General features: G+C 46.2%; 7 protein-coding genes across 20 annotated transcripts in view; 5 read left to right on the forward strand and 2 right to left on the reverse strand.

Moving 5' to 3' along the window:
• Positions 1 to 2,035, reverse strand: part of LOC101469375 (actin-binding protein WASF3) — a 10,236-nt gene extending 8,201 nt beyond the window's left edge. Inside the window, exon 1 of the mRNA XM_014411521.4 lies at positions 1,764 to 2,035. The gene's annotated coding sequence lies outside the window, so the exon portion shown is untranslated. The remainder of the gene's footprint in view (positions 1 to 1,763) is intronic.
• A 511-nt stretch (positions 2,036 to 2,546) lies between these two features.
• Positions 2,547 to 5,514, reverse strand: LOC101469928 (opsin-5). The gene is made up of 6 exons (XM_004574035.5): positions 5,071 to 5,514; positions 4,168 to 4,373; positions 3,995 to 4,094; positions 3,806 to 3,910; positions 3,347 to 3,570; positions 2,547 to 3,269 (listed from the first exon to the last, which is right to left on the reverse strand). Exons 1-6 carry the CDS (start codon positions 5,369 to 5,371, stop codon positions 2,790 to 2,792), a joined length of 1,416 nt encoding a protein of 471 aa, XP_004574092.1. The 5' UTR covers positions 5,372 to 5,514; the 3' UTR covers positions 2,547 to 2,789.
• Positions 5,515 to 6,374: 860 nt separating this feature from the next.
• On the forward strand, positions 6,375 to 9,979 carry LOC101469646 (serum response factor). Its single transcript, XM_004574034.5, has 8 exons — positions 6,375 to 7,157; positions 7,693 to 7,962; positions 8,046 to 8,238; positions 8,429 to 8,593; positions 8,693 to 8,800; positions 8,875 to 9,057; positions 9,129 to 9,208; positions 9,508 to 9,979. Exons 1-8 carry the CDS (start codon positions 6,720 to 6,722, stop codon positions 9,589 to 9,591), a joined length of 1,521 nt encoding a protein of 506 aa, XP_004574091.1. The 5' UTR covers positions 6,375 to 6,719; the 3' UTR covers positions 9,592 to 9,979.
• A 6,552-nt stretch (positions 9,980 to 16,531) lies between these two features.
• On the forward strand, positions 16,532 to 25,660 carry eif4a3 (eukaryotic translation initiation factor 4A3). The gene is made up of 12 exons (XM_024802901.2): positions 16,532 to 16,821; positions 20,347 to 20,419; positions 20,532 to 20,598; positions 20,690 to 20,752; positions 20,837 to 20,969; positions 24,100 to 24,180; positions 24,298 to 24,439; positions 24,566 to 24,704; positions 24,782 to 24,897; positions 24,970 to 25,077; positions 25,249 to 25,376; positions 25,489 to 25,660. Exons 1-12 carry the CDS (start codon positions 16,668 to 16,670, stop codon positions 25,503 to 25,505), a joined length of 1,221 nt encoding a protein of 406 aa, XP_024658669.1. The 5' UTR covers positions 16,532 to 16,667; the 3' UTR covers positions 25,506 to 25,660.
• A 1,637-nt stretch (positions 25,661 to 27,297) lies between these two features.
• On the forward strand, positions 27,298 to 31,987 carry soul4 (heme-binding protein soul4). The gene is made up of 6 exons (XM_014411519.4): positions 27,298 to 27,450; positions 28,109 to 28,317; positions 29,068 to 29,153; positions 29,225 to 29,366; positions 29,472 to 29,655; positions 31,020 to 31,987. The coding sequence occupies exons 2-6, from the start codon at positions 28,158 to 28,160 to the stop codon at positions 31,192 to 31,194; spliced, it is 747 nt and encodes a 248-aa protein (XP_014267005.1). The 5' UTR covers positions 27,298 to 27,450; positions 28,109 to 28,157; the 3' UTR covers positions 31,195 to 31,987.
• Positions 31,988 to 42,891: 10,904 nt separating this feature from the next.
• Positions 42,892 to 55,552, forward strand: tmem178a (transmembrane protein 178a). Of its 11 annotated transcripts, none has more exons than XR_013099065.1 (6): positions 42,893 to 43,504; positions 46,405 to 46,518; positions 47,342 to 47,479; positions 53,607 to 54,475; positions 54,746 to 54,852; positions 54,952 to 55,552. XR_013099065.1 is itself a non-coding variant. In XM_076885342.1 (5 exons), exons 1-4 carry the CDS (start codon positions 43,006 to 43,008, stop codon positions 53,846 to 53,848), a joined length of 993 nt encoding a protein of 330 aa, XP_076741457.1. In that variant the 5' UTR covers positions 42,893 to 43,005; the 3' UTR covers positions 53,849 to 53,882; positions 54,746 to 55,552. The 11 variants fall into 11 exon arrangements, 3 of the variants coding, with proteins under 3 accessions (XP_004574095.1, XP_076741457.1, XP_004574094.1); XR_013099066.1 differs by having other exon boundaries at positions 53,607 to 53,882; XR_191860.3 differs by having other exon boundaries at positions 53,607 to 55,245; positions 55,343 to 55,552.
• A 10,253-nt stretch (positions 55,553 to 65,805) lies between these two features.
• The window catches only part of sos1 (son of sevenless homolog 1 (Drosophila)), a 42,985-nt gene continuing 39,435 nt past the window's right edge, over positions 65,806 to 69,355 (forward strand). For 3 of the 4 annotated variants that reach the window (XM_076885343.1, XM_076885344.1, XM_024802830.2), the window contains exon 1: positions 65,806 to 66,445. In XM_076885343.1, the coding sequence (XP_076741458.1) occupies positions 66,359 to 66,445 (87 nt within the window). In that variant the 5' untranslated portion in view covers positions 65,806 to 66,358. The remainder of the gene's footprint in view (positions 66,446 to 69,355) is intronic. The other variant, XM_076885345.1, reaches the window with a different exon arrangement.

Raw genomic sequence — 69,355 nt, forward strand, 5'->3', positions numbered from 1 at the left:
TATAACACACAGTTAAATGTAGCCTGACACGCTCCTCGACATGTGCAAAAAAATTGGGGGGGGGGGGGGTGTAGAGGAAAAACATTATATACACACATATATATATATACATACATATAGTATATACACTGGGTGAATGTGCAGTAGTAGCAGCAAGCAGGTGAATTCTGTACATTAATATGAATAGACATCTGACTATTTTACAGGATAGACAATATAAACATATTTAAAATTAAAGGAATTGAAATGTACATTGTGCCTTGGTTTAGGGTCTGGAAGAGTCCTGTCTCAGTCAATTATAGATGATGTGAGAGGGCGGGTGTGTGTGTTTAGGGCACGGATGGCTTGGGGATAGAAGCTCCTCTTGAGTCTCTCTGTCCTTGCCCGTCTTTTTCACCGACGTTTATGTGTTTGCGCGTGCGCAGTGTGAGAAGCTGCGGTGACACCCTCACGACGGTCGTGAGGTGATGATTGGGAGCTGGTCGTGAGGTGTTAATCGCATCTCGTTAACCCACGTATACTACATGACGCACGATGAAGGCCAAAATCGGGCCGATCACCAAAACGGTCGCACGACTCAAAAATCGGCTCAAAATGGGCCAAAAATCGCAGAGTGTGAGCCCAGCTAGTACAGCAGCTCCTCTCATGTACAACAACAGGTGATTACAGTCATGCACCATGACATCACTGCCTGACCTCTGACCCCCAGCTGTGCTGAGTTCTCACCGGGAAACTGCTCAGATTACACCTTCATCACCCTCATCATCATCCTCAGTAACCGACAGTGATTGATTGGCTGCCGGTCCTCAGTGGTGCAGAGGAATCTGTGTGTGTGTGTGTGTGTGTGTGTGTGTGTGTGTGTGTGTGTGTGTGTGAATGCTATCTCAGAGGCAGCGCCATGGAAACAGCACATTATGCTCTGCTGCCCACAGACAGCACCATGGTTACTGTTGCTAGGAGACAGTGGGAGGTCGTGCATCCCTTCACACAGCCATGAATAGAATGTAATCAGATTACTGTAACTACCATCTGCTGTTTCTAAAGCTGTACGATAGATACCTGTTAATCAGTGACAGCCAATCAGAGTCCTTCCTGGATTGTCTGTTACTACAGACTGATGTCATTTAACTGCTCCAACAGCACAAACACAGTCCAGAGGTCCAGTTCAGGTGAAGCTATCTGTCAGTCAGAGAGGCCACGCCCCTAATGATGCAAACTTGAAGCTTTAATTTTAACAGTTGAGTTATAAAAACATCCTCGTGTGTGTGTGTGTGTGTGTGTGTGTGTGTGTGTGTGTGTGTGTGTGTGTGTGTGTGTGTGTGCGCGCGCGGTTCCTCCAGCCTCGAGTCTGGACTACACTTCCCAGGAGTCCACTCAGGCGAGAGTGATGTCAATTTCATCATCAGCTGATCTACTCCAGAACTCCTGTCGGAGAACCACGTGACCCACAGAACCCCCTGCTGTCTGCAGATATCTCAAGACTCATGACGTCATGTCTCACAGGTGCACTTGCAGTTACGCGCACACTTGCAGAAATGAGTGCGTGACCAAATGCAGTGTGTGTGTGTGCTGATCAATAGCCGATGACGTCAGGGTCGGATATTATCACCATCATCTTCCTCAAAAACAGACGGTGTTTGATTGGCTCCTATCGTCAGTAGCGTGGATAGTGTGTTTGTGTGTGCGTGTCAGAGAGACCCTCACCCACGCGGATCGATCATGGTAACGCTTTCAAACCGATAGGACGGATCGATCAGACTCACCGGGCTCTGGCGGTTCCACTCCGGTTCGTTCCACTGAAGCTGCCTCGTCACAGAGCAGCGCGCGGCGGACTCCTCATCCTCCTCCGACCGGGATGAAGGCTGGAGAGGCGGGGGCGGGGCTGGACCCGGCTTCTGTCCGCAGTCACGGAGCTGCAGCGCCGCCTGCTGACTGCGCGCTGTGACACGTTTACCACAAATCCGCGTGAACGTGCACACCTGCGCACGGAGGTAACGAGCTTGTGTGTGTGTGTGTTTGATTTTTGCTGCAGACTCACACTGAAGCCTGGACTGTGATTAGCGGTCAGACTGAGGCTGATCATGTGACAGCCTCATCTCGGCCCCCTCCCACACAGCCTTAATTGGTCAGTTCATTCTGACCAGCAGTCGGGAGACGTGTGTCCGAACTCTGAGTGCTCTTTGACTCCACAGGAAGCACACCCACCCACACCCGCCTACCATCATCCAGCAGGTATGCAGCTGCTCTGTGTGAGCTCATGCTCCTGTGAGTCGCCATCAGAGGAGCCGTAGATGATCGCTTTGTCCTCCACCTGTGGAGGCTCTCTGAGCTGAACTCTCCCCTCCTTCAGCTCAGAGACCCTCAGCCTCTGTGAGAGCAGCTTTCTGCTCCCGTCATCACACTACTCCACCCCATTGAGACGACTCCAGCTGGAGACCCACGCTCCACAGGATTCAAGCCTCAAATCATTTCCTGCGTGTCCTCTACGACTTCCTGTCCAGTGCCTGGACAGAGAACGGCCAACATTCAAAAAACGACACTTTTGTTTGCTCCTAAAAAACTTTATTGAAACATGTGACTCAATCAAATTCACACTGAGTGGTTATCAAAACTGAGACTTTATATAAAACATCATCAGGGTTTTATGGGCTCTTCCTCTCCTCGTGGTCACACACAGGTGTCTAACGCTAACCTCCACTCCTCGCTCACCAAACAGAACGGTGCGAGCACTCGATGGGGCGGAGTCTCTATAGACCAGACTTAACGAGGATCGATATTTCAGTCGTCCATCAGAGTCTCTCGCATTCAAAGCCAGAACTGGTCTCAGAGGGGCGGGGCATGTCGATGTAGAACACCTCCTTGTTGACGGGTGGCGGCGTGGATGGCGGACTCACTGCCCCCGAGTCCTGGGTCAGGGCCTCGTGGGGATGGTTCACTAACGAGTACTTCTTTTCAGGCCGGCTCAGATGAACTTTGAATCTGGCCCCGCCTCCTGTGGCAAGACGACCATCAACCTTGGGTTTGAAACGCTTCAGCTTGACGGTGTCTTTGGCGTCACGCGTGCACGGCAGCAGGACCGCCACGTCTTTGCGGAATTTGGAGCTGAGACCAAAGTAGATGAGCGGGTTGTAGAAACTGGCAGATTTGGCAAAGAGGCGGGTGAAGATGCTGGTGAGGTTGGGCACGTGGAAACCCCAGGCGGACCACATGGACACCACGGCGTACGGCGACCAGGCCAGGATAAAGGCTGTGCAGATCACTATGGAAACCTGCAGAGACAGAGAAAGTGATCGAACTTCCCGAACGGCACTCTGGTGGGCAGGAGATGACAGCGACAAACACTCACGACGGTCACGTCTCTCTCGATCTTCCGCTGGCGGTCGGTCAGGTCTCCCTCGGCCGACAGCGCGTTGCCTCGCTTCACCGTGTTGATGATGGACACGTAGCAGAACAGCATGACGAGCACGGGGATGAAGAAGCAGCACACAAAGATGGAGACGATGTAGGACTTGTAGACGCTCGAGTAGTTTGCCTTGGCCCAGTCAATCTCACAGGTCCCATAGCCGCGATCTGCACAGACGACAGACACTGTCACTAAAGGAAGGCCTTCCACTGCTCACTTCCTGTTCTATAAGGGCGCAGCGGACCCCTGACAGACCAATCAGCACGCGGCAGCAGGACACTGGTGTTTTATGGTCCCTGCTTTATCTGAGCCTCATTCACTCTAACGCACCGCCCTGGAGAGACCTGCAGCCACTTCCTGTACTGTGAGGGGGTCAGGGGTCAGAGGTCAGGGTATTCTTGCCTGTGTAGCTGCCCCAGCCGAGCAGCGGCGCCCCGGACCAGAATCCAGCTGCGATCCAGATGAGCGACAGACACACGAACACACTGGTCCTGGTGATGTGATGCGCTGAAACACACACACTCACTCAGGTGACATGGTAATAACATGTTAACACTATGATGGTGAACACCTGATGGGCGGACCTCTGACCTCGGCTTGGGTGGCATCCTTTGATGTAGCGTGTGATGCTGATCACGGTCAGCGTGTAGATGCTGCTCAGACCGAACACCAGCGTGAAGAACCCGTCCACCTGCGTGAGAACACATCACAGGTGAGCCCGTCACGTCCCACCACAGGCTGAGTCTGAGCTGGGACGTCAGTACCTGGCAGGTCCAGATGGAGGAGATGAGGTAGCCGCTGTCCTGGAAGACGTTGAAGATCTCGATGATTCCTCTGGAGTATCCGAACACGGAGATGCTGGCGTCTGAGACGGCGAGGTTATAGGTCAGGTAGTCGGTGGGCAGCAGCGAGGCTCTCTGCCTGTAGAGGACGAAGAGGACGATGCTGTTCCCGAACCAGGACATCCATCCTGGAAACACACAGGTGCATACAGGTACTTCAGTGTGTACAGTAAGTACACAGTGTACACACAGTACTACACAGGAGCAGCTGAGGGTAATCCAGCAGGTCACTACTAAGAACACTTAAAGTGCAGCTGATGTCCAGCAGACAGGTGAGAGCGACACCTGCTCTGTTACCCACAGCCAGAGAAGCTCATCAAAGCTGCTGCAGCTGAGAGTGCTGCTGTGCCCACAGCATGATCAGAGTATTGATCGCTGATCACTGACAGACTGAAGCCAAATAACATCACACAGATGCAGGACACAACGATGACACAGCACATGTGTCTGTGTGTGTGTCTGTGTGTATCTGTGTGTGTGTTTGTCTGTGTGTCTGATTGTGTGTGTGTCTGTGTGTATCTGTGTGTGTGTGTGTCTGTGAGTCTGTGTGTGTGTGTGTGTCTGTTTGTTTTTGTCTGTATGTGTGTCTGATTGTGTGTGTGTGAGTCTGTGTGTGTGTGAGTCTGTGTCTGTGTGTCTGTGAGTCTGTGTGTGTGTGTGTCTGTGTGTGTGAGTCTGTGTCTGTGTGTCTGATTGTGTGTGTGTGTGTCTGTGAGTCTGTGTGTGTGTGTGTCTGTGTGTGTGTGTCTGTGTGTGTGTCTGTTTGTTTTTGTCTGTATGTGTGTCTGATTGTGTGTGTGTGTGAATGTGTGCGTGCGCGCTCACCCAGCAGCAGTAGGTAGACTCCTATGATGGTCTCCCCCTGGTCAGTCAGGGGGGGATCTCGCCCCCCTCCCAGGATGAAGCTGTGGTTCCTCCAGGGGGGGCCGCCGGCTGCAGCGCCGCTGAGCGACATGTTGCGTGTGGCGTGTAAATGGCGTGTGTTCTGCAAGTACCGCCGGACTCTGCAGCTAATCTGAGGTGAGATTACAGGCTGATCCTGGTTCAGCACTAGTGACTCCAAAGCAGCACCCAGCAGGCCCCAGCTCACTGATTGGCTGAAGGAGTGATGATGTAATAAACTCATTAAAGGATTCAGACTGATCTCTGCTGATGTATTGATCTGACTTCAGTCTGGAAAGTAACTCAGTACGTTTAGTGTACTGTGAAGTACTCCTTTGAGGTACTTTCACTTTAGTACTGAGAAATCTGGACGCTGCATGAAAACAGACATTTCATCACAGGTGACGGGGGCGGAGCCATGAACAGTCTGATGAAATCTGATGGTTTTTATTTCAATTTCTTTTTTCATGTTGTTCTTTTTCATCTTTTATTATTTCCCATGTTTGTGTTTTTTCTTTATAACTTTTCATTTTACTACTCTAGAACATCATTCAGATTTCATGTTACTGAGGTCACGGTTTGACCCCACAGTCAAAGGTCAAAGTTCAGATGGTTTAGCTCTCTCTCATTCTCTGGGCTGGAATTTTATGTATTTGAGTCTGAATAGAGAGCACCATCATGAGGACCTGAGCGCTCTCACGGGGCGTTGCATGTTATCGGGATGTTTGGTTTAGGTTGCTGAGCATGTTCTTTCAGTTTTTCCTGCCGTGGAGCAGGTCATTCCTCCATGTTCCTCGTGTCATATATAAAAGCAGGTGTAACGCTGCGACCCGACACTCGAATCTAATCTATGAAATCTTTTCACTTTTTTATTTGTGTTATTTATTATTGTCATATTGGCACAGCTGGGCTTCCACAGTCGTCCTCCTATCTCCACGTGCTGCAGCTGTTCAGGCTGGAGGTGTGCAGGAAGAAGGATGGCCATATAAGGAGAGGCGGGGCCATAAAAGGAAACGCGTTCTTTATATGGAGAAAGGTGTCCCGGTCGTACAGCCCAGAACTGCGTATCATTGCGCACAAGCTTCGGTAAGTTCGCACCTGTCCGCACCAGACCATAAAGACTCCCTACCCCGACACTTCCGGTGAGAGGTAAGGCGATTCCGAGCCGCGGGGTGGCTGCAGTGGCTGTGAAGTGCCGGACTACCTGTCAGAGCGGACGGATATCTGCGGAAGCTGCCCGTCATTTCCTTATGTGGAGCGGAGTGAGCCGTGGGGGGCCGGGCCTCGCTGCTCTGTGAAAACAACTTCACAACTTTTTCTAATTTCTGATCGATCCGGATCGATTTCCTGCGGAAAGTGTGCCCGGCGGCTTCCCCTCACGGCCCGCGGGCTCCCGGAGCTTTCTAACGGACTCACCGGGCGACCTGTCGCTGTAGAGCCGCTGAGCGCTTAGCCTAGCCCCGTTAGCCACGCAGCTAGCGGTGCGGCTAGTCGACCCCGACCCGGCGCGGAGCTCCGAGCCCCGCCGAGGGTCTCTCCGGCGCACCCGGAGGATCCATCTTCCGGGCCCGGTGGGAGGGACGCTGATAAGGATGCTGGCGGGCAGCGGGGCCGAGATGGGCTCCAGAACCTTACCTGGACGCATGAGCAGCACAGACACAGCCGGACCGGAACCGGACACGGCCCGGGAGACTGGCGAGGGGGCGCCGGAGGACCGGGACTACAGCGCCGAGGGGGCGTTCAGCGGCTCCGACCAGGACTCGGACTCCGCGGAGGACGATGACACGGGGGGCCTGGGTGGGGACCGGAGGGGCGTGAAGCGGGAGAGGAGCGAGCGGGAGGTCGGGCATCAGGCGGCGCAGAGCTCCGGAGGCCTCAGCGGGGCGTACAGTGGTCTGAGGCCCGGGGCGGCGGGGGTGAAGCCCGGCAAGAAGACCCGAGGCAGGGTGAAGATCAAGATGGAGTTCATAGACAACAAGCTGCGGAGGTACACCACCTTCAGCAAGAGGAAGACCGGCATCATGAAGAAGGTGAGAGGCAGCAGGGGTCAGAGGTCATCTGTGGGTTTACTCTGACATTGAAATTTTCACGTTTCGTCTCAATCTAAGCTTCTAAAATCCAAAAGTATATGAAAGCTTCACCTGCCACAGAGCACAGGTGTATCATCACCCTGTTCTCACCTGCAGAGCTTCACCTGGAGGCTCGGGAGCAGGTGGAGGCTAAAAAGGGTGACGTTGTACCAGCTCAGGTCTGCAGGTGTGTCTGAGCGTTCAGTAAGGTTCTTTAGGAGCGTCTCACCTGTAGACAGGTGAAGTTTGGCTGGAGCCAGCAGGGTGCAGCAGGTAGAATCAGTCAATAAAAATCAAAGTAGAATACAGTAGAGCTCAGTGAGTAAAACTCAATAAATACAGATGAGCCACTGTCTCTGCTTTCAGCTCAGTTTATCTGACAGGTGAGGTTAGTGGTACAGCATCAGTCAGCTGTTCACTCCAGGAACTGCACCATGTCTGCAGGTGTGTTTAGACCGATAGCGTGTTCACCTGTTGTACCTGCTCCCCCACCCAGGCGTACGAGCTGTCCACGCTCACAGGTACGCAGGTGTTGCTGCTTGTTGCCAGCGAGACGGGCCACGTGTACACCTTCGCCACGAGGAAGCTGCAGCCGATGATCACGTCAGAGACGGGGAAAGCTCTGATCCAGACCTGCCTGAACTCGCCAGACTCGCCGCCGCGCTCCGACCCCTCCTCCGACCAGAGGATGAGCGCCACGGGCTTCGAGGAGACCGACCTCAGCTATCAGGTGTCAGAAGCTGACGGCTGCTCCGAGGCTGCCAAGGTAGCGTCCAGGTGCTGTTACTTAAATGTCGGGATCAGCGCTTTTAGCCCCGCTCCTTAAATACAGATGTCGTGTGTCTGCAGGATCTGGTCAAACCGGCCTTCAGCCTGGCCAGCTCCTCCTCCTCCTCCACATCCTGCTCCTCTTCATCCTCAGCGTCCCTGCAGGTGCAGACCAGCGCCCCCACCTGGCAGCCGCCGTCCTCGACCGCCAATGGGACGCTGCTGAAGACATCAGCCGGGGTGGTGCTTCCTGGAGGCTTTACTTTGATGTCAGGTAGGTGGGCGGAGTCAACTGCTGACACAAGGCTCGTGTTTGTGTTGTTTCTTAGCTGGCAGGTAAAAGTAAACATTTCAATGGCCACCAGAGCACCTGCTGGTCTTTCACCTGTCCACACACTTTTGGCTTTCCTGCTGCTTTTATTCAGCTAATCTGTCTCTGGACTCACCCCTTGACCTGTCTGCAGGTGGCTCGCTGCCTCCGGGTGCACACACCATCCCCCTCAGCCAGCTGCAGGGCCAGTCTTTGGCCATCCAGGGCCCCGTGGCCCCAGGCCCCACCCCCACGCTGCATGCTCCACCCACACAGCCAGCTACGTTGCTGCGGCTTCCTGCAACCGTGTCGCTGTCAGGTCAGCACACTGCTACGCCGTCCTCCTGTCAATCGGTGCGTTTTCCTTAGCTTGCCTGCCAACAGGTGAATGTTAGCTCCGCCCTCTTTGTGTCATCAGGACCTGGAGTCTCTCAGCAGCTGCAGACAATCCAAGTACAGACCAGCAGCCAGCAGGCAACCGCCAATCACAGCAGCTCTGACATGCAGAGCCCCGCCTCCTCCACAGGTATGAACACAAAGACACGTTCCGTAACGGGTTAACGTAGCATCGCCAACCTGACCATCTTCCTCTCTCTGCAGCAAGTCTTCCCGTCTCCATCGTCTCCTCCCCTTCCTCCTCCTCTTCCTCGGTAGCAGGTCACATGATGTACCCAGGCAGTCACACGGTGATGTATGCCGCACCAACGCCCTCGCTGGGCGACGGCAGCCTCACAGTCCTCAACACCTTCTCTCCAGCAGGCCACACCCAGTCACATGACCCAGGTGACCGACTGTTAATATTTGCTGAAATGAAAACGTTTTCAGAAAAACCACAAACTCTTTTCTTCTTTCAGCCGCCGTGCCGCAGGTCTTCCTCACCTCTCTTCCTCCAGGCACCACTCAGATCCCAGTTTCTGCAGTCCAGCTGCACCCGGTACCACAACACGCCAACTGCACACCAACTGCACATGACACATTAATGACACGTTCACGCACATCCCTGCAGGCGGCCGTTAACATCGAGCCAAGTCAGTTTTACTTGTAAAGCACGTTTAAAAGACATCGAGTGTCGGCAGCGTGATGAACAGGGAGACAATGTAACCAAACACGAGATAAACGAGGTCAAAAGATTACAAAACGTTTATGTACACACAAGTATGTGAATGTTTGTAAACATGGCTGCGCTCACTGCAGTGACACTTTGTTTGTTTGTTTGTTTGTTTGTTTGTTTAGATGGTCATCAGTCAACAGAGCAGCAACAACCTGACCGAGCTGCAGGTCGTCAGTCTGGACGTCCACCAATCAAAAGACGACTGAGATGAACGCAGATGATTAGTTTCCTCCTTTGTTGCGACGGTTTGATGGACTTCGTGTTTACGTGTTTGTGTTGATCATGTAAACAAAAACATGTCGTCATCAGTTGGTACTTCCTGGAACGCCGACCCGATGTCCAGGTCAATGTAGTGATGATGTCACTCTGCCAGGCGTCTTTCATTTGAGATGAAGAAAGTGCCAAAAGTGTGCGGACGCTCGTTTGTGTGGCGGTATCGCGCGCGGTGACACACGGACAGCAGGAACACCAGGAGCATCACTTCCTGTATGGACCTTTCAAAGTAAAACCTGGATCTGTATTCTCTGAACGTTCATCTTTGATTTGCAGAAATGTGAAAATGATTCCAGTTGTTATTAAAATGTTTCATGTGAACGGCTGAGGATTAATAATCATTTCGTTCTATGGCGAGCTGACCCTCCAACAGACAGACACGACCAATACGACACACGAAGAAGAAGCAATGACGGGCAGGTAAGAGTGAGAGCAGTTAAGAAAGTGCTTCTGCTCAAATTTATAGTTTTTACACAAACAACCAATCATATTCACCCGTCAGCGGTGAAAGGATGAGGTCACATGGGGGCGGGGTGGACTTTGACGTTTGTGAAAGAAGCGATGTGGGAGTTCTTACCACAGGTGCATCCAGGATGCCGCCAGTATTTGTAAGCTAGTTTGCATTTAGCAGTGATTGGTGGACGACTGTCAGCTGACCTGGAACCTGCACAATGACATGAGTTCAGCAAAGCCAAGATTGTCTTATCCTGACATCATCATCAGGAGCAGCGGCCTGCACTACCATGTATCCAGCTACCCTACACTCTGTACCACAAAGGTGCTTCCCTTCTCACCGGGGTAAGTTGCCATGGTAACCCATGATGCGAACAGGTTAGGTTCGAGGAAGGCCTGAGGTCTGTTTCGCTGACGAGCAGCATCGATTATAACACAGCTTTATTGGCAGCACACAGATTTGCAGCAGTGTTATTGTTCTGTGCACACTAACATCTGATCCTGCTGCACAGACTGAGCCCAGGTTTGACTTCAGCAGTGAGTCTGCAGCTCGACCATCACGTGCAGCGTGTGGAACCAAAGATCTCAGATGTGGACTCATCAGCCTAAAGCACAGATGGTCTAATGTCCACTCCTTGTGTTTTTTGGTCCAAACAAATCTGTTCTGCTTGTTGCATTTCCTTAGTCATGGTTTTTCAGCGGCTATTTGACCGTAAAGGCCTGATTCACACAGTCTCCTCTGAACATGCAGAGATGTGTCTGCTGCTGGAGCTCTGTGTGGCATTTATCTGGGCTCTGATCTGAGCTGCTGTTAACTTGTGATTTCTGAGGCTGGTGACTCGGATGAATGTGTCCTCAGCAGCAGAGGGACTCTTGGTCTTCCTTTCCTGGGGCGTCCTCATGTGAGACAGTTTCATCGTAGTCTTGATGGTTTCTGTGACTGCACTTGGGGACACATTCAAAGTTTTAGCAATTTTCCAGACTGACTGACCTTCAGTTCTTAAAGTAATGCTGGACTGTTGTTTCTCTTTACTTAGCTGATTGGTTCTAATATTTATTCTAACAGTTGTCAAACAGGATGTCAGCTGTGTACCCACTTGACTGCTTCATAACACAACTGATGGTCCCAGCTCCACCAGTGCACCCTGACAGGCACACCTGTGAGGTGAAACCATTTCAGGTTACATCAGGAAGCTCACTGAGAGAAGGCCGAGGGTTTGCAGCGCTGTCAACAAAGTGAAGGGTGGAAGCTAAAATACAGTGGCGTGCAAAAGTATTCGGCCCCCTTGAACTTTCCCACATTTTGTCACATTACAGCCACAAACATGAATCAATGTTATTGGAATTCCACGTGAAAGACCAACACAAAGTGGTGCACACGTGAGCAGTGGAACAGAAATCATACATGATTCCAAACATGTTTTACAAATAAATAACTGAACAGTGGGGTGTGTGTAATTATTCAGCCTTTATTCTGACTTTGATATTAGATAAAATGAATATTGATAAAGTTTACCTTTATGTACAGAATCTGAATATCGCAAAATATTCTAAACATTTGCAATAATATCGTATCGTGGGATGTATGGTGATTCCCACCTCTAATGTCAAGTGTTGTACTGAACGTTCAAGGATGATAAAACATAATGTGATTATCCGGGCCGGGTCACCGGGTCCTCAGCTGAGGAGCCCAGACCTCGCTCTCCCCGCCCACCTCCTCCAGCTTGTCCGGGGGAACACTGAGGCGTTCCCAGGCCAGCGTGTCCTGGGTCTGCCCCAGGGCCTCCTTAACCGTGGGACATGCCCGAACACCTCACCCTGGAGGCGTTTAATTTGTATGTCAGCCAAATTAAAAACAGTAAGTTACCATAAATTGTTTTTTAATTTAGAACTTTGTTAGTGTCAGTGGAGAAACATTTAGAGTTGCTCACTCAGAAAAGTCCAGTTCTTAGTACTGTGTACTCAGTGAATACTTTGTCCTAACCTAGTCACCTTAAGTACATTTTTATTTTTTTGAGGCAACAAATTTGCATAATTTTTTGAAGTTCTGACAACAAATGAGATTGTTCAATCAGTACTTTTACTGCAGTATTGTCAGCACTAGTGCGTGTACTTCTACTGCAGTACAGAACATCTCTACTTTTGCCTCCTGTGATGCAGGCAGATGGGAAACCTCGGACAATTTAGCAGTTGTAGTTCTTTTAAATAAAGCTGCTTCAGTGTGACCTCACAAACAAACTTTATTTAAACATCCAGATTATCTCGTGTCTTTCCTGATATCGCTCCATATTGTGACAGATGCCAAACTGCTGAAGCCTCACTGATCCACATGTACTGGTCTTGTCCCAGTCTCCTTCAGTTCCTGACAGAGGTTTTTCATACCCTGTCCAGGATTCTCAGAGTGACACTGGCCCCGACCCTCTTCTCGCTCTGTTTGGCATCAGTGGGAATGAGGTGCCTCTAAAAGACGGGAGCCATCATTCACCCTCCAGGTGGAGGGACGCTGCCTCTCCCACTCACACACACGGGGGTTATATGACCTCATGTCGTGTCATGCGGGGTCGTTTCCTTGATGCATTTCCAAATCTATACCAATTTTTCAGGTTCATGCACCTGCCTCATGTCAGCTGTGGAAATACAGTGACCTGGGGGGAATGAATGGGATTATTTTGCAGGGACTTTGTTATCTGGGGAAACACTTTATTTATTTTTACACATATACAGTAGATGTGTCTGTGTATTTATTTTCTTTATTTTCCTTTCCCCCCTAAATTCTACAGCCTTAAGTGTACGGACTAATGACCCCAAATGTACAAACTATCCTTCTCTTCTCCTTTTGTTTATATGTATAAAGAAAAAACTCTTAATAAAAAACATTATTTAAAAAACCTCATTTAAACAACAGAGTAAAAAAGTTTATAAAGGGGTAAAATCATCGGAGTATTTGGTGATTTTATACAACAGCAGCATCAGTCCTCAGCTCCTTCCTGTCACCTGGCTGCACAGGTGACCTCTTTCACATTTACCAGACTGTTAGTTTACACTTTTGTGGTTTGTTTATGTTTGATTACGTCATCACCTACAGGCTGCCCAGTGTAGCGGCTGACGTGATGACATCACACCTGTCAGTGTGTCTCAGGGTCCAGTTTAAATCCTTCAAAAACAGAAGAGCGATACAGAAACATTTAGCTTTACTCAGGTTTTATGGAAACATATCGTTAGTTTCATCTCTGACAGCATCTGATCAGAATTTGTACTTTTTTTTACCAAAACGTGTTATTTGGTTTTACTGACTTTAGTGAGAAAGACTCACATGCTTTTCCCTCATCGATCAAACTCCACATCTGTAAATGTAAGCTGTCCACTCTCAGGACAGAAACAGAAAGTTTGTTCCTGTCTCAACAAGAAAGCTTTGAAAACATGAATATTTGTAATATTTTAATGTCTTATTTAATTATTCAGTGTGTCTGTGTTACTTTCCCCCGTTTAATCTGTATTTCTATCCTGTGTGTTTACAGTTGTACAATGAGATACAGAGCATCTCCAACCAGTGGCGTGTCTAGAAAATGTTTGTTGGGGGGGCCAGGTAGGGGCACAGATTTGGAGAAGGGTGGCAGATTTAATTGGCAGATAATGTTTAAAAAAAAAATTCTACCAACCGTTAACCATAATTCAATAATCCTATAAACCTAATAACCAAATGCACTTTTAACTCTTATTAGAATGAGATTTTAACCACTACGGTGCAAAGTTTTTAGATACTGCGTTGATAAAGTACAAGAGATACAATCAGTCAGTGTTTATTCAGCAGTCAAGGACATCAATATTTGCATAGTATTTTTACTGACATGTAGTGCACATATGTTTTGGGCAAAAACATTTTTGAAAATTAAAATACGAACATTTGTAACAAACAATTGACAAATTATCCAGTTCCAATGTAAAACTTTATCTGCCTGTTAAAAAAAGAAGATAATCTTCTCACAAACTGGTGTTTGATTTTGAAACAGGAAAAAAGTGGGGAAACAAATGAAAAGACTAACATTTGAATAAAACCTGAAAGCAAGTAAATACTTGCTATGCTGCCTTATGGTAAACTTTGGTAATATTGATAAAGAACAACACTGGCTGATGATGAAATCCAGTCAGCTGGCATGGTGACACTGCCAGTATTAACCTGCAGGGCTGGACTGGGACAAAAAAAATTGGGCATTTTTACTACAGACCGACCCACCAGGTAGTAAAGCCATAAAGACTTTGACTGAAAACAAACCCTGTTGTGACAGTGATGTACAGTCTTGTTGGTATATGTATGATTTCTATACATTTTACGTCAGATAAAAACTTTGGTTGTAAGATTTAGATAATTATTTAATAAAAACTAGGTATTTTAAATGAGAATAAGAAAGAAAAGTATTTCTTTGTGCCCCCCCTTTCCCTGTTAATGCCCTACCTGCCCCCCCTGGCAAAACTTTGCTAGACCCGCCCCTGCACAGTTACCAGCTGTCAGCTGCTTAGAAAAGGATCCTGGTGTTATTTGTCTCTCAGAAACAGTTCATAACTTCAACTCATTCATGTCACCTAAAAGGTAAACCTGTTTCTCCATCACCTGTTCAGCTCTGATGGTTCAGTAAGGACATCTCCTGGTTTCATCTTCATGTTTCCCTCTCACCACATATCCAAACAGACATCATGACCAGCAGCTTTGCAGCTGTGGCTCCAGCAAACATCAGCTGATACTAGAAATTAATATTAAATAAATTCTAACAGCTGATCAAGCTTAAACGTGCTGCTGTTGTTTAGCGCGACATCCGCTGGTTTCCTCTTTCTGGCGCAAAGTGAGCGATAAACAAACAAGAGAGACGATCAGCTGATCATTGATCAGTTTCATGATTGAAGTAGAAACAGGAGAGGGAGGGGGAGAATGAGAGGAGAAGAGGCAGCTGTGCAGCATAAAGACAGAATAAATCCAGCTTTGTGTCTTTTTTCCATTCTAGCTAAAGTCCGGGACAAACTGCGTCTCTTCTCAGCTCAATACGAAACGTGTAATATTTTCTCTGAATGAGGGACCATTCCATTTTTTTAAGGAGCCGTTGGCAACTCTACTAACCTTATGAATAAAATAAAGTTCACTATCAGTAACATCATAGCACCCACCCAGCTGTATAGAAACTCTGTCAAACTGGCTAGAACGCAGTATGAGTTATTGCAACTGACAGTAAAAAGTCAGCACAACGAAAATAAACTCCACCTAAACTTGGTTTATATCTGACCCAGATAGACTGCAGGTCATAACTTCTTACCTGAAGTTCAGTTCACCTGACACTCGGACTGGTGGCTGCCTCGGGTCTCTCCTCCTGCCTCCCCTTCCCTCATCCACCTGTTGCCTCTGTGGAAGCCCCGCCATAGCCACCACCAAACAACGGAGTTATTTCTACACATCGACCTGCATCTGGCCAATCCACCACCTCTCATTGTTCATGCCGTTACAAAAAAAATAAAAAATAAGTCACCGGGCAGATGCCCGATGGCCAGTCCAGCTATGTTAACCTGCAACCAAATCTGCAGCTCCATACAGCAATGTTACGACTTAGATTACATCTTATAACTCATAACTCTTATGTTAGCTCCCTCAGTAGCATACTGTCTGAAATATTCCACGGCTGCAATAATTCTTTAAGTGTTATTTTTTCCTTGGTATTCTAATTTCACCGAAGTTTACTAAACTCAACAAACTTAATATTACTTACCGGGACATTTATTCTGTCCTCATTTTCTTTCACCGAAAAATTGCTTCCTGTAGTGACGTCTTTCGCGCTTGGCTCTCCTACCTTTGCTAACGTGATGCACATAGCGCAGAAGCCGATGCTGCATTCACTTACACTCGGATATCTGAGCGTCACCGTGAAAACATAATCGGACATTTGATATTTGATTGAATTTTATTGTTTTGCCTTTGGGGTGGCACCTGGGGTGGCCAGTCTGGTTTGGGGGGTGGCCTGTGCCCCCCCAGGCCACCCCGCTGGACACGCCATTGTCTCCAACTCAGTGCAAACGTGTGTGTGTGCGTGTGTGTGTGGGAGGGTGCACAGTTCTGCAGCACTATATTTATATGAACAGTATTACCAGAAAAAACGGGGGGGAAAGGAAACAAATGTACAAATATACAATCCGGTGTCAGAAGTAAATATGTAAATAAATAGTGTGTTTTGTATATATAGTTATAGGCTGTTATTCCTTGTTTTCAGAAGGGCCGTCTGTCCCGTGTTGATCGATCACTGAGACACTTTCTTATTCATGTATTGATCAGTTTGTCATCATTCGATCAGGTTTACATTTTATTCTGTGTCGGCCTCCGAGTACGCTGATAAAGAACCCGGAAATTTGTTATTTTTTCTGCTGTGACGTAAAATCCTCGTCGCCCGCTGCGGACGTCATCGGCGTAGCGACACGTGCTTCTTTCTCTCGTTAGCAGTTAGCTTAGCAGCGCGGCGAAGCGCGGACTGGTGAATCCGGACTTCTGCGACATTCAGTAGGACTAAAAGCTCCGAGGAACATGGCTGCTGCCGGGGCTCAGGGTAGGAAGAGAATCCTGAAGGAAGAAGATATGACCAAGGTGGAGTTTGAGACCAGCGAGGAGGTGGACGTCACCCCTACCTTCGACACCATGGGCCTCCGGGAGGACCTTCTCCGCGGGATCTACGCCTACGGTAGGCCGGGGTTCGGCGCGGCCTCCGGGGGAAAGCTAGCTCAGCTAGTCATCTGTAAAGCTAAAGTCGGCGCAGTGTGTTTGAGTAGGCGAATTAAAGATATTTCACTGTCCTCGGTTCGACCCCGGGGGCATCGTATCCGGAGGGGTGCCGTTAGTCTGACTCTCCGGCTTTTAGTTCTTTCCAGAAGCTCTCCAATTAGCATTAGCTCGACCTGCTAACGTGTCTGCGCACTTTCAGTGGCGGAGAAACAGATGTTCTGATAGACCTGACTTTAGACCGGACTCTGGGGCTGCTGAGCCGGTGTGTGACCCGGCTTGGTCCATGGCTCAGTGTGATGTAGGAAACAAAAACTTTATTGAAATGTGTACAAACAAAGAAGCATTCATCTGTTGATCATGTTCAGTTAAATTATTTAAGTGATAAGTAATTTGTGGGCTGATCCGAACAACCTTCAGAGACTCTTCAAACAGCTCGAGATCAGCTCTGAATTCTCCCCATTTGTCAATAAAATGTTTTCCATTAAACTGTTAATTAAATTCCACTTCAGCACTGAGTGAGCTGATTCCCCGGCCTGCAGGCATTACAAATTCTGTCTATCACAGAAAACATCCACTTTAAATCTGAGTGTAATAAAATCATTAGTTGGGTAAAACTCATATAAAATGTTAAAACTGAGCTCTTCTTTTAGGAAGGATTGGATGTGAGATGTATATTTTTCTGATATTTTGGTTAAAAGTCTTTAAGGATGTGCTTCCTTTTAACCGGATTAGAAAAAAATGCTTTCAGTAAGATAATTATAATACTTTTTAGATTTTTCTGTCACTAAATTCAGTATTTTCAAAGTGGTGGTGGTGTGGTAGAGCCGGGATCTTCTCTAACCTTAGATGTTAGAGAGACTAGCATCGCTGTTATCAGCTGATTATAACCTCGGTGAAGTTTAAACAACAGCATCGTAGTCAAAGGAGCTTACAAAGAAAAGCGTCTGGACTTCTTTAAGTTGCTTGAAGACGTTTCACCTCTCATCCGAGAAGCTTCTTCAGTTCTAAGGTCAAATGGTGGAGAGTCCCAGATATAAACCTAGTGGGAGTATCCCCCCACAGAGGGACAAAAGGACCCCTGATGATCCTCTAATCGCCTGAGCCAAGGTGTGAAACTGGGTGTGGGTCACAATCAGCCAGAGTTTCGGGTGTGTTCATTGTGAAACCTGGCCCCACCTTATCATGCGAATTCCTGAGGTCAGATGGCCCAGGATGTGAGTGGGCGTTAAGGCATCTGGGAAGGGATCTCAAAACTGGATTATAGATGGCAGAGAGTTGGTGTCGTAAGCCCCGCCTCTGTTCAAAGATGGTCGCTCACAGTGGACACAGATGCTTCTTTCACTCCTCTTTCAAACCATCTGTCCTCTCTGTCCAAAATGTGAACATTGGCATCCTCAAAGAGTGACCTTTATCCTTAAGATGCAGATGGACTGCTGAGTCTTGTCCTGTGGAGGTGGCTCTTCTGTGTTGTGCCATGCGCTTGTGAAGTGGCTGTTTGGTCTCTCCAATGTAGAGGTCTGGGCATTCCTCGCTGCACTGTACAGCAAACACCACATTGTTAAGTCTGTGTTTTGGCGTTTTGTCTTTCGGGTGAACCAGTTTCTGTCTGAGCGTGTTGCTGGGTCTGAAATGCACCGGGATGTCATGCTTGGAGAAAACTCCTGAATTTCTCTGATACACCGGCTACATAGGGGATGACAATGTTGTTGCGTCTGTCCTTCTTATCCTCCCTCGCTGGTGTCTGAGCTTCTTCTAAAAGAAGACCAGACACCACAGGACAAGACTCAGCAGACTCAGACCTTAGAACTGAAGAAGCTTCTTGGATGAGAGGTGAAACGTCTTCAAGCAACTTAAAGAAGTCCAGACGCTTTTCTTTGCAAGCTCCTTTGACTATGATGACCTGGATGACTGAGAACCTTCACAGACAACAGAATCACCAGCACCGCTTTCATGAAGCGATGTTTTTACTGGTCTGAAATTGTGTTTATGAACCCAGTAGAGAAGAACCTGTTGATGGGGAACCTATTCCATCCAAAGTCACCTGAATCACCATGGTTTTAATAATGTGGTGTGATGTGTGTGAGGCCAGTGCTGGGTAAACCGGCTGTGTTCATGTTCCTTTGCAGGTTTGGGAGTTGCAGTAATTAGTCCTGGTTACATACTTGCTGTGAGCTCTAAGCTTCTTAGATCTTTCCAAACGAGTTGCCCGTGAGACCGTCGGATTTATTTAAGAGCATCTATGAAATAACCGTCTCATTCTTCAATAAAATGTTTGTTTTACATCCGCACTTAGAGCACAACTAAATCAAAAATATCGACAGTCATTAGTTTCTTTTAGTTAAAGCCACCGAACAGAACGAGCAGAGACGCTGAGTGTGGCCGATGTTTGTCAGAGTGAAGGCTGCAGCAGCCTGTCTGCACCTCAGCTTGTTGTGTTGATGGCTGAAGTATCGTCACGGTGTCTGTGAGCTTAAAGCAGACTCTGAGCAGAGGAAGAGGAAGTTAACGTCACTGTTGGAACATTTCTACACAAATAAATGTGGAGTTTACTCTTTACCCGCTTGAACATCATCACCATCGCCTCGCAATGAATCCTGGGATAGGGTGGGCTACGAAGGATACATCCGGCCCAGGGCTGTGCGGTATGCTATCGTTTGTTTCACGGTGATGCGAAATCCACTGTTTATGGATGCGGGGACAGAGAATCCCAGCACGACCAGTTTAGACGAGGCAGAACCAGGTAGCTGCAAACAGACGGACCAGTCCACACAAATCCAGGACCTTATTCCTAAACGAGGGCCGCCTCTGTTGCGCGGACACGGTTTGGTTATGAAACGTCTGACACGGAAAACGGCACAATGTAAGTTCTGGCACAAAGCGGCGCCACCTCAGACTCGAACAGCACAGAGCTCTTCTCAGGTGGCAGAGAGTGGAGAGAGTTTACGGACGTCAGGTGCTCCAAACCAACCTCAGACTCAAACGCTACAACGGGCGTTTTCCCCGCAGCACGCCGTGTAGAAAGACTCACAAAGAAAATGGCGGCCGTTACAACTTCTATCTAAAAATAGATGGTTTCATGCATCGGTCAGAACACTCCGCTGAAAACGCCTCACACGGGTCGAGTTACAGAAAAAGCACATTTAGTGACAGATGAGGTTATCGGGAGATAACCGGGTCATATCGCCCAAATCTGTGGAAAAAAGGAGGAAGCTTTAATTGGGACCGCCTTCGCCTTCCCGGGGCTGCTGCGTGCTTCAGGTTACTGTAATGACCCTGATGTCACTGAGAGGCGTCGTCTCGCTGCTTTCAGGAACCCCGGGAGGATTTCAGATTGCATAAAGTGTTTCAGAATTATGGTCATTTAAAAGAATGTTGAGAAACCTGTGGCCGGGTTAAAATAAAGTTGTTTGAAGGACAGATGTTTTGTGCACTTTGCTAGTTGTAAATAAAGTTTTCTGGCAGTGACGCAGTGTTCGTGTTGCAGGATTTGAGAAGCCGTCAGCGATCCAGCAGCGAGCCATCAAGCAGATCATCAAAGGCCGTGATGTCATCGCTCAGTAAGCGTTTCCCTCCTCTCTCCTCGTCCTTCCCTCCTTTCCTCTTCCCTCGCTGTTCTTGTTGCCGTGTAGCTCTCGTGCCTCCAAATGTTCTAACAGCTGCTGTCTGCAGGTCTCAGTCTGGAACGGGAAAGACCGCCACCTTCTGCGTGTCTGTGCTGCAGTGTCTCGACATCCAGGTGAGTCTGTTGCAGCCTCGGTGGGCGTGGCCTTTTCAAGCAGATGGGTTAAACTGTTATTGTGACACTGTGATGCGTTTCCTGTCTGCAGGTGAGGGAGACGCAGGCTCTGATCCTCGCTCCGACTCGAGAGCTCGCTGGACAGATTCAAAAGGTATGCTTGCGCCTCGTCACAGCTGGCCGATCACCTGTGATCATATGTGCTGCATTCTGATTGGCTGTTTGCACGTGTGCGCAGGTGCTGCTCGCTCTGGGAGACTACATGAACGTGCAGTGTCACGCCTGCATCGGGGGCACCAACGTGGGCGAGGACATACGCAAGCTTGACTACGGCCAGCACGTCGTGGCGGGCACGCCAGGACGAGTGTTCGGTGAGTTTGAGTAGGTCATGTGACCCGCACCTGCTGTCATCGTCGCGTCCGATCGGTTGAGGTGGGAGACGCTCCACATTCAAATTATAATTTGATAAAACGAGATCCAGTCAGACGAAACCTGTTTCCAGGTCATGATCTCGGCGCTCAGGATGGCGAGAAGCCCATTAACAACGCCACCTTGAAACAGGAAGTGAAAACGTTTATCTGCTGGTGCCTTTGGCCTGGCAGTGTGAAAGAGGCGTGATGTCGTTCACTACGCTGCCAAAAATATTCGCTCGTCTGCCTTCATGTTCGCGTGAACTCGATCGACCTCCCGGTCTTAATCCACAGGCTGGACGCACGTCCGTGAGGTCGATGCTGGAGGAAAAGGCTCACAGCCCCGTGCTGTTCTGTGGGGCTGAGGTCAGGACTTCCACACCAGGAAGGGGCTGTTCCCACAGGGCTGGGACCGGGAAATTGTCCAACATGTCGCATTTCACTGGAGCAAACCCACCTCCACCAGGCTTACACCTGTCTGTTCATAAACCTGTCAGAGCTGGACGCAGCCGCGGCTCTGCTCCACGATCACACACATAACGTGAACAATGTGAAAGACTATGGGCTCAAATTGTGGTCATAAATATTTTGTACTTGTAAATCAGTTTTGTATGAGTAAAAAGAATTTGTGTGTGGACTTATGCGTGTGAAACTCTGCACTCAAGTTTTAGGTTACAAATACGAATTTTGACTCTATTTTTCTTCCTGTCAGCTGATTGGTCAATGTCATGTCAATCACAAATTTAACTATGCAATCAGAGAACAGATGGGTTTGGCTGTCCGGTTGTTCAGTCTGACGTCACTAGTCGTGTCTGGGCCTAAACTGCAGGTCCATATATCAAACGATCACTGTGGCATTACTGAGAGTTGAAAAACTGTCTAAAGTCTTTCATCTTTAATAAAATGATCAGCGTTCTGCTCTACCAGGTGTAACAACTGAGTTTAACATCCAGGCATCCATGAAAACGGAATTTATGACATTTAACGGAGTTAGAAGTTAGCAGGGAGTTAGCTCGCTAGCTTCTATCTAAATACAATATAGCATGTCCTGACTGCGGGGTTTTGGAAACAAATTAAAACGTACAGCTCTGTTATCACTTCCAGCATAAATGAAGACAGAAAACTAAACAGCAGTGACGTTTGTAGGGTTACTGAAGTTGGGCTAGCTGGTATGTAATGATGTGCTACGTGACCGCTAGCGACACAGCTATGTTAGCATAATATAAACAAGCTAACTTTTTTTCCACTCGATAAAAGTTAACGTGAGTGTTCTCGGTGGTCAGGAACAAATGTAATCGCATGGCAGGATGCTGTAAAAGGACCAAACTTCAGCCAGGAGAACAACTGAGATAATCCATCCACAATACCAGGTTAGTCATTCATATACTGCTGCATGGGCTGGGCTGTAGTTACATCCTAAGGTTTTAAAAACTGAGCTTAAATAAATGATTAGCGGTAATAAAAGCCGAGGGAGGTCAACAGGGATCACTGACTGTTTTAGGAGCTTTTTGAGATCAAATAGAAGAAAATACAAAACATTAAACATGTTAACAACACAAAAGCCATATTAAACGCAGACTACTTTAGACCCGGAAGTAGGATTCGTCGCGTCATCACTGAACAACCGGGTTGGAGGGGGGCTTTACGGAGCTGCAGGTCCTTGAAGGGTGATACAGTTTGAAGCTGGAGGATCTCTATATAAATATCCGATAGCAGCTAGGTCCCCTAACTTTGAGCAGCTGTTGAAAGGATAAAGTTGTGCTATATCAGTGGTTAGAAATACATTATTACTTTAGGATTAGTTTAACACAAAGTCAGGGCTGACCCGGGACCATGGCTGTGAGTCACAGTGCGCAGCATGAAGGTCCTTTCACATCGGACGCAGCATGTGCTGCTAATGCTAACTGCTAACTAAAGGCAAAGGATCCAGGATTTGTTGCGTTGGCTGCTGGGCTCTGTGTGCAGCAGCTCTACCTGTACTAGATGCACCTGTCGTTTCTATCTCTGACTTTATCTCCTCTACAAGAGTTTCTGTTGTTTTCAAATGTTCTTCAAATGTTCAATAAAAACATGTATCGTTAATTCATAACCAGAAAGCTTTGTAACTATCCCCACTAGTGAAGACTGTGTCATTTCCACAACACTGAAGGAAAACGCTGGGCTGGCATGTAAAAGGACATTTATTCCCTCAGGACCTGAAGCTCCATAAAGCACCCCTCCAATAGCCAAACTCTGATTGGATAGTTAAATTTGTGATTGACATGACATTGACCAATCAGCTGAAAGGAAGAAAAATAAGGTCAAAATTTGTACGTGTAACTTGAAACTTGAGTGAAGACTTGACTAAGTCCAAACAGAAATTCTTTTTACACATACAAAACTGATTTACAAGTTCAAAATATTTATGACCACAATTTGAGCCCATGAAAGACAGCTGCTGGAAACATGTGAAACATGTTCGTTTACGTAAAAGGTTCTGTTTGTGCTCTGAGGTCTCGCTGGAGAGGAGAACGTAGTCGGTTGCTCCGGGTGTTCTCTGCACGCACAATCTCACACACACAGATGATGTTACATTGAAGTAAGGCTGTTCGATATATCTCGAATGACGAAATAAAAACATTTATCGTTTCATATTGTGCTATCGTTTGTTCCATGGTGTCGCAAAATAGACTTTGCGGCAATATTTGTTCATGGTTTTGACGGTCACTGTACTGTAAATGTTTAAAATTCTGTCCCGTGTAGACGGGAAAGGCAGCGTTGGCTCTGATGCCGCGTCGAAGCGTTTTCTTTCTCTGCGTCCATCTTTGTTTTACCAACTTTCTCCCAGGTGCTGACACGCTAGTGACAAATGGCGCCATCTGCTGGCCTGAAAAAGCAACTGCTTTTATTACTCTTGTTTATAATAAAATCTCGATATTGCCAGACTAAATATCACAACATTACGCTGTATGGAGTTTTATTAATCACTCCTGTGTGTCTGGAGGAAATGTCTGGGCACCATGTGTAAAAAGTTGTTCAGCTTCTGGCTCCTGATTGGCCAGCCTCTGACTGCAATAGCCAATAGGAGCTCACCTTTGTTTGTTTACTTCAGACATGATTCGGCGCCGCAGCCTGAGAACAAGAGCCATCAAGATGCTGGTCCTGGACGAGGCAGACGAGATGCTCAACAAAGGTGAGCGCGTGTCACCTGGAGCAGGAACACACCTGAGAACTCTGTGATGTCACACCTTAACCACCAGACTGAAACACCTGTCCAGCGTCTAACTTCCTGTCGGCTTTCTGTGTCCAGGTTTCAAGGAGCAGATCTACGACGTGTACCGCTACCTGCCCCCCGCCACGCAGGTGGTCCTGATCAGTGCCACGCTGCCGCACGAGATCCTGGAGATGACCAACAAGTTCATGACCGACCCGATCCGCATCCTCGTCAAACGGTCAGTTTGACGAGGATGCGGATCGGGTTTCTGGCAGAAATGTGGAGCTGAGATTATTCAGAGTGAAACCTGATCCCACCTTACTCTCACCCTCTCTCTCTGTATGTTGATGTCTCTCGGCCGCAGTGATGAGTTGACCTTGGAGGGGATAAAGCAGTTCTTTGTTGCCGTGGAGAGGGAGGAGTGGAAGTTCGACACACTGTGCGACCTTTATGACACGCTGACCATCACGCAGGCCGTCATCTTCTGCAACACCAAGAGGAAGGTCTGTGCACGTCCTGCTGTGTGAGCAGGTGTAGCGCATCAGAGCATCATGGGAAACGTAGTGTGTTTGTGTTTCAGGTGGACTGGCTGACAGAGAAGATGAGGGAGGCCAACTTCACGGTGTCATCGATGCACGGAGACATGCCGCAGAAGGAGAGAGAGTCCATCATGAAGGAGTTCAGATCAGGAGCCAGGTGAGCGGACCAGGACCAGGACCAGGACCAGATTCTGATTCAGAGACTGACCTCTGGGTTTTTGTGTTTCAGTCGTGTGCTGATCTCCACCGATGTCTGGGCTCGAGGCCTGGATGTTCCTCAGGTTTCACTCATCATCAACTATGACCTGCCCAACAACAGAGAGCTCTACATCCACAGGTATCCCTCCACACAAACTAGTCCCCACGTGTCCTTCTGCACCAGTCAGGGAGGAGACTTGAGCAGAGTGCTTTGGGGGAGGGGCTTAGACAGGTTTGGGTCCGGTGGTCCTTTGAGGAGAGCAGGGGGTGTTTATTCGTGACTAATGCTATGACCTCTGACCTCCTTCAGGATTGGCCGGTCGGGGCGTTATGGGCGTAAGGGTGTGGCCATCAACTTTGTGAAGAATGACGACATCCGCATCCTGCGAGACATCGAGCAGTATTACTCCACCCAGATCGACGAGATGCCCATGAACGGTACGAGGGAGCCAATCAGGGGCCTGCTGATGTCACTGTTCGCATGTTGTTGTTGTTGTTGTTGTCGGTCTGATTCTGTTCACTGATTGGTTCACTGTTTTTCTCTCTGCAGTTGCTGATTTGATCTAACCTGGATGACATCACACCAGAGCCCCGCCCCTTCAATTCATTTTTTTCTTCCTGTTTGTTTTTTAATAGTTTTAGATGTATTTTTTTTTTAATGTTGAGGTTAAATGACTGTAAGACGGCAGGTTTGTTTTTGTAAATAAAGTTTTGGTTCCAGATGTTAAGGTGGCGTGTCGTTACTATGAGCTCATCTGCAGCGACCAGTCAAAACTCCTAAAAGTAGTCACAGCCGTGAGGAGCAAGACTCTGTCAGGCTGGCTCCACCCCTCGAGGTAACCTGAGGTTTGTCTTTGGAGGTGAACCAGACGAGCGCTCCTTCAGCAGAGAGTGTTACAGCCACAGTGCGGAGCAACGCCCACTCGATGCTGCTGAACACACCTGTGTTCTTACCACTCCCACCACAGCCTGTGTACATGTGAGGAAACCTGAGTGTATTTGCTGTGTGCAGCAACCACAAATAAATACTGCAGTATTTGGGTGTTCTCTTTCTGACCTTGTGCTTTAGTAACATGTGTCTGATCACTTGTACAGTGGACAGGTGTTACCTGACTGTCACAACTGTCCCCAACCACAGCCACGGACCGGTATGTGAGTCGTTTGGCACTGGACGCAAGAGTTGAGGCCTGGGTGTGAAATTTAAATGGTAAATGGCCTGTATTTGTATAGCGCTTTTACTAGTCCTGCCTAGGGACCCCAAAGCACTTTACACACCCAGTCATCCACCAATTCACACACGGGTGGAGCCACAGCTGCCCTGAGGCAGACTGACAGAAGCGAGGCTGCCATATCGCGCCATCTGGCCAACACCAGTAGGTGGTAGGTGAAGTGTCTTGCCCAAGGACACAACGACCGAGACTGTCCGAGCCGGGGCTCGAACCGGCGCCCTTCCAATTCACAAGGCGACCTCCCAACTCTTGAGCCACGATCGGCCTTCACAGAACACCTGATCAGGTGTATTCACATGAATCATTGATGACGATGCAGCTGCAGTAGCAAACGTACCGTTCACTGCGCTGCTCTCTGATTGGCTAATCAGGAGTTATCTTCTTCTTCTTCTTTTTTTTGTAAATATTAAACCTTATTAAGAAACAGTATACAGAACATGTATACAAACCAGAACAAAATTAACATATGCCAGGGGGTGTAATACAAAGAATTACAAACATTCAAATAATTTGTAATTACTACAAATAGTAATAGTTTTCATAGCCTTTTGGTTAAGTGATCCACGAATCAATTTTATGTAACATAAAACATCATTATAGTAATGTTTAAAATTAGGCTTTTTGTTACTGTATTTGCATTTGTGAAAATAAAATTTAGCTAAGATAACTAACAAGTTTATTATAAAGTAAACATCTTTTTTTTGCCTTCGAAAGAAACAAAATACAACATTTTCCCATTTCACAGTAAAGTCTTTGTAGAGATGTCCAGCAATGAATCTACTGAAGTCTTTCCAAAATGTTCTAGCGTATGAACAGATCCAGAAGAGGTGCTGCAGTCTCAGGATGGCTTCCACAAAATCCACAGCTCACATTTATGTCCCTTTTGAACTTTGTCATGTAATGATTAGCAGGATAAAATTTGTGCAGTATTTTAAATGAGACTTCCTTCACTTTATTCGTTACAGATACTTGTTAGGAATTGTCCATACTTTTCCAGTTAATGTCACTGACAAAGGAATCCCAGTAAGAGACCACATGTGGGACAGTTAGAGATTCTGTCCTGAACAAAGCACGAATATTCTTATTACTTTTACTGTGGTTTGTTAGACAGATTCTTCCTATGTGTGAGTTCTCTTCTTCTTTTGTAGTGTGTAGTGTGACGGTGACGTATTTCCGGTGCCGTCGTCGTGAAGCAGCTAGGCTGCCGAAAGCGGAAAAGAAGAAACGCTTTGTTGTTCTGTTTCACAGACGCGTCGATATCTGTGGTCTCACCTGGCGGACAGGTGAGTGCAGAACCTGGTAATACGAACCGGATCGAGCTAAGCGCTCTGACCGGGAGCTGAATATCGCGCTTAGCTTTTGCTAATTGAACTAGCTGTGCTAAGAGTGGCTCCGCGCTAGCCTTAGCACAGACCGGCCATTGATCAGTGGTCATGAGAATTTGCATAATTAAGATTAAGGACCTCCCAGCCCATTGTTCCTCAGTGGGCTGGTTTCAGTCATTATGCAAATGTCCTGTTTATAAGATTGAAACCTGCAGTCAGCTGAGACTGAAGACGTCACCTGATGATGACGAAACGTTTCTCCCACTGAAAACATCCAGATGAACAGAATCATGCATCAAGACGATGCAACATGTGGTACCCGGAGTGTGGAATATGTAAACAACTCTAACCAGTTAACCTGGAGCTCCGCCTCCGCTGTAGCCTGGCTCCGCCTCAGGTCAGGCCACGATGATGTGAAGGATGGGTACTTCACCCGAAAGAGTTTAGGTTAAAGGTTATGGTTTAGGGTTAAAACAGGGTTCCTGTTATAGCATAATTGTGTTCTGAGTGCGTGCAGAACATGGTTATTACACGAGCCAATCATGGCTAGCTCTGATTGGCTGCAGTAGGCTTTTCTGGGTCACATGTTTCTGACAAATTCCTCATCTTTCTGCAGGAGTCGCATCCCCACCTCCTCTCAGCAGATTTTCTGCAGGTCGAAGGTCATGGCACTGATCTCTTTGGAGGATCTCGATGGATTGGATGACGAGCAGCTGGACGATGACATCACAGACAACCCCGAGCCAATGGATGAAGATGAGTCGGAGCGCCTGATGAGTCACTGGCAGGCTGTCGCCAGCACACACCAGGTGTCAGTTCCTCAAGGTCAGGGGGTGGGGCCAGTTTCTGTGTGATGCAGGCACTGATTGATCAGGGGTTGATTGTTTATGTGCTTATTTCTGTACAAGGCCTCTGATTGATGCTCAGCATGGAGATATTCAGGTGTTTTTTTTCACCTGTCATATTTCGCCCCAAAAAGGGGTGTAGCCACTCAGAATGAAAACTTACCTGTCTGAGTGGCGCCGCCCCACCGTAGTGCTCTGATCCATGGTGGAGGCTTCGTGGTAGCCACTGCCGCCTCTCCTCAGCTGGTTGCTGTCTCACTTCAGTTCAGTTTTATTTACACAGCGCCAAATCACAATAACAGTCGCCTCAAGGAGCTTTATATTGTAAGGTCGACCCTACAATAACACATACAGATAAAACCCAACAATCATATGACCCCCTATGAGCAGCACTTTGGCGACAGTGGGAAGGAAAAACTCCCTTTTAACAGGAAGAAACCTCCGGCAGAACCAGGCTCAGGGAGGGGCGGGGCCATCTGCTGTCATTGGTTGGGGTGAGAGAAGGAAGACAGGATAAAGACATGCTGTGGAAGAGAGACAGAGGTTAATAACAGATATGATTCAATGCAGAGAGGTCTGTTAACACATAGTGAGTGAAGAAGGTGGTTAAATGATTACATCCTTAAAGTCCGTTACAGCACTTTCAGAAAAACATCTGCTGTGATGAAATCTTCACTGCTGTGTAATCAATTACTGAACAGAAAACAGAACTTCCTGTTCTGTTTTCCAGAAATGAGAGGACCCATACAGGAAATGACACGCAACAGCCAGCAGAGGGAGCCCCTCCCCTTCACACCCATCTCAAGCCACGAGAAGGTAAATGCCCTGACCCTAAAACCTAACCCCGCCCCCTCTCCGTCAGTGCTGATGTGTGGTACCACCCACAGATGGGGGAGGTGCAGTACGAGGAGCGGCTGTACCCGGCCGGTCACTGGGCGTCCGTGACACGAGGAGACGACCTGTACGAGCAGAGCATCTCCATGGCCTTCATGAAGCTGATGCGCTTCATCTGCAAGGAGAATTCTGCAGGTCAGGCTACGCCCACCACCCGCCAGCCACACCGCACGCTTGCTGGACCGTTCAGCTGCGATCGATGCCTGCAGGTCACGTGATTGTGTTGTTGCTCATGTACAGGTAGATACCTGGGGATGACCGTACCCATCATCAGTTACATCCGTATGGCGAAGGACGGCAAGACATTTGAGAAGGATGTGGAGACGGCGTTTTTCCTTCCCGCCGCGCTCCAGCACAGCCCGCCGCAATCCTGCGACCCTGACATCAGCATCGTCTACAGACAGCCAATCAGAGTGGTCACCAGGTGAGAAGATCATTGCCACATTGTGGTTTGTGATGTGGGCGGGGTCACAGAAGACAACCTGAACAGGAAATGTGACATCAGACAATAATAATAACAACAACAATAACAATTAAATGATTGAAGCTGCAGAGGTTAAAGTGCAGCAGCGAGCTCAGCACTGATTGGCTGTTGTGGTCATACTTCAACCATCAGCAGACATGAAGAGGTGACAGGAAGTGACCCGTCAGATGGGGGTTTCGAATGCTGAAGCCCTTTCTCAATTCTCAAGTACGCAAGTCCAGACTTGCTGAGAATGCGAGCAGGACTCGAGCAGGACTCGACAAGCGTACTTGATGATTTCATCGGTCCGGCGTTTTTACTGCCGTCCCCTCTTAGTTTAACTGTGAGTAATATGTTATATAATAATAATGGATTGGATTTATATAGCGCTTTTCAAGGCACCCAAAGCGCTTTACAATGCCACTATTCATTCACACATTGGTGGAGGCAGCTACAGGTGTAGCCACAGCTGCCCTGGGGCAGACTGACAGAAGCGAGGCTGCCATATCATCGGCCCCTCTGGCCAACACCAGTAGGCGGCAGGGTGAAGTGTCTTGCCCAAGGACACAACGACCAGGACAGAGAGCCCAGGGATCGAACCGGCGACCTTCCGGTTACAGATGCGCTTCCCAACCCCCTGAGCCACGGTCGCCCACAGTTATGAAGCTTAACTTTAATCTCAGCCAAACCGGTTTACTCAGGAACAAATAACAACAACAACAAATAAACAAATAAAACATAGCATGTTTAAGTGATCTAAGAGACTTATCTATCATGTTTAACCCGAGTAGTGAAAGACCATGGGGGGTTGAAAACGATGTGCTGGGAGTCCGCTGTTCTCGCCGGCTATAATGATCCTCGACCTCCCGGTCTGCTACGGAGCTGGCGGGTCACAGATGTCTCTGAAAATGTCAGAGCGCGTTTGGACAAATGCATATCTTGATAAATCGAGCAGATATTTGACGTTTACGCAGCTACATTCTAGTTTATTTTGTGACCCCGAAAGAGATGGTCTTTTTAGCCGCGTTTGAGTTTTGGACGAAATGCATTCTGGGATATTTTGCTGTACCAAATACACAGAAGTCACCACTGATGCACGCTCGATAAAACAGGCGGAGCGAGAACACATCCGGGAATTTTTCGCGTCCTCGGCTTGATGCGTAGTTTGAATTGGAACGGTACCTGGTCTCCGACTGATGACGTATCACCGGTGCAACAACACACAAGTACGAATATTGAGACAGGCCCTGAGTCATCAGATCGTGGGCCGGGCGTGCGTCGGGTTTCGCGTCAAATTAACGACTCTGCTTTCTGATTGGGTGCAGGCCGTTCTTCGGGACGACCACGGAGGAGACGGTAGGCCGCCAGATCCTGCTGCTGTGGGAGATTCTCGGCGCCACTGATGAGCTGCACAGCGATCGGTACGCCGTGGCCGTGTACGAGAACCCGGGTGTGCCGCGACGCCGGAACGAGCTCTGGTTCATCAGGCGTGATCTTTAGGCTCCTCCCATCATGCTCTATTTCAGCACGTCCACTCACAGCTTCCTGTCAAACTGACATCAGAGCAGTCATCTGTTATGAGGACACTAAGCCCCACCCTTTCTATTAGCTCACACTTCACAGGTCTGTTCTGATTGGCTGGAGCAAGGTGATGATGCCATAAGGGCTGATTGTGATTGGTTTGTTGGTTTACTTACATCGTGTAACATTTATTTACAGACAAAAAGGAGGCTCTGCCCGCATCTTTTCAGTAATGCAATCATCATCGGTGATGTAATCGTGACCGCTGCCATGGCGTCCATTCGCATCTCTTTGAATTTCTGCAAAACAGGAAGTGACATGGTGTCGGTACCAGCACTTCCAGTTTAGTCTGATTGTAGCAACCAATCAGCTGAAAAAGCCATCTGAAAAGGAACCCCTCCCCCCCGGTGCTGTCTAAAGACTGAGGTATTGATCACATGATCAGCGGCAGCCTGAAACCTTAACACATGTGGTCGAGTGCAGCGAGCCCGAAGGTCTCATACATGTCATCGCCAGAGGGGGGAGGGGTCACGGGTCAGTATGTTTTTTATGCGCCGACATCACCAGTGCGTTCAGATGATTCCTCTAAATCATTCAAGCACATCACACGTCACATGACTCCTTCAGACATCCTGCCGTCTCGCATGTGGTTCCTCGCAGGACTGTGATGTCACTGTGATGTCAAAGGTTTTGAATGTTGTGTAGATTTTTTGTGTTGTTGTTTTTCCTGCTTTGTGTAAAAATCTTGAAATAAAATGTTTGATTTCAAAAACGTTTGACTTGTTCTCTGACTCGGCAGCTCTGATTGGTTCTCGCTGGCACCTCCGTTTATGAAGCCACTGCTTCTTACGCTTCGATGGTTTCAGTTTCCCATTGGCCTGCAGGTGGCGCTGTGTGGGTCCAACAGCGACGCTCACTTTGATACTGAAAAATGCTTCGAACGATGGCAACGCCGAGTGAAACGCTTTCCTGTGTTTGTTCTTTTGGATAAACTTTATTTCCACCAGCTTCTTTTACATAGTTTCTTTTTTTCTAGTTTCAATCCTGTGTCGCTTTTAGTGTGTGGGGGGGCTGAGAGGCGGAGTCTTGCTGCTGGCTTTGCCGATGTTTGCAGTCCAGGCGGAGCTCCTGAGCAGCAGGTTAAATTTGTTTGGTCGTCTCTGTTGTCACTCGATAAGAAGTTGACAGAAGTGACGCACTGCGATTTTCAATGACATCAGTTTTTGAGGTTGTTCTTGAACGCACGTGACCCGTTCCTGTAAGTCTGCAGGTGCTCATACCTTTACTTTCACTGAGAAATTGGGGACTTATGAGGGGTCAGAGAACAACAGTGTGGAAAGTTGTTCCCAGAGTATGCAAGGCCACTTGAGTTTTGAGAAGGCAGTGAACTTCCCAGATGCTGCAACCCACCATGTGAATATGGGAAGGAGTCACAGGCTGCATGGACGGATATGTATTCCCATAAAACGTGCCTCCACCCCAGATGCTGAGGAATGACAACCACTGGTTTTCCATTAATGTCCAAGGTGTGTGCACTCCCCAGTTACAGTTTCCAATATTGTTGCATTTTGGAAAGGTGCCACTAAAGATCATTGGGTTTGACTGACCTCATCACTGCGCGCTCAGAGGAGATCACGATGGATTGTTGCTTGGTGACAGTGCGTCACCCACCTGAGCAAAGGTGCGCACCAGGGCTCTAGTGGAGTGTGTTTGATGGAGTCGTTTCCAGTCCCTAAGAATACGCTTTGATTCACGCCAAAAAGATGCTGCATCATCACATTACCACCGCCGTTCTTCATGACTCCCTGAAAGAGCACGCATGCCCACACCCTCCAACACTGCACCTTCAGTTCCAACCAACCACAGTCAAGGACCTGCTTACAGAGATGTAAGCCGCCGAAACGCCACGTTCTGCTTTAATACACATTTTCACACGTCGTGGTCAAATGACTGCATTCTGTATTTGTGTCCACTATATGAAAGAGTCACATGACAGGATGTAACACTTTTTAATTCATTGCAGAAATATTGAAATAAAAGGTGGAAGTGAGTGAGTCGGTCTCAGCAGCATAGATTTACATCACTGTGAACTCTTTAACCAGCTGCCGTTTATGCGACGATCACACGCGTGTGAACGTGATCATAATTTCACACAGATGACACAGACGCAGGGATTGCTGACAGCAGCACACTTATATTCGCATTAAGTTGTTTAATGATGCGATTGAGCAGTTTCACAAACATCGTGGAACTCATAAACAGCGTTAGCTTTTTGCTAATGTTTGTGATGTTTGTAGCTGTGACATCGTCGCCTTTGTTCATGAGCTCGAGAAGCTGCAGCCGCCTGTCCGGCGCTCGAAGCTGCTCCTGTGCAGGCAGATCCTACCTGTGCTGTGTGTCTGTGTGTGTCTGTGTGAAACAGAGTGAAATTGATCTAAACGTGAACCCTTGATGTCTGCAGTCTAAGATGGAGGTCAAATGACCGCCGCCCCCCGCCCCCTCTGAGGCAGGCGGGGGTCAGAGGTCAGCAGAAGAAATGTGACCGAGACCTGAGCCCGGGACACTCAGAGGAAATGTCAGTGTCCATTTAAAACGCTGCCTCCACCTTTTTCACCGTTAGCAACGCGAGTCTTTAAATTTTCATCAGTGCCCCGCCCGCCCGAGCGGCGTGATCAATTATTCAGGCAGCGCTGAGGTCGACACTCTCACAGAGGAGACGCTGCAGAAAACTCCCTTAAACTCAAACCGGCTCCATCTGTACCTTCACCATCACAGCTCACCTCCGGGATCAAATGACCCACTGTGACCTCACTTCCTGAAACGCTTCAGCTTGCTCCTTGTCCTCGTCTTCATCCTGGGCCTAAAGCGTGTTCAGCCTCCACCTGCTCCTGTACAAGCAGGTGATGGAGGTGTGTGTGGGGGGGAGTGTCACATGATTCCTTCAGTCGCTGAGCTGCACTTACGAGGTTTCATCAGCAGCTGCGGAGGCTGCTGATTGGTCGGCTGATGCTGAGTCAGCTGCTCCTCATCCTCACCGCAGCGCTGCTCAGAGATTTGGGATTACAGACCTGCACTTTTATTACATGTGGTTGAATTCCTGATGTCACTGCTTGTAAATAAAGTCTGGTCGGCCTCACCCCAGATTCCACATTTCGGCTCTAACCTGTGGTGGGTTTAGAGCCGTGTTTTTATTGGCTGCTGCTTGTCGGAGTGCCTGACGCTCGCTGCGTGGAGGCGTTGCCGAGCGCCTCGGGTAGACAAACATGAAGCGACAGCTGCGGAGGAAGATCTACCTGAAGGTCACCTCAGACAGTTCGTGTGTCATCAGAGCTCATCTTCATCATCCTGTCGAAGAGTTCAGACACTCGACGTGTTTTCATCCCCTGGCGTCCAGAGTCTATGCCTCGCTCTGATTGGTCAGCTGTTTATAAGTCAAAGATTAAAACAAAGGTCATTTTTCAGTTCTAGGATCGTCAGCGTGACGCTACGCTTGCCATCTCTTTGCCGCGGACAACCTAAACCAGCAAAGTGCAGGTTTAGTTACCCACGATGCATCAGGAAAAGTGGTCGTCTTTGTCACCCTGAAAAGTGATGAAACACGCCGGTGACCTCTGGAACAACCTTTAGCGCTCCAATCAAAGCAGCACCAAAGCACTGACTGACGGCCTCGTGGTCACAGCGGCGCTGACACCTGAACATATGAACCGAAGAACTTCAGATTTGTGAAACGACCTCTTTCAGCGGGCGAAGACGTTAAAAACAGAAACATGAAGCCAAGCATCTCAAGGTGAAAGGGTTAAACGCCGCTGCGTTGAATCTTTCTGCTCCGTGATTTTCTCTGCGTTTCATCAGAGTTTCATCACATTAAAGGGACACGCACGCAGGCCCACTTCCTGCTGCTCACGCGACTGTGGCCTCAGCAGCTGAGGACAAGGCCCCGCCCCCTCCTTCCTGACCAGAGGCGTGCAGTCACCCTGCAGTTTAAAGCGGTTTACATCGTTATCTGCCTGTAGGGAGTCTGAACTCGGCTCCTTGCTCTATGTGGAGGTGGTGGGGAGGAGGCAGCATCATGGCAGGCAGCGGCACGGGGGTGGAGGTGCCTCAGGTCACCCCGAGGCCCGCCGCTGAGGTTTAATGAGGCCGACAGCCGAGCACCGGTTTCAGCCGGCCTCATTAAAGCGGGAGAACAAACCGATCTTAATGAGGAGAACATGAAGGCGCGTGGGTGTTGTCACGGCAACAGGGACAGCTGAGGATGGAGATGGAGTCTCGTTACTGAGCTGAGGTCAAAGACGCTGATGAGCTGTAACTAACAGGCTCCTCATGGTCACATGACCAACAAGCATCACCTGAGGAAGCGTGGGCCGGGCTCCGGTGCCCGCAGGCTGAGCGTGCGTCCCATTGACCCGCAGCAGCTGATCTGAGTGATATTTGAGCGATTAGCTCTTTGACACCAAACTGAGCTTCGCTCGTCTTCATCGAAACGGCGTCAGGAGCGGGGGCGTTCAGAGTATTCATCCATAAAGAAAATGGCAGCACGTCAGGTTGAGCCTGCGTCTGCAGCGGCGCGGTGTGAGCAGGTGTTCGTTCTGCAGAACAACGAAGGTTTAAATGAAGAGCAAAGTTTAGATTATGGAAACGAACATGAATTTACAAAAGTACTCGAGTACTCCCCCTTCCCCCGTTACAGAGGCATCATTTATATTTTGACATCATTTGGACATTTGTGTGTGTGTCTGTTGTGTGTGTGTGTCTGTTGTGTGTGTCTTCAGTCAGGGATCATGATTCTGGCTGGTCCAGCCCCTTCGGACCCTGCATCACCTGATAAGCTCAGATAAAAGAAGACGCACCTTCAAAGAGAGCGCACCTGCTCAGACTGGCTAATTACGGCACTTACTGAGCATGAGCAGACCGACCGACTGGCTCGGTCTGCAGGTCCGATACCAACACAAAGGCCCGGATTCGTCCGCCTGAACCCGCAGACTGAATTCAGTGAAATACAGTGGCTGCACTGATGTCACTGCTGGCCGTTCAGGTTCAGGCCCGACAGCATCGACAGCTGCTCAGCATGCAGACGGCGTACGGGTTTCTGTTTTTCTGCGCACGCTGAAACATGTTCATGATGGAGAACAAAGAGCGCTCCTGCCTCATTAAAGCCTCGCAGTCTTCCTCCAGCTGATCAGAATAAAGATGGAGACTTTATGTAACGTCTCATTAAAATGGACGCGCCGCTGTGAGTGGAGGACGCTCCTCTCTCTCCGAACGCATCCGAGGAACAACAACAGCTCAGCCAAGGCATCGCGGTGTCCCTGCACACTGCACACAAAAAACAAAGACTCACAGGAAGTCAAAAACCACAGTAACACAGAGTAAGGCAGCGTGAAACAGCAAAGAGACAGAAAGCTAATATTCAAAAGCAAAAATGTCCTCACAGTGCTGTGACGACTCCACATACAGACAGAAAACCAACCAGCTGGACGGAGAGCAGGACTCAGTGACCGTGAGAAGGAAGAACTCCCTTTAAACAGGGAAACACTTCCAACAGAGCAGTATTAATGTCATTAGCAGCACTGAAGAGAAGACAGAGAGCATTGATGTAACAATTACAATGATGTTTTCAGCACAAAGCACCACATTGACTAATGACATCATCTGCTGGCCTGCCGATAGGCTGCTCACCTGTAGACTCCTCCTCACCATGTGACAGCTGGATGTGGGAAAAGTACAGCTATTCTGTACTGCAGTACAAGTACACTTACTAGTGTTGAAAATACTGCAGTAAAAGTTGAAGTACTGATTCAACTTCTTTACTGAAGTAAGAGGGAAAGGTAGCGTCTCTGTGGACGTGCACACCTGGATCCAGCCAGATGTGAGCAATGTTTCCTGAGCTGATTTCATCCTCCACACTGACAGCACTGAAGGTGAAGTTCAGTGAATGAGTCTCTGCTTGATGTAAGTTAACTGTGAGCATGAAACCACTGTGCAGCAGTCACACTGTTCTTTACTTCAAACCCATCAGTGCAGCAAACTACGTTAGCTCTGTCTTTTCTCTCTCTGTGAAATACAGCAGCTGCACCTTTAGCAGCTACACACTGTGAGACAACAGTTTGTGTGTTTGCTGATGTTTGAAATGACCTGATGCTCAAAGAGCGTTGCTGCCTTCATCTTCGCTCCTCTTCTGTAGTGCTAGCTAGATGAAGAGACCACATCTTATGAACATCTGCACTCTCTCCGGTGTTGAGCCAGAATAAAAAAATGCTGGTGGCAGCCAGTGCACCCCCACCTCCACCCCCCAGTAGACACGCCTGTGGTATCAATGTGAAGCTCCTGCATCACCTCGTTCTCAAGTGATCGCATTCACAAACTCAGTGTCCACTGTGCCCGCCCACCCAGCATCACCATGACAACGATTGCCGACGTGAATTATGATTTTACTGAATTTACTTTTACCTTTAGCCAGCAGTTTTAAATTTCCCTCAGTGTCGCCTGCTCTCCAGTAATGACACCCGTTTATGCCAATCAGAGGTCACTAAAATCAATATCGAATCGGTGTGCAACTTTGCCAAAACAATGTGGGACTCTGTAGTTTTCTCTGGTCCCTCCCCAATCACACCAGGAGTGACATGTTTAGCCGAATAATGATAATAATTGGAGGCAGCTACAGGTGTAGCCACAGCTGCTGTTGGAGTCAAATTGTTAAATGTTGTCATTGTGTTACTTAAATTTGTAAACCGTGCCTTAAACTGCACAGTTAGACGTTCTTCTGTTCCTCCCCTACACATCTATGATGCTGGCGGAAGTGATTAGCTGTAGCTGTTTAACTGCAGGCACGTTCCATGTGTGGCGTTTTTATCTTCTGAGGAATGGTCACTCCTGGCCATTTGGGGGCTCGCCTATGCTTGCATATGGTGAACCATTAAAGTTGAGCCATATACTGGAGGAGGGGAGATGACCCTTCTGTGATCAGCAGGAAGTCACACACACATACACATTATTGCACAGGCATACACGTGCTTATACGTGCACGCACATACCCCCCATAGGGGTTTTTTACAATGGTGGTTGCTTGTGTGTACTGTAACTGTTTTCAATAAAAGGCGGCAAGCGGAGGCCTAAGCCGGGGTCCACTGTTGGATTCAGACGGCTTTCTGAGACACTGACCGGGGCGATAGATCGATCGCTGATTGTCTTGTTTCCTTGCTTGTCATTAACGAGAATACGTTTCTAAACCAGCGGGGCCTGTGGAAGCACAGACCCAACAGCTGCCCTGGGGCAGACTGACAGAAGCGAGGCTGCCATATCGCGCCATCGGCCCCTCTGGCCATCACCAGTAGGCGGTAGGTGAAGTGTCTTGCCCAAGGACACAATGACCAGGACAGACAGACTTCTTAAACTGCTGGCTGTCTGAGTGGTGTCCCAGAAACGATGTGGGCTTCATAGATAATTGGCAAACCTTCTGGAGGAAACCTGGTCTTGTTAGGAGAGACGGCATCCATCCCACTTTGGATGGAGCAGCTCTCATTTCTAGAAACATGGACAAATTTATTAAACCCCCCAAAATATGACTATCCAGAGTTGGGACCAGGAAGCAGAGTTGCAGTCTTACACGCCTCTCTGCAGCTTCTCTCCTCCTGCTACCCCCCAAAAACCCATCTCCATAGAGACTGTGTCAGCTCCCAAACAGACAAAGAACAAACTAAAAACCAGCAACAAACAACTTAAACATAAACAATCACAAAGAAAGAACAATACAGTATCTACATCTGAACCAAAGAGTAAAACAGTGAAATGTGGATTATTAAACATTAGGTTTATAACACAAAATGTAAATATTATTACAACAACCGGTTGCAGCAGATGGCCCCGCCCCTCCCTGAGCCTGGTTCTGCTGGAGGTTTCTTCCTGTTAAAAAGGAGTTTTTCCTTCCCACTGTCACCAAAGTGGTGCTCATAGGGGGGTTTAGGTCTACCTTGAGGCAAGTGTTGTGATTTGGTGCTGTATAAATAAAATTAAAATTGAATTCCCCTCAAACATGTTAAACCAAAAGTAATGAGCTGGTTTTGAAAACGTCAGGAGGAGGAAGTTCAGATATTTGTTTACAAACATAAGGAGTGAAAGTCAGAGATGCTGTCAGAAAAACAAAAAACTACTCAAGTGCAGATGTCTGAAAATTCTACTTAAGTACAGTAACAAAGTATTTGTACCTGGTTACTTCCCACCTCTGATGACAGCGCGAGCAGGGTGCTGTCCCTACCCCACAACCATGAACTGGATGTATGGATTAACTACTGAAACACTGACTTTGAATGAAGACGATCAATACAGACTTTTATTGTGACAGAAAAGCAGGAAGTCAGGCTCTCCTCTCTGCTCATGGTTTTGTCAGTTTGCAGGGTGGAAGGTGACAGTGAACTGCAGGATCTGAGGACCTGACGGAGGACGGGCTGATACCGATCGATCACACCCCCTCCCCGTGACCTCCATCATGCCGCAGCTTCAGCACTTCCCCTCAGCGATGACATTCACACCTCAGAGAGTGAATCACCGCCACCGCTGCTCCACCTGAGTGTTAATTAAACTTCTGCTCACAATAATCCTCCCACGTGACATCCCCCAGCAAACCCTCCACTCTTACACTCCCCCCTCCCCCCTGAAGGTGAGGCAGGCAGCGCTCGTCCGGTCAGTCGATACGAGCTGATGGAGCTTCAAGACGTCTCGATCAATAACTTTTGATGGCGGGGAGCAGGCCAGTGGAGGTGGGGGGAAAGACTGATGCTAACAATGCTAATGAGCCACACACTCACACAGAGTGCTGGGTGGAGCTGGGGATCGTGGGAAATGGCAGGTATTGATCAGTGAGTGTTCTCGCTCTGTCAGAGAGCTGTTGCCCAGGAGCCTCTGAGCAGCTACACATCTGCAGGATTTGAACCAGCAGCCTTCCCCTCGTGTCCTCGCCACATGTGACTTGAAGAACACTGAACATGCCCATCGCTGTACCCACGACACACCTGCTGTTTCCAGCTTCTGCAGTCAGAACAACACGTTGCTACACGTTGTGCTACTTTGTGGTCTTTAATATTGGTACTTTGTTGCTGTTCCAACAGGAACTGTAATGACATCATTTCCTCCGGGCTTGATAAAGGTTTCTGATTCTGATTAAGGTTAGGGCACGACCCCTCTCGTCCAAATACGGCGAGAGTATTTGGACGAGAGTGATGTCATGGCGACAGCGTTCATCTCTTACATACAGTCAGTGACAGCCAATCACTGATGTCACAGCAAGGTGGGGGGGCTCCAGTGGGAGGCGGGAGAGGCGGGGTCGTGTTACAGGAAACAGCAGAGCCCAGCAGGGACGCTGATGAATTATTGATCACCTTAATGGACAAGTTTTCATTTTTTCTGCATCACGTCACGTTTTGACTCTGTGAGGACGAGAGCTGCAGTCACCTGAGATTTCCCATGAGGTCTCAGTCACCAGGTCGCCAAGGAGACACGCCAGCTCTCCTCCCGGCCCACTGATAATGACGAGTCAGGACATTCAAAGTTACCTTTGCTCGGAGTCTGACAGGCCAGGCCTTAAAGATCAATCACATTTATAATCAATACGTCAGAGCAGACTTTCACACCATGAAGCCACGCCCATCAGCAGACACCATCACACACTGCAGCCAAGGAGCGCTCAAAGTGTATTCTAATCACAGGTGGAATAATAATCAATGAATGAAGCTGGCAGCAGGCGTGATGGTGGAAAACCATGAGGAGCTCTCAAATCTCACAAGAAAGCCAGAGGAGAACCCTGAAGGAGTTCTCCTCTACAAGGAGCTGTGAGAAAATCTTCCCAATCAAAGGCAAGCGAAGGAACGTCACTACTGGCTAAAATCTTCTGGTTCCTCGTGGTGTAAACTGGAGCTATCATCATGTAAGGGGACTTCTATACCAGCTTTGCTCTATTCCTCTTTACCCATAAAACCCTGTCTGTAAAAGTCTTGATGCATGCTCAATATCCAGGTAAGTAAATCTCCAAAAGTTGATTCTGTTCATCTGGACGTAGCATTTTGTGGGAGAAACGTTTCATCATCATCCAGGTGACGTTTTCAGTCTCAGCTGTCTGCAGGTTTCAATCTTCTAAACAGGACATTTGCACAAAGACTGAAACCAGCCCACTGAACATCCTCATCTTTCAATGATGAGGATGTTCACATCCTGGACAGGGAGGAGCACTGGTTTGAGGGCGGAGTCAAGAAGGCCATTTACATGAAAAGGGAAAGACCATCTCTGAATCGAGGAGGGGCCTAAGGGTACATCTGTCACCATCTTACAATGATGTGATTGCAGCCATTCCCCAACTCTCTGTGAGTGGGACTCATGGCCATTGATCAATGGTCATGAGAATTTGCATAATTAAGATTAAGGACCTCCCAGTCATTATGCAAATGTCCTGTTGATAAGATTGAAGACGTCACCTGATGATGACGAAACGTTTCTCCCACTGAAAACGTTCAGATGAACAGAATCAACCTTTGGAGACCTCTCTGTATGCTGATAATCTTCTTTGTTTTAGAGTGTGTTTTTGTTTTGTTGTTTTTCTCATATATAAGTATATTTACTTAGGAAAATGAAGAAAGGTTAATTGTATTTTGGTAAGTGCAAGTACTGTGTTGTTTTCTTTTTTTAATAAAAATATTTGCAAGAAAAAAAAAAGAGGACAAAGCTGCTGGAGTTTGTTTGCATCTCTCTCTCCACCCTGATCGTGCTCGGCATGTCTTCCTGTTTAGAGGTCGTTCTTCCTCCCCACTGTCACCGAGCACCGTTCACAGAAGGTATCTCTGGTACATGTGACCTCTCGTCCTTTCAGAGCGGTCTGACGCTGTGGGCGGACTCTGAACGCAGCATGGAGCCCAGCAACAGAGTTGAGGTCAGTGAACGCCTCAGGAGAAACATCCTGATCAATACCTCTGATCAGTCCGCACCCAGCTCAGCAGTCAGGCCCCTGCCGTGACGTCACACGATGCTTCCTGTCTGATTTCAATGTAAAACTCTGTACTGCGCTTCGGATCGTTTTCACTCCGTCCTAAAACATAAACCTGCTGATGCTGTTTCTATGGCAACGTTTCCGCGGCAAAGAGCGGTGTACCTGAAAGCCGCAGAAACGAGTCGATCAGGGAGGAGCTTCATGTGTTCATCATGCGTTCATGTGCGCTGAGCTGCAGGACAACAAAACCCGCAACTCTAAGCGTTTCCGGCTTGTACTTTCAAAATAAAGTTTTGGTGACAGTTTGACGTGAGTGATAGGCGTAAAGTGCAGGAGCAAATACAAGAATCGGCTGTTTTCATTCTGTTAAAACGAGCAAAATGAACTTTTGAAGGCAGAACGTTTAGCTCCTAAACCGCTGCACGCTGAAGCAGCATCACGGACAGATGAATCTTGTATTTTTATTTTTATTTTTATTCCTATTTATTCTATTTATCCCCTTCGTATATTTTATTTATATTGTCACTTTGAATATTTCTGCATGTTGCAGCAGCTGACCGTCTCAGACAAAGCTTTCCGCTGTTTAACATTTTAGCCTGGTTGTTGTTATTATTATTTTCAACATTTTCATCGTCATTATTATTATTGTCCTCCTCCTGCGGAGACAAACGTTTTATTCTGAAGGCGCTCTCCGGGGACTTCCGGTTCTGAGGGGGTTACCTGCCTCCACCTTGACGCATCTCTGACGGTCAGTCGGCATGACAACGCGCTCTCGAGGGCAAACGGGGAACGGCTGATCTGGAGGATGGCAGCAGAAGATGCCCAGTAACGGGAACAGCGGCGGGAATCGAGCGGACAGGGGCTCCGGGACCAGCCCGGTCCATGTCCCGGCCATGGAGCGAGCCCGACCGGCTACGGTGACGGTGTCCGCGGTGAGCCTCGCGCTCAGCGTGCTGTCGCTGCTGCTGCTCGTCACCGCCATCTCCACCGACCACTGGTACGAGACGGACACGCGCAGGCACAAGGAGAACTGCGACCGGCACGGCTCCGACTCCAACGACCAGAAGAACCGCGAGATGCCCATCTACCACCTACCGCTGGTGGACAGCGGGCCCCGGCACCGGGACGTGGCGCTCATGAAGCCCGTGCATGTGGGCAGCAGGGAGGAGGAGCTGCTGGAGAACTGGCGGGCCATCCTGGGGATGGGCATCCTGGAGACGGAGTGCGGCAGGCCGCTGTTCTCCACCCACTCCGGCCTGTGGAGGAAGTGCTACTTCAAGGGGCTGGACCCGGACATCGACAAGCTCATCGACCGGGGTCAGAAACACACACACACACACTGCAGAATAACGGTGCAGGTTAACACACGCTAACTCATCGACTGGGTTCAGACTGCAGAAACACACACATGTTCAGTGTGTGTGTTTATATACACGGCAGCGTGTGTGTGCAGGTTAATGCGTGACAGGAGCACATTGTTAGTGATTTCATGGAGCTGAACAGAAATACACACACACACTCACACACACACACACTCACACACACACACACACACACACACACACACTCTCACACACACACACACACACACACACACACACACACACTCACACACACACACACACACTCACACACACACACACTCACACACACACACACTCACACACACACACACACTGTATCTCAACGCAGACTCGCAGGTTCGTTGAAGTCTTTTAATCCTCATGGTTTCACCACACGCATGATCAATAATGACGTCATACATAAACATGGTTCTATCAGTTACCGATGGATGATTGAAGAAACGTAACCGTCCTGCTCCCTCTCTCACACACACACACACACACACACACACACACACACACACACACACGGATGATCCGGTGTTGTTTAACACTGGATGACATCACAGCAGGTAGTAGCATAAATCACATGGTCACCATTAGTGTGAGGCTACGCCCTCTTGAACCCCGCAGTAACTGTGAGGTTCAGAGAGAGGTGCATCGTGGGACTTGTAGGGCTGCGTTTTTGTGCTGACCCAAGAGGAGCTTGGACGCCGCCGGCCCGGTTTCTGCAGAGTGTGTGTCTGCAGTCTGGCTGGCTGCCGAGCTGAGAGCTGGAGGTCACAGCGATGGCGAGCGGCGAGGAGCTGGACCGCACATCAGATCAGAGCACTCCAAATTGCATCAGCCGACATTATGTTACATATCATTACACTGCATTAGGCTGGAGCTCAGATCCAATTAGATCGATTGATACCTGCGAGGAGGGCCAGCAAAAAGCAGCAGTACTTCCTGTTTATATGGCGTCGGCATCCGTTTGCTCTAACCAATTCAATTCAGCTTTATTTATAAAGCACCAAATCACAACTGTCACCTCAAAGCACTGCAGTCATGTCTGGATCGAGTTCATCTCGGCTCAGAGCTGGCACACATCACAGGGTCCACACGGATCTTAGTCCTGGGCCAGGCTAGTCCTTATCCTAGTGAGTTCTGGTTAGTCCCTGTTAGTCCTTATCGTGGTCAGTTTGGTTAGTTCTGGTCCTCGGCTGTCCTGCTCCTGGTTAGTGTTAGTCCTAGTTAGTCCTGGTTGGCCCAGTTGGAGGATGTTGTGCATGTTGTGTAGTTGTGGATGTACACACACCGATCATGTGACGCCATGCTGATGATGTCTGGCATGTATAGAAGTCCCGCCCTCATGTAACCTGAGAGGATGTTTAATGTGGGTTTGCTACGTTTTGTCAGCTTGGGTCTGGAATAGAGCTGGGCGATATGAGATTTTTTCATATCACGATATGTTTTTTTCATTTCAGGCGATAACGATATCTATCACGATATAAGCCAAATAACTATATTTGTAAGATTTAAATGTGCCGTTGCTCACAAGTAAAATGTGAAATAATCAGCAGCTTGTTTTTATTTAAATATTTATTTCCCATAATAAGTTCAACAGGGTAGATGTACTTAAGGAACATGAGACTTTTTCAGATAAATAAAGGCAAATATTGCAAACGACACAAAAGGCAGCCACTAAAGCGTTTAAGTTTCAAAATAGGGCAAATGAAACAGACTAAATTGTCAATTCCACTTAGAAACAAAATATTAATTCTAAAAATAAATCTTAGTTTGTTTTACAGAAGAACAGACAAAACTGACTAACTTTTGTCAATATCAAATAAACTGAGAACTAAAAGGAAATTCTCGATCTCTCCTTGTTGTATAGCTGAGCTTTTCAAACAGTTTTAACAGTTACTTTAGTCTGACAAAAGCCGAATGACGAATTAGCGCTTCCAGTCAGAGACTGAGGCTACGTCCACACGTACACGGGTATTTTTGAAAACGGAGATTTTCCGTTTTCGTTTTAAAAAATAATCCCGTCCACACATAAAGGCAGAAATGAAGGAAAACGCTGCTATGAACATGCCAAAGCAGCAGGTGGCGCTAGATTCCTAACCGTGCAGAAATGTTGGCCAATCAGAAGTCTAGAAGCCTCGGTGGGAAAAAGTAAACAAAGCTGGGGCATAGAAGCAGAACCGAGTCGTATGTGTGGAGGGACAGTAACTGTGTGTATATGTAAGCATTTAAACACTGCAGAGAGTAGAATTAACAGTATTGTAGAAATTCATTTCACCGAAACAATAACGTGGCGCACAGTGTGACGCGTGCACCAGTTTATTGTATTTCCAGACTTGCTTTCGGCACAATTTACAGTGCACGCTACTCTGTTTTTTGTCAGACTTGAAATAGCCGAAATACCTTCACACTACGGAGCTTCTATGGCTCTTCCGTTCGACAATCTCTCCGGCATTGGAACCATCATCTGTTTTCTCTTCGGTCACGCTCGGTTGATTTTTCTAGTCGGCACACTCATTTCCTCCATTACCCGCTGGCTGCTTCCCAAACAAACACACGTGCGGCTTGGCACTTGTGCTGTACGTAACAGGTCACGCGACGTGACGCTGCGGCTGTGATTGGTTCGGCTCTGCGCTACTTAATTTGGATTGGCTGACCTTTTTTTTTTTTTTTTTTTGAGGACAAGAGCGGCGAGGTCTATCGCGATAGCTTAATTTCTCTATCGAGTAAAAGTTATATCGCGATACATATCGTTATCGTTCTATCGCCCAGCTCTAGTCTGGAAACAGCAGGTGTGGTGATGCTATCAGCTCAGGTACATCAGTACGTGAATCTTAAAGGTGTCTCACCTGTGTGACTTTGCAGGCATTGCAGATCGCTGCACCGCCGTCAAGTATCACTTTTCTCAGCCAATCAGACTGAGGAACATCCCCTTGAACCTGACCAGGACCATCCAGCAGGACGAGTGGCACCTGCTGCGTGAGTACACACACACACACACACACACACACACACACACACACACACACACAGCAGTAATCACTAACAATGATTATATGACCACATCAGAGTCTTAGTCGCGTCTCCACACGGAGCGTCTGTGTGACAAGCTTCAGTCTGTGTGTGTGTCTGTATGTGTGTGTGTGTGTGTGTGTCTGTGTGTCTGTGTGTGTGTGTGTGTGTGTCTGTGTGTGTGTGTGTGTCTGTGTGTGTGTGTCTGTGTGTGTGTGTGTGTGTGTGTGTCTGTGTGTGTTCCCTCAGTGTGGCGTTCAGGGTCAGTCGGTGTTTCTCAGACTGTGGGTGTTTTCACACCTGTGCAGGTGACCCTAAGAGCAGTCAGCTGTGTGTGTTTCAGTCTCACAGAAGAAGAAGAAGAAGTGATCCTCCGCTTCCTGCCGGGCACATGCTTGCGACCTTGGACGCTGCGTCACACGACCGCTCAGCGAGGTTGCTATGATTGGACGCTCGGCTCTCTTTACACCAACGCTCTGTGTGCTTGGAGTTGCCTCAGCACCAATCACATCACAGGATTTTACCTCTGTGACATCACCGAGCGCGTCAGCGCCCTGTTCACTGCTCACGTCCCTGATTATAGATTATAGATCACTCTCCATCTTTGAACTCTTCCTGTAATTGGCTTGTGTTCTCGCCGCCAACCTCACTGCCAGTCACTGTTGCCACGGAAACACACCATCAGTTTTATGTAACAGTACCAAGGAGTGGTTACCACGGCAATGTTTTGTGTTCCTTCATTTCCTGCACTGATCACTGTGTGCGTGCGTGCGTGTGTGTGCGTCCACAGACCTGCGGCGCATCACGGCAGGCTTCCTGGGCATGGCGGCGGCCGTCCTGCTGTGCGGGAGCATTGTGGCGTCGGTGGGCTTCTTCTGGGAGGAGAGCCTGACGCAGCACGTCTCTGGGCTGCTCTTCCTCATGGCAGGTAACTCACCTGCTCTGTGCAGCAGCCCAGTGTCTCCCCCTGCTGGTCGCAGCTGAGGTTCACAGCGAGTACTGTCTTCATCTGACCATAGAAAGCGTCTTCAGGCAGCTGTGGTGATTTGGCACTTTATAAATAGAATTGTGCCGACAAAAAAAATCACCAGAGAGATTTGAGTGGGCTCGGCTATCAGAGCATCAACGTGAAATCATTTAGAAAGATTCAAGTAAAAGGTGATGTGTTTGTTTCCATGGCAGTGTACAGCGCCACACTGTAACGTTTCAGTGTGGTGTGCATACTCCTGCCATATAAACTTCTAAACCTACGAGTGCAGACTGGTAAACCTTATTAACCTGCCTGCCCTGAGTAATGACTCACATTTGCTTAGTGACGAAACCCAAGGATGTTTACAAAGACTGTAAATAAACAAAAGAAGGCTAGAGGTGGACGGTTTTGTTGAGGTGAGTTTTGACAAGGTTACTGATGGACTCCAGTGATGGAGTAAAGCTCAGGGTGCAGCAAGTCAGACTCGGGCATTTATAAATGAGAATGAGGATCATCAGGAATCCGTGGAGATGAGGGTGGGGGTGACGTGTCCCCAGAGCTCAGTGCATACTGGAGCCTCTCCAAACCCAAACAGGACCCACTGCAGTAATCCAGCCATGTGGTGAGCTGTGTTGGCCAAGTTACTTTGAAAAAATAATTAATTATAGTTACTAGTTACCAGAGATGGGCAGTAACGCGTTACTGTAATCTGATTACTTTTTTCAAGTAACGAGTAAAGTAAGGGATTACTATTGCAAAAACGGTAATTAGATTACCGTTACTTTCCCGTAGGAACGCTGCGTTACTGCGTTACTAAAACCGTGATTTTTTGCGAGAATGTCTCATGACAGTGACGTAAGCGAGTGCGACGTTAGTGACAACAGCTGTGTGCAGATCAACAGTGGATCACATATCGATTGTGGGAGAGAGTATGAGCGTGCAGCGTTTAAAGCGTGGAAGTACTGACCTTACTTTGAGTTTGATTCCATAAAAAGTGACAAAAACATTAGTGTCCGCTGTGCGTGGGAAGAAAACTTCTTTTTACAGCGAAAAAACCCCTAAACTTCCAACAAGCACCGAGTAGCTACGACGTAATGGGAAACTCACAGAGAAACTCGTGGATTCTTCCACTGACCGCGGCACACCTGCACCAGGGTAAACCTCCGCCTGCCCCACTCCTGCTTTACAGGTGAAAATAGAGCAACAGGACCGCTGAGTCTTTGACTTTATTTATTTTCTGCTGTGTTTTACTTGCATCTATTTGAAAGACTGAGTGTAAACACACAAAATATTTTATTTTATGTGCTGGAATGTGCAGAAAATAGGTTTAAATGTTAAACTAATTTATTCAAGTCAGAGAATGTTGCAGATAATTAAATTTTTGCTTGATGCATAAAGTTAAAAGATTAAAACTAATAAAACAAGTTTTAAAAAGAGACTTTTCCATTTGATTACATTTTGTATGATGGATTATGTAGAAAAAGTAGAATTGGGCTGAAAGATCTATCGCTTTATCACCTCTTCAGGTTGTAAATCATGTTTTTAAAAAGTAACTAAGTAATTAATTACTTTTGAAAATAAGTAATCAGTAAAGTAACGGGATTACTTTTTTGGGGAAGTAATCAGTAATTAGTTACTGATTACTTTTTTCAAGTAACTTGACCAACACTGCTAGTTACTTCTTTAAAAAAGTAACTGAGTTAGTAACTGAGTTACAAGATTCTAAAAGTAATTAATTACTTGAAAAGTAACTATTCCGTTACTTTAAAAAAATATTTAACCCTCTGGGGTCCAGGGTGTAATCAGCCATTTTAACCACTTTTGACGTCTAAAATCAGACTCAAAAAACATCAAATTCGAGTAGAAAAGTTTTTTACTGTAACAACCACAAACATTTTCTTGAATCATATTTCATAACTTTAAATGCAAATAGAAATGGTCAATTTTAAAATCATATGCACAAGTTTGCAAACAAAGTTATTTGCAGCTATTTACCTTGATTTTTTAAATAACCATTTCAAACTATTTACAGAACAATCAGCTGTTCTTCAATAAGGTGCCACAAATTATTTGTGCCACTGCAAATATTTCTGTCCACTATAAAGGAAACATCACAGCCTGATGCCTGCAGGTCTGACAGCAGCAGGTGTATCACTCCTGTTTCTACCTGGAGACAGCAGCCGCCTCATTGTTCTGACACACAAAACTATCCACAACACTACACACTAACTACACAAGACAACACATTAACTACACACTCCAAACACGCTAAACGTCACAAATCTCTCAGATCTCAAAACTCGCTTTCTCTCTCTCTCTGTTGTGACAGTGATGTACAGTCTTGTTGGTATATGTATGATCTCTATACATTTTACATCAAATAAAAACTTTGGTTGTAAGATTCAGGTCATCATTTATTAAAAGTGAGACATTTTAAATGAGAATAAGTTTACCAGCTGTCAGCTACATAGAAAAGGATCCTGGTGTTATTTGTCTCTCAGAAACAGTTCATAACTTCAACTCATCCATGTCACCTAAAAGGTAAACCTGTTTCTCCATCACCTGTTCAGCTCTGATGATCCAGTAAGGACATCTCCTGGTTTCATCTTCATGTTTCCCTCTCACCACATATCCAAACCGACATCATGACCAGCAGCTTTACAGCTGTGGCTCCAGCAAACATCAGCTGATACTAGAAAGTAATATTAAATAAATTCTAACAACAGCTGATCAAGCTTAAACGTGCTGCTGTTGTTTAGCACGACATCCGCTGGTTTCTTCTTTCTGGCGCAAAGTGAGCGATAAACAAACAAGAGAGAAAAGCCGATCAGCTGATCATTGATCAGTTTCATGATTGAAGTAGCAACAGGAGAGAGAGGGGAGAGACTGAGAAAAGAAGAGGCAGCTGTGCAGCAAACACAGAATAACTCCAGCTTTGTGTCTTTTTCATTGTAGCTGAAGTCCGGCACAAACTGTGTTTCTTTTCAGCTCAATACCAAACGCGTAATATTTTCTCTGAATGCGAGACAATTCCGTTTGTACGGGACGGTTGGAAACTCTAATAACTAACATTATGAATAAAATAAAGTTCACTATCAGTAACATCAAAGCTCCCACCCAGCTGTATAAACACTCCGTCATGCTAGCTAGTACGCAGTACGAGTTATTGTAACTGACTGTAAAAAGTCAGCATAACTAAAATAAACTAAACTTGGTTTATATCTGACCCAGATTGACTGCAGGTCATAACTTCTTACCTGAAGGTTTGATCAGGTTGATCAGTGGTTGTTGATCAATAGTCATGAGAATTTGCATAATTAAGATTAAGGAACTGACCTCCCAGCCCATTGTTCCTTGAGTGGCTGGTTTCAGTCATTATGCAAATGTAAGCTTGGGGAAACCTGCAGTCAGCTGAGACTGAAGAAGTCACCAGGATGATGATGAAACGTTTCTCCCACAAAATGCTGGTCTACGTCCATGTTCTAATTGACAAGTGACTGTGGGGGGAGCAGGGTGGAGGGTTTGTATCATCAGCATAGAAAAGCAAGCAGAGACCTGGAGGCAGATGATCTGACCAAGGAGGGGCGAATAGGTGGTGCAGTAAAGGGGTCCGAGCACAGGACCCTGGGGCACACCGTGGTTACCTGGAGCTGAGGTGGAGCCGGAGTCTGCCACGGTAATGAACTGTGTTCTGTTGGGGACCGGGAGAGTGCGGTACCAGTGACGCCAAGATAGTTGGTGAGGGGTGGCGTTGTTTTAATTCGGAGTAAGCTGTTAAAAGAAGGACAGCACGTTTCTACATCAGGGAATAAAGTTAGTGAAAGATTCATTTGCAGATGTGGTGACAGCTCTCCAGTGAGACATTAAAGTTGAATAAAACAAGCTCAGAAACAAGTGAAACACTGAAATAAATAACACTGAATAACGGCTTACCTTTACCCGAAAGTGAACAGACTCACCTTAACAGGGATGTTTCTCACGGTATCTCCTGTTTCTAATACTGAGGCACTGACACTGAGGAAGGCTCCCTCTCTGCTCTTTGAGCCGTTTCCGGGCCCAAAGTCAAACGATCACTGCAGCATCACTGAGAGTTAAAAACTGTCTAAATTCTTTCATCTTTAATAAAATGATCAGCGTTGCTGCTTTACCAGGTGTAACAATTAGGTTTAACATCCATGAAAACAGAATTTATGAAATTTAACAGAGTTAGAAGTTAGCAGGAAGTTAGCTCGCTAGCTTCCACCTCAACATGATATAGCATGTTCTGACTGAGAGATTTCTGAAACAGATTCAAACGTACAGCTCTGCTATCACTTCCAACATAAATGAAGACAGAAAACTAAACAGCAGTGACGTTTGTAGGGTTACTGAAGTTTGGCTAGCTGCTATATAATGATGTGCTACGTGATTGCTAGCAACACAGCTATGTTAGCATAACATAACGTTAACTTTTATCGAGTGGAAAAAAGTTAACGTGAGGGTTCCCGATGGTTAGGGACAAATGCAATCACATGGCAGGATGCTGTGAAACAGCGGTCCCCAACCCTTTCTGTGCCACAGACGGTTTAATGTCCGACACTATTTTCATGGACCGGCCTTTAAGGTGTGGCGGGTAAATACAACAAAATAAAATGAAACGACAAAGACACAAACTGTGGTATTTTGTAAGAATAACAATAAACGTGAATTCACTGTGTAATTGTTTAACTTTATTAGCTGCGCCCTCCTGAAATGTGCCAACAACCTTGAGAGTAACATCCACCTCTCTTTATGCTCTCTGTTTGCTTTGGTAACATGTACATATTTCTTTCAAAATAAGACACACGACTACAACACGGGAAAAGACCCAGGGAAACCAAATTAACGATAGCAACCCTGAAAACCATAAATTTCACACCCGAGCCTCAACTCTCGCGCCCCAGTACCAAACGGGGCCTGGGGGTTGGGGACCACTGCTGTAAACGGACCAAACTTCAGGCAGGAGAACAACTGAGATAATCCATCCACAATGTGAGGTTAATATACTGCTGCATGTGCTGGGCTGTAGTTACATCGGAAGGTTTTTATTACTGTGCTTTAAAATGAACAATTCAATTCAATTTTATTTATATAGCACCAAATCACAACATAAGTCGCCTCAAGGCGCTTCATAGATACAGAGAAAAACCCAACAATCATATGACCCCCTATGAGAAAGCACTTTGGCAACAGTGGGAAGGAAAAACTCCCACAGAGGTTAATAACAGATATGATTCAATGCAGAGAGGTGTGTTAATACATAGTGAGTGAGAAAGGTGACTGGAAAGGAAAAACTCAATGCATCATGGGAATCCCCGGCAGCCTACGTCTATTGCAGCATAACTAAGGGAGGATTCAGGGTCACCTGGTCCAGCCCTAACTATATGCTTTAGCAAAAAGGAAAGTTTGAAGCCTGATCTTGAAAGTAGAGATAGTGTCTGTCTCCTGAATCCAAACTGGAAGCTGGTTCCACAGAAGAGGGGCCTGAAAACTGAAGGCTCTGCCTCCCATTCTACTTTTAAATACTCTAGGAACAACAAGTAGGCCTGCAGAGCGAGAGCGAAGTGCTCTAATAGGGTGATATGGTACTACAAGGTCATTAAGATAAGATGGGGCCTGATTATTTAAGACCTTGTATGTGAGAATTCTGGATTTAACAGGAAGCCAAAACAGGAGAAATCTGCTCTCTCTTTCTAGTCCCTGTCAGGACTCTTGCTGCAGCATTTTGGATCAGCTGAAGGCTTTTCAGTGAGTTTTTTGGACATCCTGATAACAATGAATTACAGTGGTGATAAAAACAGAGAGAGGCCGACAGGGATGTTTTTAGGGGTTTATTGAGATTAAATAGAACAAGATACAAAACATGTTAAAAACACAACAGCCTTAGTAAACACAGACTAGTTCGGACCTGGAGGCAGGATTCATACGTCATCACTTATAGACCAGGTTGTGTTGACAGTCAGAGGGTTCATATTTTACCTGTTGGTAATGCACCTGCAGGTCTCAGCCAATTACAGCCAGCACAGGTTCAGGTGTCAGTCTGATCTGGTCTCTGATTCGTTCTCAGGGATCTTCTGCACCATCTCCCTGTGCACGTATGCAGCCAGCGTGACCTACGACCTCTCCAGAAACCCGCCCTTCATCTACGGCCTGCCGGCTGACGTGGATCACGGTTATGGCTGGTCCATCTGCTGCGCCTGGGCCAGTCTGGGTCTCACTGTAGCGTCTGGCTGCCTCGGCACCACCTTCCCCTTCCTGAGCCGGGCCGGAGCACTGCGGTCCAAAACCGCCCATGAGTCCTCCGTCTGAGGCGAGGAAGAGGATGATTCTCGGACGACAAAAGGTGTATTTTTGGCCGGTTCCGTAATAGGAGGGGCCTCGGACTGCAGACGGAGCTGCGCACCTGTTCGTGCTCCTGATTTGGACCCAGCTCAGGTCACCTCAGCGTGCACTCTGAGCCTCGCCTGGTTCCTGTGATCCATCTCTGCAGCGGTGTGGCCAAAGGTACCATCAGTGATCAAGTTAATAAAAGATAAATTAGCTGTTGGTCAATCAGGTGAGTCATCTGTACTTACCTGACATCAAACATGTAAAGCCCAGTTGAGAGTCAGACAGGTGGCCAGGTCTCAGCAGCCGTCTGTCAGTCAGCTCTGACTCACCGTTTTCTTTCTGCTGTCCCATCGTCCAATCAGAAGCTTCATCGGTGTGAAGGTCACCTGAACTGAGGCAGGTCACAAAGCTGCTGCAGCTGGGTCCCCATCAGGAGCAATAACAGGAAACACACACACACACACACACACACAGGTGTGCGCTGGGATCCAAACCTGCTGCAGGTGTGATCTTCATGGAGCCTTCCCATGCGGATGTTTCGGAGCGCTGTGCTCCGATCAGTCAGTTGGGCGGAGCTTCAGGTGCACGCAAGCGCTCTGAGCTCAGGTGAGTGTTATCCAGTCATGCGGGGTTCACACGTTGCTTAGGCATTTGATGTTCGGGTGTGGCCTTCTTAGTGATGACAGCCAATTACAGACAAGCAAAGCTGATTGTTCTTGTTCAGCTTGGATCCACAAGCCAGTTCAAAACGTGATAGGTGTGAATCCCGCCTGATGGATCAGAGTCTGAGCTGCAGAGCGTCACGTGACCAGGTGGCGTGCTGCAGGTTTGGATGGCGGCGGCCGCTCACAGATGTGTATATAAATGTGCTTTCAGCTGCGAGCTGAGCCACAGACTGAACCCTTTACTCTGCGACGCTGAGCAGGTGCTGCTCGCTGACTTCAGGCTTCCCGCAGGAGGGAACGCACTGACAGATGATCCAGGTATCAGTGCTGCCGCTCTGTTATCAAACAAAGGAGTTGACCTTTAATCTCTGACACCGACTCCTCTGTAAACAGGGTATGACACCATTTATGTTTAAGCTTTTTCAGGTATCAGCCTCTGAGACTCTGCATCAGCCTATCGGAAGCCCCGATGCCTTCTCGTGACCCCCCTGTACGAGCAGAATCGGACGTTTGAAGTTCAGGTTCTGAGCTTTCAAAAACATCTGGAATTACAAACATTCATCCACCAGCTGCAGACACCAAACTGAGAATGTCCACAGCATCCTTCCCATCATCAGGAGGAGGGCTGATGATCAGCGTGAGGAGGAGTATCAGGGGGACGGACCCATCGAGGTCTTTAGGCTCCTGAGGGAGAATGACGGTGGATGAAATGTTTGTATGCGGCTCAAAGTCAGAACTTTATTTAATTTCAAGCCGACACGCAGAGTGAAACGGTGACTCACCATCACTATCGACCTTTAACCTGTAGATTCCACACTGAAAGCTCCCATGTTCCTCCTGATACCCCATCATAGCTCCACTGTCCCCTCATGGAACCTTTGCTGCCCCCTGCTGGACACAGCTGTAAATACATGGTGTAAACATGATGGGACTCGTCACCTGTAGCTGCTCCTGTGGAAGATCTGTCAGCATTTGTTGGATGTATTTATATCTGAGAATTAAATATTTGTTAAATGTGTGTGAGGCGTGTTATTGTGGTTCTGATAACATCACATAATGAAGAGGCGCAGGCTTCACTGAGCACATCAGGGCAGCACAACTCACGTGGACTGGATCCAGTTACCAGGTGAGTTAGAAGGTACCCGGTGGAGACAGTCACATGTGCTGCTGCTCAGAAAAGTCTGTCATTCACCTGTAACATGAACCGTGTGACCCGGGTAGTTGGAAGAGCTGATGTTCTCACGTGTACAGGTTTCTTATTTTCTAAAAGGTACCTGACCCAGCCTGGCCCTGAGCGAATCTAAATGTTTGTCACTGAAGAACATTTCAATAAAGTTTCTTCCAGCACCATCAGATGCTATGAAGCAGTTCAGCACAACTCGGAGGGAAACGGTGACTTGTGACCATGAAGAAGAACCACTGAAACCCAGAAACAGGAGCTCAAACCATGAGGGAGACGTATGTCTGTGAAGGTTCTCAGTCATCCAGGTCATTGCAGTCGAAGGAGCTTGGAAAGAAAAGCGTCTGGACTTCTTTAAGTTGCTTGAAGACGTTTCACCTCCATTCATCGGCGAGACCAAACAGCCACTTCACAAGCGCATGGCACAACATAGAAGAGCCACCTCCACGGGACAAGACTCAGCAGTCCATCTGCATCTAAAGGTCAAAGGTCACTCTTTCAAGGATGCCAATGTTCACATTTTGGACAGAGAGGACAGATGTTTTGAAAGAGGAGTGAAAGAAGCCATCTATGTCCACTGTGAGTGACCATCTTTGAACAGAGGCGGGGCTTACGACACCAACTCTCTGCCATCTATAATCCAGTTTTGAGATCCTTCCCAGACGCCTTAACGCCCACTCACATCCTGGGCCATCTGACCTCAGGAAATCACACGATAGGTTTCACAATGAGCTCCCCCAAAACCCTGGCTGATTGGGACCCACACCCGTTTTTATACCTTGGCTCATGTGATTAGAGGATCATCAGGGGGTCCTTTTGTCCCTCTGTGGGGGGAAACTCCCACTGGGTTTAAATCTGGGACTCTCCACCATTTGACTCTTAGAACAGAAGAAGCTTCTCGGCTGAGAGGTGAAACGTCTTCAAGCAACTTAAAGAAGTCCAGACGCTTTTCTTTCCAAGCTCCGTCGAACATGAAGGTGACAAAACTAAAGAATCAGGAAACTGGAGAGAGGTCTGAGAGCTCTGAGTCTGCCCAGAACGCTTATAAGAACAAGGTGCGCCATCACAGAGATGTTAACATTGTTTAAATATGCAGGGACTCGGCTGCTTATTATCACAATGACAAAGAGACTGTGCTTAGAGTGACCATCTTCAGTTTATGTTGAAAACTTCATTAAAAGTTCCCTAAAATCTTCAGCAGCCTCTCAGAAAACATGAGAGCCTTTATTTCCACTCAGCTCTTTGGGGGTCAGCACAGTCCCTGTTCCGTCCTCTTCTGGCTTCACTGGGGTGGCTGTGGCTCAGGTGGTAGAGCAGGTCACCTGCTAATCTGGAAGGTGGGTGGGTATCAGATGTCAGGTATCCTTGGATGAGATACTGACCTGAAGTCACTCAAATGAATGTGTGCGAATGTCAGATAGAAAGAGCACAGAAAAAAGTGCTTGTGTGAAGAATGAGGCAAGCTGTGTGAAGTGCTTTGAGTGCTCAGACTAGAAAAGCACCATATAAGAACCAGTCCATTTACTGTTCCAGTGAGAGCAGCCTTAAGCTCAAAGCTATTTTGAAAACCCACCACTCCTTTACAGCTGCCTGTGGACGCCAAAGGGTTAAAATATCCCCATTTATTGTCTAAATCCAGCCATCCAGTCAGATCATGGTAGCAGTAGGTTAAACAGCTATTCCAGAAACCAAGGTGTTGCCGGGTTAGATAATATATAATCTCTCCATCAGGTTATGGGTGCAGCTCAGTGCTGCCGGTGAAACAGAGAGATCTTTGGATCTGTGGAAAATATTAGTGTGTATCAGGAAGTCAGAACAGTCATTGCTGTAAATGATCCTGAGGTCCTGATTCATCTTCCAGTTGGTCGACATTTCTGTTTCCACGGGGCTGATGGTTGTGTGAGTCTTTGTGCAGCAGGGGCTAGCTCGTTTTATGTCTGATACACACATATCTAAAAATGATTTTTAAGATTAGATAACATAGATTAGTCCCACATGTGGGAAATGTGTTTGTTACAGCAGTGGACAGTGCAAAGTTGCATAGAAAAATTAGAAAAAAAACACTGGAATAATATATCTATGAGATACTGTACACAATAGAATAAAATAAAAATAAAATACTCTATACAATCGAATAAAATAGAATACAAATGCTATATACAACTGAGTATAATACAATGATGCCAAAAAGAGTATTGCACATAGTGTTATTGCACATGTGTGGATGTGTTTGATCAAGTCTTTGTTGTGGAGTCTGACAGCAGTGGGGAGGAAAGACCTGTGGGACCGAGAGATTTTCTTTTGTACATTAAGATTTTGTGTACTTTTTGATATTTTGGTGTTATTTTTTGTTTTGTATTTATTTATTCTTTGATAAATTTTGAATATTTTTGTTTCATATTTCATTTTTTTTGTTGAATTTGGAATCTTGTTAGTTATAGGGCTTTGGAGCGTGATGTCACGGGGGGTGGGCGTGGAAAGGATTTTGGCCCGATCCGCCATTTTGGGGGTCTAGCGCAAGTGAAAAGGGAGCGAAGTCACACACAACAGCCACGGTTCGTATTTGCTGTGTGGTCGGCTGCAATGTTCGATCACACGACCGGCAAGAGAATAAGGTTGAAAATGGTTTATCTTTTCATTCTTTCCCAACCTGGAAGCAACATGAGCAGCTCGTGTATCGATGTTACCAAACGAAGGCGTCCAGCCTGGAGAGCAGCTGTGAGACGAGCTGACGTGCAGTTCTCTTCCATCTCCAAATATCTGTTGGTGCTCCACACATTTTCATTCCGGTAAGTTCTAAATATGTTCATATCTTTATAGCCTATTAGTTTTATTTTCGATGCGCTCTGAGCTCATAGCAAATTAGAACAAACATCCTACTGAGTGATTTTGCAGAACTACCTTCTATTTATAGAGTTGCTAATTATTTGGCATTATTGCAGCAAACCAGCCGATGAAATGGATGAAACATCGTGACTGGGTTCCAGCGCTACACGAGGGACCTGCTGCAAACATACCACCATGCCAATCAGATTACTTCTTCCATGTGAGGGTGAAGAGGTGACCCTCCTGGATAAGATGGTGAAGGTTTGCTGTGTTTGGTGAACAGTGTGATAATAAAACCAGGGAAGAATGAAACCTGCTCCTGTTAAATATTCTTAAGTCTTGTGCTGTTAAAATCGCTGTATTTTTTCAAAAGACACAGTAAATAAAGTTAGTAGTGGGTGATGTCATGTAAACACTCATGATTTTGTGTAAACATTTTGTCATTTGTAAACTATAAATGACATCATCATTGCAACTGATGTGATGTTCTATAAAGTGGTTTTAATAAAAAAAAAAGAGGCAAAAATTAGTTTGTTTCTTTATTCAACTTTTGAACAGTGGGACTCAGTCAGTATATATTCAGTAAATGCAAATTATTTACACGGCAGTGCACTACAGGCATAAATCTAGACCCCTAGATAAAACATTATGGGTCATTCCCACAACCCACAGCTTTACTGTGTTCCAGCAAAGTATCCAATAGCAGTGACGACTCCTCCACAGTAGCAGGTGGGGTTTTTCTTTTTTGAGGACGGCTCCTTTTCCCCGTCACTACAGATGGTCTGTTTAGGTTTTGATCAAGAGCCTTTTTTTTGGGCAGCTGAAGAGGAGAAGTCTATCTTATGGCCAACCTCTGGCTGTATCTTGGTCACATTACCCAGCAAAACCCAGAATGCAGGTTCATCTGTAACAGTCCTTGTGCCACGGATCAACACTGTTGCTTCTACATTAAACAGAAGAGCAGCGACATGGCTGCAGGTCTCTGCGACTCCGGCCATACAGGTGCAGTGGGCGGCTTCAACCTTCCCTGTGATGCTCACGGTGACCCATCGCTGCAATGCTGGTTCATTCAGTCTTTGAGAGTGCAGGACCTGAAACACACACAGACAAAGTTCATTTAAAGACAAGAACTATGAGCCAAGGCTGACGTAAATGTGTTTTATCTACTTTATCATAAATGTAACAAAGTGTTTAGAAAGTTAGCACATACATGTCATTTTTCATTTCTTTATGTGTCCATCTATAGAACGCTGCATGTTATAGTGTAAATCTGCCTGCAGAAAATGAACCTAAAGTATGTACCGGTAATGCAAGGATGTCATCACTGTAGAGATGGAGAAAGCATAAAGTGACAATTATGAATCACTTAATATGATAAGGAGATTCTGCAGGTCATTGATCAATATATAAAATTAAAATAAATTGTATTTTTAGTTACACAAGATACAAACATGGAAGCAAGATGTTTAATTAGGATTATTTATAATAAATATGAATAAATCATTGCAATTTCTTTAACCATAAAGAATAACAATCCTTCAGGACAGTGTCACATCAATGCACTGAACTCACTGTTATCCCTCTAACAGCCTCCACATGTTCTCACTGTAATTTCCCCTCATGAATGAATTTATGCTGCACTAATCTGAATGTTTGCAGGGAAATCAAACGCATTTCACTCGCAGTACTCGAGCTGACTTACCTTTGCTTGAATGACGACTTGTAGGCGCTGACTCCACAGACAAGGTACGAAAATATGTCAGGCTACGTCAGTAGCGGTTGGTCTTCAGGGTTTCTACTCCACGGCCGTATTTCATACGGGTCCACATTTCCAATGCACGCTATTTTCTGCAAGTACCGCTGCTTCGCCTCTGGATGAAATCGGTCTCTATACAGTTCATTCTCTTTTGAGCTGCTTTTAAGCATCTTTCTTGTAGTCGTTGTTCCAACACAGTGTGTTTGGTTTGATTCGTAGACCCCGAAAATGGCGCTGCGCTCCCATAATGCATTGCGGCGTGACGTCAACTCCAAAGCCCTATTTTTAGTCCTCACTTGTCGACATGGCGGGGGAGGCACCAAGATGGCGGCTTGAACAGTCGTGTTTTTTCAGGAGCTCCGAAAGACCGCAAAATTTACTAAGTAACTTTATTCTCTTTCCACTCGAACTATAACTATGGATGCCCAAAAGGTTATTAAGAATGCAAAGCTGCAATTTGTGCCGTCAAACCCCATTGTTAAGACGTCGTCGCATGCTAAAGTCAGTGACCATGGCTATGCTAGCACTGAAGCTGCCAACGTGGGCCTAAACAAGCGAGAACGGGGAACAGACTCGGCGCCGCCAACTCCTTCAAAACAACCGCCAGAGGAGAAAAGAACACAATCTTCAGAGAAGGAAGATGATATCTCCAATAAAACTATTTTTGAAGCCATTATGGGACTTGACAAAAAATTTGAAGCACAACTGGAGGATATCAAGGAACAAAACAAACAAAGTGCAGCTATGGTTGCCAGCTTGGCTAAGGCTGTAGAGTTTAATGCTGCAGAGATAGTTGATTGCAAACTGAAAGTTGTTAAACTGGCAAATGCGAATGAACAGCTGCTTAAAGAAAATGAAGACTTGAAAAGAAGAGTGAGAGAACAAGAGCGCTACCGAATGAGGTGGTGCTTAAAGCTGAAAGGGGTGAAGGAAGACAAAGATGAAAACATTAGAGTGAAGGTTTTGCAAACGCTTCAGAAGATTGCCCCTGACTTGAACTTAGAAGAGGCCGTTGATATTGTCCACCGCTTAGGGAAACGAGTTGATGGCAGAAACAGAAACAACATTATTCTATTCACACAGAGGCGAATTAAAGAAGAATTGTGGAGGCGCACCAAAGACTCTTCAACCTGCAAGCAAGAAGGCATCAGCTTCGCGGAGATGTTGCCGCAGGAGGACATACAAGATCGACAGCGCCTATGGCCTCTGGTGGAGGAAGCAAGACGTGCGGGTAAACGGGCCTACTGTCGTGGTCCACATGCCTTCATTGATGGACGCAAAGTTGAGGAAAGACAGGAGAACTAAAAATGACAAAAACTGAAATAGTGGAAACTTGTTCGCGGTCTGAGGAGCTCAGCATTTAGTACTTTTTTTTCTTCTTTTTCTCACGTGGTGAGTGATATTCTGTCTATAGTTCATGTTGAATGTTAACATTTGTTTTGGTTCTTTAAATGTTAGGGGTTTAAGAGAATCTGTTAAAAGAAAAGCCTTATTTTTGTACTGCAAAGGTAAAAAATCAAACTGTATTTTTCTACAAGAGACTCATTCATCTGATAGTGATGTATCTTTTTGGTCAAACCAATGGGGCAGCAAAATCCTGTTTAGCCATGGCTCAACGAGGTCGGGGGGTGTAGCAATTTTATTCAATAACTTTCCCGGGGATCTTGTAATACAACGAACTGACTTGAATGGTCATTGCTGTAATGAGAGTTGAAAGTTTGTTTTTCATTTTAGTCAACGTTTATGGATATAATAATGAAAGTCAGAATAAAATTATGTTAGAAGATATAACTTCAAATATTTTTGAACTTAAAGGTCGATACCCTACAGAATACATTTTAATGGGTGGTGATTGGAATATGACTCCCGATGAATGGACTGATAGATGGCCCTCAAGGACAGGTAGACCACAAAAAAATAACCTAATTATAGAATTTTTGATTAATAACAACTTGACAGATATTTGGAGAGTAAGAAATCCAGAAATTAAGAGCTTTTCCTGGTTTAAACCAAATGGAGCTTGTAAATCTAGAATAGACTATTGGCTAGGAAGTGACATCATTCTTAGCCACACTGTAAAAGTTGCAATGTCAAATGCACCTCTATCTGATCATTGCTTTATTGAACTGTGCTTAGAATCGGAAATTAGACAATCAAATAAAAGAACTTATTGGAAGTTCAATGCCAGACTTTTACAAAATGAAGACTACTGCAACATAGTCAAAAAAATTATAAAAGATATTATGGCTGATCATCTAATTGTAGGATATATCAATAAATGGGAATTCATTAAATTCAAAATTAGAGAATTTAGTATTCAATTCAGTAAAAACATAAGTCAAAAGCAAAGAGAATATGAATGTAAATTATTCCAAGAAATTACTTATTGCTGTAGTAAAGATGATCTAAATACCCAAGAAAGGAGTAAACTTATGGAGTTGCAAACTAAATTAGATCAGCTCTACCTAAATAAAGCAGAAGGAGCTTTTGTGCGTTCACGGGCCAAGTGGATTGAGGAGGGGGAAAGAAATTCCTCATATTTTTTTAATTTAGAAAAGAGCAGACAGAAAAGAAATTTTATATCTTCTCTGTTAATTGATGGCATTGAATGTGACGACCCTAAAATTTTGGAGAATGAAACTTATACATTCTATTCCAATTTATACTCCTCATAGTTCTCCCAAGCAGATTGTGATGTCTTTTTTGATCAAATAGATAATCTGATCCCTAAAATTGATGAATCATTTAAGGAATTATGTGAATCTGACTTCAGAATTGAAGAGTTAGATGCATCTGTTAAGAAAATGGCACTTAATAAATCCCCTGGTCCAGATGGGCTGACAGTTAATTTCTTCCAATTTTTTTTTTTTTATTATTAACCTTTATTTAACCAGGAAAAGTCCCATTGAGATTAAAAACCTCTTTTGCAAGGGAGTCCTGGCCAAGAGGCGACAACACGTTGAAATTACAAACAACACGTTGAAATTACAATTTTTTGGGAAGACTTACGGGAAATTTTATTCAAAGCTATACTGGCCAGTATTGAAAAGGGAGAATTGATGTCTAGCATGAAACAAGGATTAATTACATTAATTCCTAAACCAAACAAAGATAAACGACAATTGGATAACTTAAGGCCCATAACTTTATTAAATACAGATTATAAAATTTTCTCTAGCTCAGTTGCAACAAGGCTCAAACAAGGGGTTTCAAGTATAATTAGTGAGACACAATCAGGGTTTTTGAAAGACAGGAACATTCATAATAATATCAGATTGGTTTTAGACTTACTGGACTACAATGATCTGATTAGTGATGACAGTTTTATTCTTTTCTTGGACTTTTATAAAGCTTTCGATTCAGTAGAACATCCTTTTATTTTAGAAACACTAACTCGATTTGGATTTGGGGATAAATTTAGGAAGATAATAGATATACTGTATAATGATATAAATAGCTCTGTGTCATTAGGCTATGGCACTGGTAAAAGATTTGGCGTCAAAAGAGGAATTAGGCAAGGGTGTGGAAGCTCTCCGTTGTTGTTCATAATGGTTGTGGAGATGCTCGCAATTCTAATTAAAAACAGCAGCGTTGCCGGAATTGAGATTATGGACAATTCTTTAATAATTAGTCAACTTGCGGATGACACTACTCTTTTCTTAAAAAATGAACATCAGATTCCCCTGGTAAAACAAATAATCACTACATTCTCAAAAGCTTCAGGCTTAAAGTTAAATTTAAATAAATGTGAATTATTGGCATTAAAGGAGTGTAATTCACAATTACTGTACGATATAAAGGTGAAGAGGGAGGTAAAATATTTGGGCATCACAATTTCAAAAGATCACAAAGTCTTAGAAAAAGTAAATATTTTAGATAATGTTGACAAATGTAAGACAATCCTAAATAAGTGGTTACAAAGAGACATCACAATTTTTGGAAGAATATTATTAACCAAAATGGATAGTTTATCTAGATTTATATACCCAGCTTACTCTTTATCAATATCGAATAAAGTTATTAAAACAATTAATAGCTTGAATTTTAATTTTATTTGGAGGAATAAGTGCCATTATATATCTAAAGATGATTTGGTTAAACCATACATTGAAGGCGGTGGAAACGCAATTGATTTTGACATAATGAATGGTGTTTTGAAACTTAAATGGTTAAAATCCTTCCTAAATAATCCACACTCCATTTGGTTTTTTATACCAAGTAAGGTCTTTAACACACTGGGGGGTATCGACTTTCTCCTAAAGTGTGACTTTGAAATTACTAAGCTACCTGCTAAACTCTCTGAATTCCATAAACAGGTCCTTCTTTATTGGAAAATGTTATTTAAACATAATTTCACTCCACATAATAGCCCAATTTGGAACAATAGATATATACTGATGAACAGAAAATCTATTTTTATTCAAGATTGGTTATCAAAAGGTGTTTGGGCAATTGCCCATTTTGTAGATGAGGAAGGACATGTTCTAGGACATCAAGATTTTTGCCAAAAGTTTAATATCCAATGTTCTAAAAGTAAATTTAATCGGGTTATAAAATCCATTCCATTGTCACTTAAAAACATAGTTGTAAATGATATAATATATTCTGACATCTCCCCCAAGTTAAGGCAATTATATATAGATGGTATTCGATTTTGTGATGTTAAATGCAACAATAAGTTTCTTAGATCTTCATTAAGGAGTCTTTATTCTCCAAATTTACTTAGACGTAATTACATATTAAAAGATTTCCAAAGGGAAGAAATTGAAAAAATAAGAACTGATTATATCACCTTCCCTATCCCTCCTAAAGGGAAAGAAGTCCAATTTAAAATCTTGAATAAAATTTACCCGACAAATAGACTCCTTAGTGATAGATTCAAAATAGAAACGGGTAATTGTGTATTTTGTGAAACAGAAGAGGAGGATTTGGACCATCTATTCTTTTTGTGCAATTTTATACAAATATTTTGGTTGGATTTTCATACCTGGCTTTATTCCAGTGGGATTCAAATTACCCCATTTACCTTAAATATGATAATGTTTGGAGTGTTTTTGAAAGAAAAGAAAGCTAATTATGGTGTTAATGTGTTATTAATCTTGTGTAAGTATTTTATACATAAATGTCGCTTTTTTAAGATTAAACCAACACTGGCTCACTCGAAAAACGACCTAAACCTGTTGGTTAAATCTTTGACTTTAGTTAAAAAGAAAAAGGCTGCTTTTTTTGTTTCCTTTGTAGAAGATTTTGATTTAGTGAGTTAATAATCTGTTAATTTATGTGACCCCATCTTTATATTTTATTTTCACTATATATGAAAGTTGCTAATATGTAAGAAATGTTTATTCTCTGAATCTGTAATATATGGTGCATTTTGTTTGTATGTTTATATTACTAATAAAAGAAAAACAAAACAAAACAAAAAAAACTTGTCGACATGGCTGCCAACGTCACTGTGACACGCGCAGTGAAGCACGCTCTCCTGCGCAGGAGCCCCGCCCATATACGTCAGGACTCGCCCTGTACGCATGTGCAGCCGATACTCTACGGTTCCCCAGACTCTGGTGACAACAACCGCCCTCCGTTAGCTCACGGACTGTCCGCCTGTCAGGGGCCCGGGGCCGGACGCGCCGTCTGAGAGAGTCCGGGGGACATAGTGTGGGCAGCGGACGCTAAGCGAAAGCCACGACGCCGGAGAGTCGGTGTGCCTTTGGTCCGCACCGCCCGCCCGGTAACAACGCGCCCGCTGCCCGGCAGCTGCTGGCCGGTCGGTCCGTTTACCGAGCCGCCGCTAACGCTAGCAGGCGGGCTAACGCCGCGGCAGATCAGCGTCCCGGTGGCCATTCGTCATGCTCTGCACCCGGTGAGCGGAGCCGCGGGCAGCTGCTAGCCAGGTGCTAACGGCTAGCTCTCCGAGGATGGTCGCAGTGAGGGCGGCTGCTCTGGAGGATCGGCCCGGATGTTCTGAGCTTCACGGCTTCACCCGCCCTGCTGGACCCGGACTGCCGCTCACCGAACCGGGCGTGTGAGTCCGGCTGCTCAGATCCGCGGGAGCGGCAGCCATGCAGGCGGCGCAGCCGCAGTACGACTTCTTCAGCGAAGAGAACGGTCCGAAATGGAGAGGCCTGCTGGTGCCCTCACTGGAAAAGGTAAACACACACACGAACCCGAACAGAGACACACAGACAGACCTTCAGGTGTGTGCAGGTGAGCTGTGTGTGTCCTGACGGTGCTCTGAGCAGGTGTTTGTCTCACCCGAGTCCACCCTCGGGTTGTGGTGCATCGTGGTTACTGAGCATCACGATGGTCGGCAGGTAAAACTCCACAGAACGATGACAAGAGCTTCATCAGAGCCTTGTGTTGAGGCTGATCCATAAATACCTGGATCATTGTGTCCTCACCTGTTTAGAGGATCACCATCGTCAAACATCAGTCGGACCTCACACTGAAGGTGTTAGTAGTGAGGATGATGATGGTGGTTCCACAGAGGAGGGGCCTGAAAACCGAAGGCTCTTCCTCCCATTATACTTTTAAATTATTACTTTTAAAGGATTTTGAATTCTGGATTTAACAGGAAGCCAAAACAGGAGAAATCTGCTCCCTCTTTCTAGTCCCTGTCAGGACTCTTGCTGCAGCATTTTGGATTAGCTGAAGGCTTTCAGGGAGTTTTTAGGACTTCCTGATAATAATGAATTACAGTCGTCCAGCCTGGAAGTAATAAATGCATGAACTAGTTTTTCAGCGTCACTCTCAGACAGGATATTTCTAACTTTAGAGATGTTGCACAAATGGAAGAACGCAGTCTTACATATTTGTTTAATATGTGCGTTGAAGGACATGTCCTGGTCAAAAATGACTCCAAGGTTCCTCACAGCTCCATCCTCATCTGCATAGCAGTGTAAATGTATGCTATGTCTTCTAATGATGCTGCCTAAGGGAAGCATGTATAATGTAAACAGAATTGGTCCTAGCACTGAACCCTGTGGAACTCCATAATTAACCTCAGTGTGTGAAGAGGACTCTCCATTTACATGCACAAACTGGAGTCTATTAGATAGATATGATACAAACCACTGCAGCACAGTACCTGTAATACCTACAGCCTGGTTGGAGATTGGCCTGTAGTTAGCAAAGAGCTGTGTGAACAGATGACTTTTACTCAGAAAGATCAATTGGAGAAAAAGAGTCTAAATGAACATCAATGGTACTAAGAGTAGCTGTAGATAATATTACATCTGTGGGATGATTATTGGTAATTTTTTCTCTAAAGATTAAAATGTTATTTGTGAAAAAGTTCATGAAGTCACTACTAGTTAACGTTAAAGGGATGGTTGGCTCAACAGAGCTCCTCTGAGTTTGTTATCCCTGATATGAGGTAACTTCAACTCTGAGTCACTTACCATGGTAACAGACTGTGAACCTAACCTGATAACTGGCAGGTGTTATTCAATAAACGCTGAGTTTCCCTCCTGCTGCACCTGAACCAGCTGACTGACCCTCTCATTTGTTTCCTCGTTCATAGTTGCTGCCAACGCGCACAGAGGAGCAAAATCTGCTGCAGCAGTTTGTTTTTACAAAAACTGAAGTCCCAGATTAATGTTAGTTTGTTGGTTACTTAACGTGAAGCTTTTGCAGTCATTAAGTTGCCAGTATAACAGGACAGAGGCAGCGATGATGTCACAGAGGCAGCGATGTCATCAGTCAGATGTCTGTGGACACTGATGCTGTCAGTCTGTCAGTTTCCTTGCAAACATTTCACACTGATTGATCATCAATCGTCTGTCTCATTGCTCCAGTCGCTCTGATGGATAAACGTGCCTCACAGTTGGATCTTGGAGATGACGTGAAAATCTGAGTGAAGCTGACGCTGAAGTGACTTTAAGACTCTAACACAGAACTAAATGTGTTTAAAATCAAGTTTTAAGTGCAGCAGACAGCTAGGGCTGGGCCATATTATACCGTTCACGTAGAGCTGGGCGATAGAACGATAACGATATGTATCGCGATATAACTTTTACTCGATAGAGAAATTAAGCTATCGCGATAGACCTCGCCGCTCTTGTCCTCAAAAAAAAAAAAAAAAAAAGGTCAGCCGATCCAAATTAAGTAGCGCAGAGCCGAACCAATCACAGCCGCAGCGTCACGTCGCGTGACTTGTTACGTGCAGCACAAGTGCCAAGCCGCACGTGTGTTTGTTTGGGAAGCAGCCAGCGGGTAATGGAGGAAATGAGTGTGCCGACTAGAAAAATCAACCGAGCGTGACCGAAGAGAAAACAGATGATGGTTCCAATGCCGGAGAGATTGTCGAACGGAAGAGCCATAGAAGTTCCGTAGTGTGAAGGTATTTCGGCTATTTCAAGTCTGACAAAAAACAGAGTAGCGTGCACTGTAAATGTGCCGAAAGCAAGTCTGGAAATACAATAAACTGGTGCACGCGTCACACTGTGCGCCACGTTATTGTTTCGGTGAAATGAATTTCTACAATACTGTTAATTCTACTCTCTGCAGTGTTTAAATGCTTACATATACACACAGTTACTGTCCCTCCACACATACGACTCGGTTCTGCTTCTATGCCCCAGCTTTGTTTACTTTTTCCCACCGAGGCTTCTAGACTTCTGATTGGCCAACATTTCTGCACGGTTAGGAATCTAGCGCCACCTGCTGCTTTGGCATGTTCATAGCAGCGTTTTCCTTCATTTCTGCCTTTATGTGTGGACGGGATTATTTTTTAAAACGAAAACGGAAAATCTCCGTTTTCAAAAATACCCGTGTACGTGTGGACGTAGCCTCAGTCTCTGACTGGAAGCGCTAATTCGTCATTCGGCTTTTGTCAGACTAAAGTAACTGTTAAAACTGTTTGAAAAGCTCAGCTATACAACAAGGAGAGATCGAGAATTTCCTTTTAGTTCTCAGTTTATTTGATATTGACAAAAGTTAGTCAGTTTTGTCTGTTCTTCTGTAAAACAAACTAAGATTTATTTTTAGAATTAATATTTTGTTTCTAAGTGGAATTGACAATTTAGTCTGTTTCATTTGCCCTATTTTGAAACTTAAAC

Source organism: Maylandia zebra, linkage group LG6 (assembly GCF_041146795.1).
Source record: "Maylandia zebra isolate NMK-2024a linkage group LG6, Mzebra_GT3a, whole genome shotgun sequence".
In the NCBI taxonomy this organism is placed as follows: domain Eukaryota; kingdom Metazoa; phylum Chordata; class Actinopteri; order Cichliformes; family Cichlidae; genus Maylandia; species Maylandia zebra.

Excerpts from the sequence above, each read along its gene's own strand:
- LOC101469646 (XM_004574034.5), top strand. The coding sequence starts at position 6,720 with ATGCTGGCGGGCAGCGGGGCCGAGATGGGCTCCAGAACCTTACCTGGA. Across the intron at positions 7,158-7,692 it reads AGACCGGCATCATGAAGAAG|GCGTACGAGCTGTCCACGCT; the intron begins GTGAGAGGCAGC and ends TCCCCCACCCAG. Across the intron at positions 7,963-8,045 it reads GCTGCTCCGAGGCTGCCAAG|GATCTGGTCAAACCGGCCTT; the intron begins GTAGCGTCCAGG and ends GTGTGTCTGCAG.
- eif4a3 (XM_024802901.2), top strand. The coding sequence starts at position 16,668 with ATGGCTGCTGCCGGGGCTCAGGGTAGGAAGAGAATCCTGAAGGAAGAA. Across the intron at positions 16,822-20,346 it reads CCGCGGGATCTACGCCTACG|GATTTGAGAAGCCGTCAGCG; the intron begins GTAGGCCGGGGT and ends TTCGTGTTGCAG. Across the intron at positions 24,898-24,969 it reads GAGTTCAGATCAGGAGCCAG|TCGTGTGCTGATCTCCACCG; the intron begins GTGAGCGGACCA and ends TTTGTGTTTCAG.
- tmem178a (XM_004574037.3), top strand. The coding sequence starts at position 43,006 with ATGCCCAGTAACGGGAACAGCGGCGGGAATCGAGCGGACAGGGGCTCC. Across the intron at positions 43,505-46,404 it reads CGACAAGCTCATCGACCGGG|GCATTGCAGATCGCTGCACC; the intron begins GTCAGAAACACA and ends GTGACTTTGCAG. Across the intron at positions 46,519-47,341 it reads GGACGAGTGGCACCTGCTGC|ACCTGCGGCGCATCACGGCA; the intron begins GTGAGTACACAC and ends GTGCGTCCACAG.
- soul4 (XM_014411519.4), top strand. The coding sequence starts at position 28,158 with ATGGCACTGATCTCTTTGGAGGATCTCGATGGATTGGATGACGAGCAG. Across the intron at positions 28,318-29,067 it reads CCAGGTGTCAGTTCCTCAAG|AAATGAGAGGACCCATACAG; the intron begins GTCAGGGGGTGG and ends TCTGTTTTCCAG. Across the intron at positions 29,154-29,224 it reads CCATCTCAAGCCACGAGAAG|ATGGGGGAGGTGCAGTACGA; the intron begins GTAAATGCCCTG and ends TACCACCCACAG.
- LOC101469928 (XM_004574035.5), bottom strand. The coding sequence starts at position 5,371 with ATGAGTTTATTACATCATCACTCCTTCAGCCAATCAGTGAGCTGGGGC. Across the intron at positions 3,571-3,805 it reads CGGCTGGGGCAGCTACACAG|ATCGCGGCTATGGGACCTGT; the intron begins GCAAGAATACCC and ends TCGTCTGTGCAG. Across the intron at positions 3,270-3,346 it reads TCGAGAGAGACGTGACCGTC|GTTTCCATAGTGATCTGCAC; the intron begins GTGAGTGTTTGT and ends CTGTCTCTGCAG.